The sequence below is a fragment of the Tyto alba genome, unplaced genomic scaffold (genome assembly GCF_018691265.1).
Source record: "Tyto alba isolate M040663 unplaced genomic scaffold, T.alba_DEE_v4.0 Super-Scaffold_22, whole genome shotgun sequence".
NCBI classification, from domain to species: domain Eukaryota; kingdom Metazoa; phylum Chordata; class Aves; order Strigiformes; family Tytonidae; genus Tyto; species Tyto alba.
The window spans coordinates 5,847,887-5,919,975 of record NW_024881296.1 but is presented as its reverse complement, the minus strand read 5'-3'; positions in this window follow the sequence as shown (position 1 = coordinate 5,919,975).

Genomic DNA, 72,089 nt, shown 5'->3' with positions numbered 1-72,089 from the left:
TGTTTAAAACTAGGCAAAGGTAAAATCAGATGGAAGCAAGATTTGAGGTGGGACATGGAGAGGAACTTTATCAGTAAATTATGCTGTGAACAGAGAGTATGAGAGTAATGCATAGTTAGGCAAGAGTTAGGAGTACCAAATGCACCTTATATTATTAAAAGATGCTTCTTTCCTGGGTATAAAATAGCTAAGAAATGCCATAAACTCATTATTGTTTGTTCTTCAGCAAGTGCTGACACTAAGCTATGGAAACACATCAGATGAGCAGGAGGCCCAAGCCTCCAAAGCCGTTGTACTTCCCCAAATACATTAGCAGGCCAGCTCAGAGCTCTGTAAACCCTGGCAGTGGCACAAGCTTGATATGGTTCAAGAATCTGGCAAACATCATAACAGAGGCAACAGCGTGTGAATTCTCTTTGGCAAGACACTGTCTTTGATCATGGTACACCATCCTCATGCCTCAGGCCTGCTGCTGTAGAGACCTGGGCAGAAAATATCATGTGATCTGTGTCTGGGATCTGGTGCACCTTTCAAGTGCACCATAAGCCAGTAGGTCCTGGGTTATGTCCCCAACATGAGGATGTTGGTGTTCTACCACCATGCTGGAGTATAGCTTGGGATTTAGTTGTAGCTGGAGCCATTCAGTACCACAGTGGGAAGAGTTTAGCAGATCCACGTGAGGTCAACAGGACTGGTACATGTTCAGGTCATCCCCAGTATGTATAATGTTTGTGTGATCATGAGAGAAAACGGCTGAAATGAATGTAAATATCGGTCCTATCACCAGCTGGGAAGCTACAGCCAGAAGGGAGAATGGAGCTCTTCATTCACTGTTTAAGAGAAAGGATCTCATCCACCTGAATTATATCCAGAACTGCAAGGTAAAGCACTTCAAACCATGTATTTTATCCTGGCTGCTTATTTACTAGCCAGCACAAAAGTTCACAGTGTGAACTATAAAAAATTTTGCCTGCATGGAGTAAGAAAAGATAGGCAGGAAGAGAGATGAAATATGCGCTGTGTTTGTTCCTTAATCACTCCAATGTGCAGGCAGTCAGAAAAGATGGCTATGGTAATATGCATGAGAGAATTGTTTCAGATGCCAACAAGAAAGTACCCCAAGTATTTTTTTGGGGGGGAAAAAATATCAAAAAGAAAAGAAAGAAATAAAATATTATTTCAGTGTTAATCTGTGGTTTTACTGTTAATCTGTGGATTTTATACTTTGACAGTGTATGTCCATCAGTTTCAAGCAAGAACATAAACAGAATTATGGATGTATACAAAAGCCAACTATTATTTTTTTCCTAAGTGCATAATGACTTTTTTCTAGCCACGTGCTTTGTGTTCATAGATGTGCTGTGGGCAATGGTTGTGCTTGTTAAGGAAGGCAGGGGCTGGAGGGACTGGGAAGAAAGGAATCTGAACACTCATGGCTGTAGCGAGGGCTATGCGCTGCTGGCAGATTCATGGAATGATCTAAGTCTGCCAGTCAAAGACCCACTTAACTCTTGAGCCAGCCTCAGATGACATCTTGAAGGCCCAAGAGTTTCCCTACTCCTATCACTCTTATGACATCTGGTCTCATAAGCTCCATGGCCAAGATGTTCAGGACACTAAGCTTTGAGGGCATCGTGGGGCATTCTCAGCTCCCGTTATAGTGCACATTGTCCCTGAGAAAACAGCTTTGCTGTTTTCTCTGCAAAGTTCTTCCCCAGGGATTGCTTACCAGGCTGCAAATACTAGGTGCAATGGGAAAGATGTTAACACTTCCTCACATAACAGCAGGGCACAGGAACAGAAAGAAGCATAGACAGGAGCCTAAGGACAACAAGAGGTAAATGAGATATTGCTAAGACACTGACAGCAACAGTTAAAAAAATGGGGTGAGAGTCTAGCACATCAGATCTCTTGAAGTAATGAGGAGCAATATGGCCTGTGGAGCAGAGAGGCTGTAGCACAGAGCGGGATGTGGAGATAAGGCCTGGAACACCTCAGTGTGAGGAAAAACAGTGGGCACTTCTCCATAGCTGATCATCCTCAGATGCCATAAATTTAATTTTAATCCCTTTTATGATTACAGGTGCCCTGGATTTGCTTTTAAAGCTACACTGGGTTTTGACATGTTGAAACATGCTAGAGTTTTCCTTCTGCAAAATTTTAAGGAGAGGTTAATATGGCTCAATGCCACAATTCATTGGTCTCCCAGTGTGATCCAACACAACATTGCTCAGTAATAAAACATAGCCCTTTCATGAGCACTGGCTGTTGCTGTATTGCTGCTGTGTTGGAATTAGATATTAGACTTTGTCAAAGCATAATTTAGCATGTAAAAATTGTTCTTAGGATCTCCTATTGCAGAGCTTGGAACTTCTCCTGGGAGTTCAGAAGGATGAGCATTTTGCATGACTGACCCTGGAGCTCCTAAACAAGTTCATCTGGAGAGCATCAGATATATCATAGCCTATAGAAAGTAATAGTGCTGCGTTACTTAAAAGTTACTGGCATCCATTGGGCAAAACTAACTCACTCCGACAATATTATTTTGTTTGGAAAACATATCAAAGCAATCAGAACATCAGGAGTTATACAAAACTCTTCAAACTCATTTCAAAATCTCCTAGAGCAACTCAGGATTTATTCAGCTAAGTACAAGTATGGAAGAACAACTTTTGAGGTAAAAAGTACAGGCTGTTTGCATTTGCTTTGCCAGTATGTGACAGTGGGGAGATCCTGTGCAGATAAACTGATTTGTGCTACAGAGAGTTTGCAAACAGGGTGTAAGTTTGATATTTTAATGTGATTAATGAAAACAAAAGAGCAATGTAATAGGCAGTGCCAAGGAACATTCTGATTTGGAGCTGATAGACGCTCTGGAGCTGATGAGTGATATCCAGGTAGATTGGCAGCTCTGGCTAAAAACACAAAAAACCTGAATGTTCTCCAAAGCTATGCTTGCACTGCCCCATGAGACCACTTCTGAGGGTACATCAGAGGTCCTGGTGAGGGCAGAAGGCCCCTGACTGCTCCTGCTCTGAGACATCATGGGAAACCTCTGCCATGCCTACGCTGGGCAACAAGTGCTGCTCCTCCATGCATGACATACAACCACCGCTTCTTGCTGCCCAGCAAGGCTTCTAGCCCTTGTCTGCCCTTTAGCTGGCCTACAGTCCCTTGCTGCCATTCCACCTCCAGCCTGTGCCTACCCACTGCTATCACCCACCAGCACAGCTACTACGGAGGGTCAGCAGTGGACTGGATGAAGACAACCATCCCCTAGTCAGGGTGGATATATATAGGATGACATCTGTAATGTCTTGTCTTCTCCTCAGGATAAAGGACACTTCTAGAGACTGGGTCCACCTCTAGAGATGTATGTTTGGAAAAGCCAGACTTATGAGGAATGGGCAATGAAGAAAAAGTGGTTTTCTATCTTTGCCTCTCTAGCAAGACAACCGGAGTAACGAAGGGTCTAAGGGTTCCTGAGACATGGGAGTTTAAGGGGAAACAGTCAATAACAGTGATGCTGAAAATTAGTCTAGTGAAGAACAGGACTGGCAAAGGCCAGCCCTGACCTACTGTTTGTCTTTTTATTAGTGTTATAGGCCTTTTCTTTATATTTTTAACTTCTCCATCCCTCCAGGTGAACGTCTTGAAGAGCTATTTCTGAGGCTGTCTAAGAAGCAATATGAGAGGCAATTCAAGGCAAATAGCAAATGCCTGTTTTTAATACTGCTTTTCTACCAGGACACTAACCATGCTGCTGTCCTGACCTGGGGTCAGCAACAACAGTCTGGTCCCAAACAAAGGCTTTTAGGCTTTTGTCTTCATGTGGGTCCCTTTGGGCTGCTGGTGGTGTGAGGCCACCGCCAAGAACCCTGTGAGAGCTATGTGGTGTAGGGTAGTTGAGGGACTGAGCTACGAGGAGGTTGCTGGTGGTGGTGGGAGATCACCAGGGACAATTTCCTAGTATTTTCAGTCCCTGTTGCTGTGTATTCAGACAAAATGCATGGTCCTGTGAGAGTTAACACGTGCTGCAGTCCTGAGACTGCAAATTCTGACAGCTGTAAAGCCCCACTGTAGGATGAAGATATGCTGTTGACATGGATGGATTAAAAAGAAGAATAACTGAGAGCTGTTTCAAGAGCTGAATAGTCTTCCTTATTTTTTCCTTTTTTTTTTTTTTTTTTTTCTTTAATAGGCCTTTCAGTAGCAAAGGCAACCCCCAGCAAAGTCTGGCATCTCATTGTCTCAGGCATCATTCAAATACATATTAAAAGGTTGCTTCGTTCCAAAGAATTTACAGTCTAAATAGGGCAGACAAAGTGATGCAGGAAAGAAGACTACATCTATACAAGCAAATAAAACAGGAGAGGGCCTATTCTCTGCCCCTCCAGGCCAGTCATGGTGTGGTTTGTGTCCACATGGCTAAACACTCCCCCACGGTGAATGAGGAAGGGGGAACTCCATCCAAGCTGCCCACTGGGGCAGTCCTTGGCACATGCTATCCTCTGAACCGTACATTGACATTGTCTGGGGGAAATCAAGCCAGCATGGGCTAAAGCCATGTGAGAGAGTGTGTTAACAATTAAACAGTGTATACAATTGTGGGCCAGTAGTTAAGTCCTTGCCCTGGTCTTGTTTTAATTACCATTTGCATGGACCAATTTTTGCCCAAGATTTTGTGGGAAACCCGTGACAAAGCCTGAAATCCAACCTATATCTGCTGAGTCTTCCTCTGGTGCCTCATACATCATTCCTTTCCTCTCTTTCATTAACTTTTCATGTTCTTTCTGTGCTTCATTAGTGTTAAGAAACAAGTCCTGCTGAGGATACTGGTCTGGCATGGTCAGTATAATGCAAAATGATACTCCACTAGGGGCAGGTTATAGGACCAACAGGTTGTTTAATTTGGCAGCTAGTTTTACCAATTTAGGAAAAGGGGAGATGTCTTTATGGAATCAGACAGCATGTCAAGAGGATGTGTTCATTGACCTCTGATTTCATTAATTCATACACGGTCTCTTTGGCCCTCAGCTTGGATATAACTGCTCATCTTGTATTTACAGATGATCTAGAGCTACAGTGTAAAAATTCAGTTTGAAATTATTTGTCCGTAAACTGAAAATTTGTCCCCAATCAGTGTATCTGAAATTGTGCTTGCTTTTAGTGTTGTTTCTCGAATAAGCACAAAGAGCATATGCTCCACCCCCCCCATCAAGCAGATGATGTAGTCCAGGTATCAATATCAAAGCATATAGGAAAAAGAATGACACGGAAAGGCTAAATCACTGAATGTCAAAGAATGAAGCAGAAGAAAGACCAGTTATAAAGTCAAGTCTTTTACCTCCAATTTTCTTTTGCAGATCCTAAAAGAGGAATTATCTGAAACACAAAATCCAAACATCTTTCATCTTAAAAAAAGTGGCATGGAACTTTTCTTGGTGCTGGGACAGGCTTGGGTGTGCAGCTCTTTTCCCACCCTGAGGACAGGTCACAGTAATTCAGAAGTTCAAGGCAACCTATTCCAGAAGACATCTTCAGCAGGTTTCCTACCATGCAGGGCACACCTGGAAATGTTGCCTTCAGAGAGAGCCATGTATTCTCCTTACAATCTATGAAACTTCAAGGCAAGCTCAGGGGAACTTGGGAAAGTGACTGTGGTGGTTTTGAGGTAATCCATAGAGGAAGCAATTTTTTCATTTCCTGCATATATGGACTGTGATTCTTCCTTGTATTTGGACAAGACATAAAAGGGATCAAAAAAGGATCATTGTCCCCTTTCCCAGTTACGTGGGTGTGCAAGGATCACTGAATGATGTCTCTTGGCTGTTCCCTGGAAGGTCAACAGTGATGTGCCCATTCACAGGTGATGGGGCATTAACAGCTATGTGACCTTTCAAGCCTTCTGATCCATGAAATCTGCATTCTACTCAAGAAACTGAAACACTGGTTACTGAAAAAACAAACCATTTATCACATTATATCTAATATCCTTTCTGCAATATTTGTATAAGTTCTAAACAGCAGTACAACAGGATTCAGGGGTGAGGAACAAAGCAAATCACAAGACCTGTCTAAGGACTTACGTGAAACCTATTGTTGAAGCAGAAACTAACATTTTTTCCCACACTCTGTCCAGCATCCACATCCCACAGAGAAAGAGTTGCCTTCTACTGACTTTCCATGTCAGCAGAGAAGGTATTTGTAGACATTTGTAGACTGCTAAAAAATATCCAGCAAGATCCAAGTGCAAGAATAGGACAACCTGGTGGTAGAGGAGTAAGAGAGGACCCAGGGAATTCATTTACTGAAGCAGAAAGGCTCCCCCTTGTGAAATGCAGTGATAAGATCTCTATGGTCCCCTCAGCAACTAGATATTAAATATTCTCACCTGTTTGTTGGATAAGTGTATAAGGCACAAATATGCAATTAGTGATTACGTCCAACTCTGGAAGTAAGCTGCATTTTCTAAACTTGTTAAGCATATTTGTTTCCAAAACCCACCCCATATTATCTTAATTTTCTTCTAGTTTATTAATTATAAAGTAGCTTGCTAATTTTTCTCTTTCTGAACTGCAGAACAGCAGCTCCCAGACCTCAGTCTCTAACTAACATTGCTGGCTGCTACTCCTGCTGCTGTCGTTTTATCTGCACAGACTTCTCCAAAACACTAATCATTTCATCAGCATTCAAAAAAGACATTAAAGATGTGTGTGTATAATTTTTCTTCCCTTTGTGTAAGATGCAACAGTGGGGGTTACTCAAGGGAAATTCTTAAAATAAGGTCATTATTCAACTTCCACAGGCTGCTCTTTTCTTTCATCTGCAAGTTAATTTTCTAATTTATTAATCGTTCATAGTAGAAAGTAGCAAGCAGACTGAAACCCAGTGGGATTGTTTCTTTAATAACTGGTAACATCACACTTGAAATTAATGAGGAGATCTAGATAAGTGACTTGGAAAAGACTTTTTTTCCTTTTGTTTATAGATGGAAAATAATTTCATCCAGGTGAGAGGTTCAATCAAGGCAAAGATGCTCAGAAGGTGCTCCATGAATGGGATCTCATGCTTATGTTTCATGAGTGTATATTCTGAAGATTATAGTTGTGTTTAACTAATTTGTACCCTGGACCTAAAAGGTGCACACACACACACACACACACACACACACACGACTCTTTGCATTATCATCAGCACTGCATTTATATGTATATCTGCATGGTATGTGCTACAACCATGCTGCCTTTAGAGCAATGTCAACTTTACTGCTGTAACAATAAGAACACAAAAGAGCACGGGTTGTACCTGTGGTGCCGAAAGACATGACCCTAGTACATGTTGGACATGACCTCATGCTGGAAAGACACCTGCGTGGTTAGATGCCGCAGGGTCTAGTTCATGGCATTGTAAGGGGACTTGGCCAGCCTGGGGCTTTGGGCTGCCACACGCAGTCTCCGTGTGTCTTTTTGCTGGCAGAGGAACCGTTTCCCAAAAGCTGAGGGTGCTCAGCCTCTGGCTGAGATCGACTCCATGCCAGGGAACTGATGGGGAAAAAAATCACCCTTTTCAGGCAAACTGAAAGTAAGAAAGACAGTCATGGACACAGTGGTAGATGCAGTGCATTCATTGACCTGAGAAGATCTCACAACATGAAACCAGCAGTTTGATGTCTGCCAGGGTTTATATTTAAGAGAAAGGCTGATCTGGTGCTTTACTAACCACTAACGGACCTTTGTACAGAGCTGTTTCTACAGGCAAAACATGGAAGGGGACTGGAAAAGGCTTGTAGCATGGCCCTGGGCAGGGTCTCAGTCCACTGACTGCAACCTCAAGCAAGCCTTCTGCTAGAGATTAACCTTACTGAATACTCTGAGATGCTTCTGCCCTTCAGCTCTTCACAGGAGTTAATAACAGCCCTGTGCCCCTTGCTGCATGTGTTTCAGGGTGACCTCTCCTCATAGTTTCCCCTTCCCATGGGAACATGGGAAGCTTGCCTACCGCTCTAGGCTGCCAATTCACCTGTGTCCAGCTGGGCATCTGCATCCTTCAGGAATACTATAGCAATATCATTTACAAATTGCTTGGGGGTCGCAGGCTGAAGGAATTTTAAAATATTCTCTCAAGCATTTAACTCCATTTGTTGTCCCAGTTGTTCTCTTGTAGATTCAAACAAGGAGCAGTAAGAGATGAGTCTATTTTTCCTCCTCACTCCTTTTTGTGTGGAACTAAATTAGATCTCTGTGCTTCAACTGGGCTATAAAAGGGGCTCCAATGCAGGCAAGGCAGGTGATTCAAAACAAAAGGCCTTGATTGAAGTGGTTACAATACACAGAACCACTAATGTTATTCTGGGCCATTCAGGGTGGTTTATAGTTTTGTACAACAACAAACAAAAATGAAACTCACTGCGCTTACTGACTCAAGAATTTTTTTCTTCAATTTATTTTCTCTCACTCATTTAAAGAATTTATTTTAAAGGTTTGGAACGTTTCTGTGACTTGTTTTTTCTTGTTTTTTCCTAGACCATTTTCCTGTCCCCAAAGCCCCTTTTATCAAAGATATCTTTGTAAATAACCTCTTTTTTCTTTCTGTGTGCTTGGTTGTCCTGCCAAATTAGCTGTGCTGCCATGGAGACGTGGCATCAGCAATGCTTGTTCTTTTTCTGTAGGATTTCACTAGACCCTTGTCTCAGGCCTTAACTGAATTAGAAAAAATAATGAGATATTGAATGTAAATGCTATACTCTTAACATTGTTGGTAATGGTGTTGTAATGTTGTAAAATTTCATGATGCAATGTGTCTTAGTTTTTTTCTGAATACATGTGTCTGTTGGGTTTTAGTTTATCATGCAATTCAAGCAGGATATCAATACACTTATTTAGCAAATAAGCTTGTTAGAGAGATAATAATCTATATATGTCTAAACAGTGAAGAACATAGATGAACTTTTTAGAAATGATGTCTCCTATTTATTTATTTTTCCCATCTGGACTCTCTATAAAACATGTTACAACATTTAGCAATATAATAATCAAGGCCATTTGTTTTTTTTTTTTTTTTTTAAATGGACAAAGCAGTATCTCTGTTCTACCTGTGGCTGGAAATGACACTCCTGTAAGACTTGCAGCACATGCCAGACGAGATACACCCTACTGCCCTGCCCATATTTCTTGTATCATGTGGACTGGCAGACCTACAGCAGACAGGTTGTTTCAGGAGAATAAGGAAAGGGTTATTTAGGAAAACTTTAGACTTTGCCATTTCCTATCAGAAAAAGACAACTCAAAACCATCAAGCTCCAGAAGGGAACTTCATGGGGATGAATCAGGTTTTCAAGCAGATTTACATTGCATGTCTGGAGCACAGTTTTCTCAAGGTAAGCCTTAATCTGGGAGACAGAGCAAGTGCAATGGAAGTGATTCCTGTCCAAACATTACAGTGAAGGTAGATGAGCTTCCTAGTGCAAAGTTACTCAAAGTTCCTTGATAAATGAAGTACTTTCTCTTCTGAATCCATACATCAGTAGCAGGACTAATAAGGAACCATGAACATCATCCTGAGACCTGACAAGTGGTTAAGCAGCAATGGAGTTAGATAATGAGAATTTCTTTTTTTTCCAAGCATTTTCACTCCCCTAAGGGAGTCTCAGGGGAATTTTTTAATGAATTAATATGAAAAAAAAAGCAGAGGTACATTTTGAAGTTTCAGTCTTCCAGAAATATTTTTTGCGTTATAGTGTCAGTTTCCTGTTTCTCTTCAAAAGGTGCTGGATCAATGGCTTTTTAGGAGAAATAAGCTATAGAAAACAAAAAAAAATCCCTAGGAAACTTCACCTCTCCTCCCCTCCCCGTCGCTGACACTGTACTTGCAAAATAGGGCAACGTTCACATTGAAGCCATTGAGTTTGCACAATCACTTCCCTTTATGAAGATGTCATTTTATGGTATTAACCTCTTCCACAGCAGCTGGAAATTCCCCCGATGCAGCTACCTGCACAACCCCTGCCCTGCAATCCTTCAACTGGAGACAAGATGACTGTTAGGCAGATCATCATTCCTGTTGCTAACGAGAACAAATAAAGAGTCTGGAAGGGTAAAAGTTAAGAAAGTCCCTCTAATTTACTTCCTCAAGTGTCCCTTACAACACACTCTACAAGGAAATATGACCTCTAGGGCAACAGTAATTTCTTGGTGACGTTTCCTGTCTGAGTGGCACAATTTACAGATGGGACTTCCATGAAGTGCTCTAGGGCATTACTTGAAATGGTGCCTGAAATGGTGCCTGAAATGGTACCCAAAATTCCTAAAGGAGCTTTGTCTTTGAATGTCTGACAGACTTAAAGGTACTGTTTAGACACTGGTGTAAAGCTAAGGTATGTTAGCTGAAGTTGGTGGTCTAGCACTAACATGATGTTATGAATTTTAAAGCAACAAACTATCAGAAAACTCTTAATACTGGAGAGAATTTTCAGCTCCAAGATCTAGTTTGCTGTTAATTCAACTTCTCCATGTCTTGATGGATTCAGGTTTCCCTGCTTCCTTCATGCAACTCTAACCATGGATGACACAAGCTTGACATTTGGGGTTGGGCTTTTTTCCACCCATGTAGACACAGACTGAGCTCTTTCAGCTTTGGAGGAAAGGGGTGTGTTGGCCTTTCTGTTGCTCAGTAGCAACATCTGCTGGCTATTGGGGACCAGCTGTACTGTGAAGGAAGTCCAGTTAAAGACATCTGGCTGGAGAATAGTTAGGGAAACAGCCTTTTCTACATAGAGATCTTGAGCAACATGTTGAGAGGAAATGAGGTGCTATAAGTAATTATGGATCCTGTGTTGGCTGACCTGGGGTAAACCACTTTGGAGCACAAAGAAGCTCAAGAGTGCTGCAGTGAATGGGGTTGCTCCTCTGGCTGAGGCCACAAGAAGAATAAAACATTCACTGTCATTTGCTTTTCACTGGTACATCCTTTGGTGGAGCCAAAGCTTGCATCCGTGACAAACTGCCAAGAGAAAAGAAGTAGTTTTGTTACTTTTAGAGGGAACAGTTCATGAGGCAGAGGAGAGGCACAACTCAGGACTGTCTCTCTCATATCCCAACTAGACCACAGCAGGTTATTCCAGGAGAAATGGGGGTTTTTTTGTGCTCACAACTCAGTACTGTCCCCACTATGGTTATGTCCTCCTGGCTTGAAACTCCATGGTTTTAGGAAACTCCTTTATTTTCAAGAGATTAGTGCCTGTGAAATGGCAAGAGAGGGAAGCTTACTGTGCAGCCCTCATCTCCTTGCAGAAAAACCTAGCCAAATAATCACACATTGGTATCTGAGACACTGTAAAATTAAACTGAGGATTCCTAGTGATAAACTATAGAACATCTGGAGGTGTTAAAGAAAAAATGAGCGTTAAATGCTTTATTGTGACTTTCTCCTACCCTGTGATGTTGGGTCAGGAAGCAGTGTTACATCACACTAAGTCAGAAGTTGTTGACTGTGTTACCGTTAATAGAACACAGTACCTATTCCTATACTATATGGACCAGTGGAAGAAGCAAGGGCTGCCTTTCTTAAGAAGCAGAAACAATTGTGAGTACCATCTTTCATACATGAAAATAAGAGACACCTTCATGAAAAACAAAGGCAGTGTTTTCAGAGACATTTTAAGAAATGCTATTCCTCTCAGCATGGCATGCATTTGTCTTTCAAAAGTATGTTTCTACAGCTTTTGAATTTAAAATATTATTTATGTAAGCACAAATTTATTATTTAAAATTGTGATTATCATAAATTTGAATATGTTAAAAGATATTTTTGAGTTTCAAATCAGTTCATAAAACACTTACTGTCCCCAGTTGAAGTTAACTTCAATATGAAACTAAACCTCAGCAATCTCAATATTTTGCAGTTTATCTTAATGTATTTATACCTTGTTTATACAAGGGAAATGTTCTTTCATTAGTGAAGTTGAGGTAAGAATAAACACAGTAAATACCACAGGCTTAAAGAAGCTGAGATAATGAGAATCTGAAGATAAAATATTGGATCATTTTCTGATATTTTTCCTCTGAAGTGTGCACAAACACTGCTAAATAGCTCAGTATCTGATATTTCTTCTGATCCAAAGAAGCCCCACCACATTCTGCAATTCTCAGCTCTCTAATAATATTTAAAATAGTCCAGAAAGTTGACATTCTTTCAACAAAAAACCCCACAACTGAATCAAGGTAAGACAATTCTATCTGTTGAAATTGAAAGGTCAAATAGGACTGGTTTCTGTGGAGCAAAATCCCTTTCCTGTTCTTTTGCTTTGGCATTACATGTTTTTAGGAGGCAGTTACATTATCATGACAGGCGTTGCCAGTAATGCTTGCTTGTAACTTATCTTCAGAAGAAAGTGTTATGTTATAAACAACTCTTTGTTCTAATTTAAGAATTTATTTTAAAAATAACTTTTACCATAATGTAGAAGACCCCTGCAGATAATTCAGTCATTATTTTTGATCTTCATTATACTTTATCCTTACAGAGATTAAAATTTCGAGTTGGAGAGTTTACTGTAGAAAAATAACTTTTATTAGTTCAAAAATATTTTAAGACTTTTTCACTACATGGATAAACACCTGAGACATGAGGGACTCAGAATTTACACAAATTCAAGACCGACAAAATGAAATGTCCCATACTATCATGATTTTTTCTAGTGGAGGAAGAAAAACAAAATATTGGTTAATGACCATAAAGATCAAAGGATAGCTTATTTTTTGCATTTTTTTTTTTTTTTTTGGTATTCTTTCAGCTACAAGCTGAGTGATTAACTGTAAGGAAATATTCACACTTCTGTTTGGAAACAAATTTCCACCAATTTTTTTCTTTTAACTCGGTGTACACCTTGAAGTCGACATCAGCTTCTCAGCTGAGGATACTGTTGAAAAAACAACCACTGCCAAAAATACAACCTGTTTGTTTCATACTTTCAAATATTTCTAAAGCAATTGATTCTGCTTAGAAAATAATCAAGGAGTCAGTGAATTATTTGCCTTTCAGCTGTATATAACAAACATCAAATAACCTTAATATGACACAACTTTAACAACAGAAGAAAAAAATACACTTTTAATCAATTCTATAATTGTTAGGACCTAAAAAAGGTTTAAGGGTTTTCTTCTTATAAGTCATATTGAAATTATTATTCAGGCCTTATGCTTAATTGTTCACCTCATGTAAATGACAAATTCTATATAAGCTTCAGCAAATTTTATGGCAAATATTGCTGATTTACTTGATCCATGCAAAATAAATTTGTTGGTCATCCTAGAGTGGATTCCTTCTTCTTAAAGGCTGGATTTTGTTTTCCTGATTCAGTGTTGAAAATATGTCCTTACAAAGATACATAACTACCCACTGAAAACATAGAAATAATATGTAAACTCAGGCTTTGATCATGATCATCATCTGTTCTGCCCCCATCCCTAGTTGCCCATAGACACCATTTCAAATATTGCTAGTGTTTAGCTTATGATGAACTTAAGAAATAAAAGCACCTTTACACACCAAAATGTTAAGTTTAAGACTAAGATTAGCACAGCTCTTTAAAACATACAACTCCTTTCAGATTACAGGTACAGCTGAAATAATTTCTGTACAAAATTTTGCAAAACTTTGGGATTCCTTAGTTTAAAAGAGGCAACTTAATGTAGTTGTTTGTGATGAGATGCGTTAGACTCCATCTCAAAAAAACAGGGGGCTGGGGAAAAAAAAAGAGTCTTTAGAAAAATTATCTCAGCGTCAGGTTGTGTAAGCACTCATAAAACTACACTTTATTTCCTAGTTTCCTGCCTGCTCTAGCCCAGGCTGCTCAGTGCACCAACAGAAGTTTCACTGAAAATCCAGTGCGGTTTCTACCTTTTTTGAGGGTCCTCTCCCCATCCTCATTATCTCTGTTGGATAAGTACATGTTAGAGCAGGCTTGCCCATACCATCACGGAGCCCATGTCTCTTCTGAACTCTGTCACATAGATGTGAAACCGTCCTTCTCTTGAAATCCTCCAGACTTCTCAGCACCTCCAATACAGGAATGAAGTTTGGCAAAGTTGCCCATGAACCAGACACCTTCTCTGTGCTCCATCAACCACTTTAAGGTATCTTGGTTAAAGCCTGTGTTTGGAAAATGAACAGCTCTACAGGAAGGCTGTTTGCTTCAGGACCCTGGTCTGAAGTCACCACTCACTGAGTTTTTGCAAGAAAATATATTGCTACTATTACAATGGTTGTTACATATCTGTCAATATCTCTTATCAGAAGTTTCCTTTCTTCCATCCTTACCTTACATTATGAAGAAATATAGAAGCAGAAGACCAGGTTAAAACCATGTTTTGTCAGTCAAAGTATCACATACAAACCTACATTGATGATTTTCATTTCAGATGTGTAATTTAGTGTAGTCTTAGGACATCACAAAAGAAAAACCATTTTTGCTCCCTGCTTAGTGGTAAGCTTTTTGTTACAAGACTGTGACTTTAGGCTAAAATCTACACTGAAGAATGAGGTTTAATCAGTGGTTTTATTGTTTAATATCACCCTGCTAAGGCTGGATTGATTGATTTACCCTTCTTGTTACTGGTATAACAAATCCAAGAAACAAAGGCTGGTGCCTTATAATTGCAGGCAGGTGGGATTCTACATGCCAGCCTTCTTCTGCCTCCCACAAGCTTAGAGCTCAGCTCAGCTTAGCTTACCCAGCTCCAGCACGGAGAGAGGAAGGGAAACACCTTGATTTCTCTTCTGTTACTCACCCTGCTGAAATGGGCACAACCCATTACTGAAACAGCCTTATTCCAACAATTTAAAGCAAAACAAAATACCCACAAGAATCAAAACTCTTCAAAATTAATGTCCAAGCACATTTTTCACAGTGCTGTCTGGGATAAGTTCCCAATGTAAATTTAACAGCAAAATCTTTTGTTGCCAAATTAAGCCCTTGCGCAAATATGGTTTTACTTTGGGAAAGTTCAAGCAAGGCTGAGAGGGAGGGTGGAGAGGGTTTGAAAGAATCCCAGCCAGGTTGCATACAAAAGGAAGGAGGAGCTGAGTATTTTGAACATAAGTTTTGTGGGGTGGAAGTCCAACACCGTATTTAGCTGAAGAATCAGCAAATTAGAGTTGGAGCAAGTTTGAGAGATAGTTAATGACTCCAGTATGAGTCCTCTGGAGCAGAAAGACTTGTATGGATCAAGAGAGATCCGTCATCTGGTAGGGATGTACGAAATACCAGTGTGAAATCTAGCATGTCACTGAAATTCTGAATCCTGCCTTCTGCCACTTTTCTGGTCTCTCTTGGGCATATTTCCTCCTGTTGCAGTCATGCTCAGGACTTGGTCTGGTACTAACTAACCCTTTAAGACTGGATGTCTGGAGTGGGTTAATGAAGACCACAAGGTGTTTATACGTAAATAACAGAAGTTCATGACAGGGTGGATCCTGTGGAACCTCCAGCAGTATTTTAGAATAAAACTTTCCTTCCTTCACAGGCACACTGTTGCTAGATAAATCACCCCTGTCTGCAACTCCACAAGTTCACCCATCTGCTCTTAAAATGCATTCACCTGTGTTCTGGGGTTTGGATTTCTGCTGCAAGCACTTCCTTTTTTTCATTCTTTTGCCCATTACAACATGTCACAGTGCAGCTAGGAAGTGAAGTGCTAAAGCCACATTTCTTCTAGTGTAAAGTATGTGGAGTTTACTTACTGGTCTCTGTGTGAATTAGAAACTTTTAGGTTTAAAGCATTTTTGGTAGTCACCTTGGGTTAATGAGCTTCTGTGTTTGGTCATGTCTGATGAAAGGCACCAGGCTGCAAATACACCTATCTCAGATATATCAAGTACTATTTTTGCCTTCCTTTGTTGTAGAGGAAGTCTGGGGAAAAAAACTCTAGGCCATGGTTTCATTCTCCCAGGTAAATGCCAGCAGCACAACTAACACTCAGAAGTGCTCATTTCAGAAGGGTGATGGGAAGAAAGCTGTTTGGGAAGGTGAGTGGGAAAAAAGAGATAGGCTGCAGGTTCACAACTGTTGTAATGCTATTTTATGGCTGCTTTTCATGTGTACTTTCTATATTAGTTTGCTGGCCATCTCTCATGCTTGATCCATGAATGATTTGATCTGGTTCCTCCTGCTGAGCTACGTTTTGTCTCCAGCACCTGCTATGTTCCCAGCAACGGTGGTGAGGCTTCGCTGTGAGTCTGCTTCCCCTACCCTCCCTGGCATGCCTTCCTCAGCTGCCAGCAGGGTCTCACGCTGCTGCCCATGGACATTCCTGCAGCTGCCCCCAACCACGCCAGCCCTCTGTGAGTGAAGACAATACGTGGAGGACAAGCTCTACCATCCCCACAAGCTCAGTCCAGGGGCGCCTGGGAAAGGAGGTCCTATCTCTGACCCCTGGGGCTCTTTGCTCACCTCGCTCCTTGGGGGATGATGGCTTCCACAGAGGTGACTGCAATTCACAGCTGTCACAGCAGCCTGTTCCTCTTGAAATTTTGTGAAAGATGCCCTTCATTTTCCAGCAATAACTGGTCCTGCTGGCCACTGTCTAGATGGTCATAAAATCCTATGCTTTCTGGAGCATGCGTGTTCTACTCAATTGCAAGGACTGAGTTTCTCTCTCAATCCAGCCTATAGCAGAGAAATGCAATAATGTATATTTAACCACATAATGAAACCTCCCCAAATGTCCTTCCCATACAAATATGAAAATGCTTTTCCTGACTTTGAATGTTTCCAGAAAGCCCATGACAAACTTTTTAGCAGTGTCACAGGATCCAGTGTTAGGACGTTTTGCCTGATTTTAATCACAAATACTTTATTTCAGTCAGTTTCGTAACATTGCTCTTTAATCCTTCCTGTGTCAGTATGGGTTATTCCTCTCCCTTTTGAATTTAAAAGCTGAAGATGGATGTCAGCAGTATCTCAGGTATGCTGCACAAGAATGGATTCCTATCTTCCCCTCTGCCTAACATGGGTCTTCTGCAGATGAAACATCATATAATTTAAGTTTTGTTTGTCATTCTCTTGTGCTGCCAAAACATACTGATTTTACTATCTGATATTGCTGTTAAGTGCTTACTAGGTCCTGCTGATGTTTCTGCTTTTTGTGTCTCTTCTTTTCAATACCTGCTCCTCTAAATGTTCTGTGTTTATTTAATGCAGTTTGGATTCCTTTTTGTTGTGCACTTCACACATTTCAAAATTTTCCAGCTTACCTTTGGGTTTTTTATTTCTGACTTCACTGGTGCTTGTGTCACTGTAAATTGAATATAACCTGTAGACATAATGTACTGTTTATCTCATACAGTCCTGATGGCACCCTGCTGGACCCACATCCAGCTCAGGACATCATCGTTTCTGGCTACTTGGTGTTTGCATCATCCAGACAATTCCTAGACGTTGGTGTTTTTATCTAGGTTGGAATTAATTTGAATTTCACTTTTGCATGCTAATTTTATGAGGCAAATGGATTAAGAAAATGCATCTACTGTAGCACATTCCTTCCATTGCAATTAGATTTTAAAAACTATCAGCTCTGCCAAGTATAATTGGATTTCTGGAAACCTGCTCAGAAAGGAGTGTGATCTGAGATGAGCCTTGAATGAAGTGCCAGTAACTCTTATATGCTAATACCTGTTCTTTCTAGTCACTCAATTTCCCTAACTCTCTTTTCCTAAATATGAAGAAAGAGGAATTAAACCGTGAAATGAGAAGTACTGTGCTTACTTGTTTCTCAAAGGTGCTAAGGATTGATTAACACTCCAGAAACATGCAACACTTACTTTACTTTCCCAGCTTTTGTCATAGTCAAGGCCCTTAAACTAGTGAATGCACTCATGCTTAAATTCCAGTCTTAATGATGTTGAAGGTTTCAGATGCTGGTCCTTTCTGTATTCCCATCACAAAATCCATAGTGCATTAATGAGACTTAAAATAAACTTTGAAGATCATCACCAGCCTTACCACTTTACTTTTCCCTTAAAAGCAATCCTAATTCTCATTTCAACTTCTATTTGTAGTTCAAGATCCCTTTGACTCTGTACATATTTACCCAAGGTTCAGTGTAGGTTTATCAGGTTCCCTTAAACTTTGGAAACATTTCATCTTAGCTCACCAATCTGTGTATCTATAATTTTTCTTGATGTTCCCACAACTGTTTTTTCTCCACAGTTGCACAGATAATTGCCTGCCACAAAACCACTGGGGTGACAGCACAGCAGTACACAAGAATCCAGGAGGTTTCTGGAGTGCATTGGTGACAACTTTGTGACACAGGTGATTGAGAGGCTGACAAAGGGAGCTTGGCCTTGTACCTACAAACAAGGAAGAACTGGATGTGGGATATGAAGGCTTGGGTCAGCCTTGACTGCAGGGACCCTGGGATGGTGGAGCTCAGGATTCCGAGAAGAAGGAGAAGGACAGAATGCAGGATCATCACCCTGAGCTTTAGGAGAACAGATTTTGGCATCTTCAGGGATTTTCTTGGAAGAATCCCATGGAAGACATTTCTGGAGAGAAGAGAGGTCCAGGAGATCTGGTCGATTTTCAAAGATCATCTCTTCCAGGCTCAGGAATGGTCCACATCAACATGCAAGAAATCAAGCAAACGTGGCAGGAGGCCTGCATGGGTGACAAAAAGCTCCTCAGAAAAATCAGACACAAAAAGGAATTGTACAAAATGTAGAAGCAGGATCAGGTGACCCAACAGGAATACAGAGACACTGGGTGCATAGGAATGGGGTTAGAAAAGCCAAAGACCATCTAGAGTTGGATCTGGTGAGAGACATGAAGCATTAATAGGATACGTTTCTGCAGATACACTGGCTGCAAAAGGAAAAGGCCAATGTCATTGTGAGGCCAATCCTGACTGTCTTTGAACTGTCCTGGTGACTGGGGGAGGTTCCTAATAATGGGAAGAAGGCAAATGTCACTTAAAGAAGGGTAAGGAGGAGAACCCAGCAACTAATGCATGGTAAACCTTACCTCAATCTCTAAGAAGGCGATGAAGTGAATATTCCTGGAAGCCATTTTTGAATATTAAGGGAAAGAAGGTTATTTGGAGCAGTTGACATGAATTTGCAACAGGAAAATCCTGTTTGACCAAACTAATAGCCTTCTACAATGAAATGACTGCCTTGGTGGATGAGGTGAGAGAAGTACAAGTTGTTTATCTTGACTTTAGTAAGGCTTTCAACACTATCTGTTATAAAATCCTCATGGAAAAACTGATGAAATATGGACCAGATAAATGTGAGGACAGTGAGGTGGATTGAAAACTGACTAAATTGTTGGGCTTAGAAAGTTGTGATCAAAAGCATGAAGTACTGATGAAGGCCAGTCATGAATGATGTAAATCCTGAGAGTGGTACAGGGACCACTGAGGCTGTTCAGCCTGGAGAAGAAAAGGCTCAAATATGATCAACATGTATAGGTACCTGATGGAGAGGAGTAAAGAAGGAGCCAGACTTCTTGGTGGTGCCCAGTGATGGCACAGGAGGCAATGGACACAAGCTGACCTACAGGAAATTCAATTTAAATGTAAGAATTTTTTTTTTTTTTTACCGTTAGTGTGGTCAAACCCTGGTACAGGTTGCCCAGAGAGCTTGTGCAGTCTCCATCATTGGAGATACTAAAAATATGACTGGGTGCAGTCCTGGGCAACCTGCTCTAGCTGTCCTTCTTCTGAACAGGGGTTTGGATTAGGGCTTCTCCAGGAGTCCCTTCCCACTTTCAGCTATTCTTTTTGATTCTGTGAAATAGATCTGTAGGTTTCATCCACATGAGCTATTGTAAAGTGACAAGGGAAGTCTCTTTACTTAGAAACCACCTCTGTGTCTTTTATAGCCATTCGTCTCCTACTCCAAATTTGTCTTGGTATCACAGTTTGCCCTGTGCTAAATGTGTGTGTTCACAGAGCATTGATCACCAGCAAAGCCTTGTCTCCAGTGAGTCATTCATCCTTGATGGCCTTAAAAGAAAGAGATTTCTTTGCATTTTTAGGGCAAAATCCAAAGGACTTCACTGCTGACCTACTTCTAATTTGCTCTTGTCTTTCAGATTTGCAGAAAACCCAACCTAATTTATGCAAATATTTTGGTTGATTTGTGTTCCTTATGTCAGTTTATGTTTCTACTACCTCAAGAGACCCCCTGTAGAGTGTGCTGCTGGTGATGCTCTCTGTCTCCTCTAATGTTTGACATGGCTTTAGAAGGTTAGCAAGGAAACACAGGATCCCCTACCGTCAATATGCTGTATCCTATACTCAGGTGAATAAACTGATGTAGTGGAATAAATGACCCAGTTAATGCCAGTGATGAGGCTGATGCTTCAACTGCACCATACTGTGACAGACAAGATGGAGAACTGATGAAGGCTGACACTGAAACTCCTGGCTTGGAGACAGTGCAGCTGGCATTTGTGAGAGGTTTGTGGTTAAGGAGGACACTGGCATCTGGATACAACAGCTTCTTAGTGGGAGCCTCATTGAGGAGGTTGAATGCCACAAGTCTGCAGCTGTGAGCTTGTGCATAGAAAGATGAGACCTGCCTTGTCCTCACACATGTCTTTTGGGGCCAGGAAGCTTAATAAATCCTTTGTGACTTTCCCTTTACATTCTGCTTAGGAAGTGAGGTTAGAGACTGGAACTGTGAAGTAACAGGACAGCCAGACCCTGTCACATGCAGCTAGAAAGTTGATGGCCACCAGGGCATGCATATACCAAGTAGAAGGAAGGTCGGTTCTGCTTTTTTGATTTTCTCAAAACCACTCAAGAAGTTACCTTACGATCTGAGACACCTAGGAGGCACTTTCAGCTCTGCCATAAATTGTTTGAATGAGCCTGGTGCCAGAACTCTGTGGAAAGTTCAGAGTTAACCTGAATGCTGTGAAAATCACGCACACCCCCTCTCCTCTGTGAAAATCACGCACACCCCCTCTCCTTCCATTGTATACTATGACATGCATTCTCCCTCCTGTGTTTCCTGCTGGAGCTCAGGGTTTCACAAGCATTGGAATCCAAGAGAGGACAGGGGAAAACCAGCTCCTGTTGTGTCACCAGCTGCTGCCCATTTCCTTCACTGGCTTTCAGCTGTGTGCTGATCCTTGTTTGGCATATGGGACACTTTCCAATCCCTGGTATTGTTTGACTCATGGGCTTAAATTTTGGAAATAACTTTTGAAATGTGCTGATATGTTTTATGATACATATCAGTATTACACATCTAAAATATGCCTGCGAGGGATCTTACTCTGCTTTCCTTTGACAGGGTGGTGAGACAGAGAACATCCACAGACTCGTTGTAGCACAGTCAGATGTGCTGTAAGGAGCCAAGAGCAGGGCAGGATGCCCCTCCAAGTGTCAAAGAGGAAGTTGAATACCTGCATTATTGAGGGATGATACATCGCTGCAGTAGTCTGAATGAGTAATTGTGACTTTGACAGGTAAAAACAAATAAACCTCCTGAAGAACTATACATGGTTTGCAGGAACCATCACTTCCTCTTGAGTAAGACTCAGCCCCCAAATTCTGTTGCAACTTGTCAGGATTAGGTAAACCACATAGGTGGGCTTGGCACTGGTTTAATTTAATTCACTCTTCTATCTATGGTATCTCTAAGGGTTAGCACTAAGGCCATGTAGCAGGGAGGCAGCCACAGGAATGAGGGCTGTGCCCATCCCAGATTCAGGCAGAGAGTGGAGGAGAGGGTGCAAAGACAAATTATCATGGTTGAAACAAAAGCGTGAGGAGTAGCTGCAGCCACGCGTCTACTGGTGCCCTTTTCTCTCATCTCTCTGTGGCCAGTGGCATAGCCTTTCTTTTGTCTTGACTGCTACTTCTCAGAAGTTATTCCTATCACCAGTGCCCTTTGAGGAAGAAGGGTTGTTCAGTGGCTACTAGTACACTAGTGACTGCAGCCCCAGTTCCACATTTCACCTCACCACATTCCAGCCCATTCATGTTGCCTATGTGTCCAGCCCTGAAGCTGTGACAACAAATAGAGGCTAGCCAATATTCCTTCTTATGGCCATTGTTCAACATACAGACATGGGTCCTACATGGCTGATGACATCCAAACCTTGGTCTGAACACAGAGAAATTAAGGCCCTCTGGGCACTGCTGCTTAAGAACTGTACTACCCAAGCACTTTGCAAATACTGATGACCTTCTCTGCACAACACAGCTGCAGAAAATATCAGAACAACCTTTCTGAAGTATCCACTGTTTTTTGATGTCCAATTCAAAACAGCCAGGATTCAGCTGGCAAAGTGTGCAGAGCTGTATTGTCTGCAATACAACCAGGCACCTACTTTCTAGCCTGGACACTGCAAGAGCCACAGTGCAACTCACCTCTTCCTAAAGGAAGTATCTAAAGTATGTTAGATGAGTCACTGTAGAAAGGTATGTTTCCCTCCTTTGACTGTAAAAGGAGTGTCTACTCTTGGAGGAAAATGAGATGTCTGGAGTGAGGTGACATGAAGCCCATATGTGAGGTCAGAGCACAGCATGGTGCTTTGCAAGGGCAGACTAAAGCTCTCATCGAGCCATACTCTCCCTGAACTCCTGCCAAGGAAGTGCTCAGGTCTCCGCAGAGAACAAGGAGAAGACACTGATCCCTGTGAATATTTGGGTGTCAAGGCTGTCAGTAAGGCAGTAATCATCTTTCTTGTTGTGATAGTTCATGCTACCTTACTAGAGGACCCTAACTCATGTACTCCTCATTCTCCACCTTCACAACACAAGATGCTGCAAATCCACAGATGATAAAATCAGAAATGCTTCTGCTTTGGCTGTGGACCTAAGCCTTACAGATATATGGTGGAAAAGTTTAAGTGTAACAAAATCATAAACAATTAAAACTTGAATATAACTTACAGAGGGCAGTATCAGATCCTGTTGCAGTGCTGGATTAGGTTAGCTCAGGCATCCATCTAGTGCGTGTTCTCTAATTACTTAAGTGTACCCTCCCCAGCCTGTCCCAGTTGCTTTTTGACCCCTCATAGTGGGTCTGTTCGTTGTCTAGTTTTGAGAGGATGCAGCGGTGCACTCTCAACCCCTGACAGGGCGCAGCTTTGCTGCTGAAGATGTGGCTCTCAGACCTCTCAGCTGAGGCCGGTGTGAGCCCTGTCTAATCCACATCACTCTGGTTATGACTGGAGACTTGGAAACCAGCATTTTGAATGCACTGGGTGGAGAAATGTTCCCGCAAACAGCCTAGCTGAGAGGTCTGAGGCTGGCAGTAGCCCTCAACAGGAGAAGGGCAGCAAGTGTCCAGGGAGGAGTTTGCAACTGGGTCAGTTGGATTGGGAAAAAGTCATGTACCTGTGGGCTCTAGAGAAGCAACAGAGAGGAGTGGAGGGAAAGCCATGACCACCTTTTCACCTCTTGTTTCTCTTTCCTCAGAAACAGCTGAAACAGAGCTGACTGTTGACTAGTAGGGGAGACTGGACAAGAGGGCGTTTGATGCCAGCTGGGATGTGGGGGCCCACAGAGGAGGTATGAGCTCCTCCATCTGCCCTCTGCCCTGAGGGGAATTTGTAACATGACAAGGACATGCCTGCTGCTGGCTTACTGTAGACGAAGTCCAGAGTGCTCCTTTTTGAAGCAGCATGTTGCATCTGTACAATACTCTAGCTAGAGCAGTTGTATCTACAGTTAATCTCTGTGCACCCTTTTCCTTTTAGCCAACGCTCCTGCACAAGCCCCTGAAAACAGCATGTGGGATTCACCTTCGTTTGTGCCCAGGGCACACCCCGCTGAGGGGCTTTGGAGAATGTCTGTCTCCAGCAATGGCCTCAGGGACGCACCAGGGAGCTTGGCTTGCAGCAGGGAAAGGGAGCGGGAGCGGGAAGGAGCTACCATCTGCTAACACTCTGAGGATAAACAGACTGTTTTTCCATTACCGCACTGTTTGTGTTGCAGAAGTACCAGAGGACACATTTCCAGTCTACGGCCCTGTCTGTTTACTTACTGTGAAGGGGCTTGAAGGGGGAGCAAAGGCAGCATGACCTGGTGATCTAACGTGTTAACCACTGTCATTAACTTCTACCTTGTCAGCACCCAGAAGGAGGTGCAAACTCTGGAGGGGCACTAAAAGGGCCCTGGAGCTGTGCAGGGGAACATCCTGGCTCTGGCAGTATTTCCCAACAGGCCAGCTTCTCCCATAGACTCTTTTCTTAGCACTTAACTCACAGATGAATGTGAATACCAACATTTATAGCCCATCTTGTTTTGTTGCATGACTGTTTTCCTCATAAAATTAGACTACAGAGACTCTCTGCCTCATTATTCTCTTCCTCCTGTTTTTTTCTTCCTCATCCTTTTGACATCATCGCCCTGCCATCTATCCTTCCTGCCCATTCCTTCCCTTGCTTCTTCTCAATTAAAAGCAGAAGAGACCTTTGCCAAGAACTGCACGAACCCCCCTGTCCCCCCTCCCGTGCCTGCACAGGGAGCTCCGCCGGCTGCAGGGGCTCGGTTGTCAGGCACAGCCCCGGACCACACGCGTGCCGAGCGAGTGGCACCGCATCCTTGCTCCTCTCCCTGCCGCCATGGGAGCGGCCGTGGGGACCTAGGGGAGGATGTCCCAGGCAGGACACTCTCTCCATTGGTCCAGTTTTTCATCGCTGACAGCTGACTTTAGTGAAGAAAAAAAAAAAAAAGAAAAAAAAAAGAAAAAATTATGCTCCTTAGTATAAATACAAAATCCTAGAACACAATAGAGTTTCCCAAGTCCATTAGGAAACTTTTATTACTGTTATTTAATTTGCCTTATTAACTTATTAATATTACTTTTATTACATACCTCTGATGTGGGATGGGGAAAAAAAGGGTTTGCAATGTAAGTAACTAGTGGGTATGAGTACATAAATGCCACAAAGGTCCAATAGTAAGTTTCTCTCAAATCGCAACTTTCCCTTTTATCACAGATGCTTGTAAACCAGGGCAGGAATTGCTTAGATTTTATTTATTATTGAGTTTGTATACCTCAGGTGGGCGACACGGATCTGAAGGATTTAAAGGACATCACAGAATCAAAATGTGCACTGATAAATTACATTTATTTTCCTAATGTGGAAAATCAAATGTCAAAATGTGCATTAATATCAGTTGCCAGTGGTTAAATTGCTAAAGGTTTGAGGTCAATTTGCTTTGGTTTCATCTGGTCTTTAAATGAGGCATTATTCTGACTTTGAACAGCTCCTCAATCTTCCAAAAAACCTGACCGCAGTCTGGAAGACTCGAAGGAGGGAGAGTCTCTGGAAACATTTTTTCTGGTTCTTCCTTCCATTGTAGTGGAAACAGTGTAAGGACAACCTTTCCCTCTGAATCCTTGGGCAGTTCTTAGCACTGAAAAGGGGAGCGAGGAGTACAGAAACAAAGCAGTGCAAGGTGAAGTTTTGTAAGATGCAGATAGGCAGGGAGAAGAAAAAATAAAAAGAAAGAAAAACCTTCTGGCTGTTGGCAGCCACTCAGACTGTTTCTGTCAAGAGCATGTAGATTTTTCTTTTTTTTTTTTTTTTTCCCTCCCTCTCCCCCAAATCAATTAGGCTAAATTTTGGAAAAGAACACTCCCACTATTCTTTCTTACTTAAAGAGTCTCCACTGAAGTCATGCTCAGGTGCAACTGGAGGTACAAAGGAAATTATTCTGTGTCTGGCCTTAGCCAGAGAGGTTTCATGGGACTTTTAAGGATCAGGGGATGCCACAACTGCTCTTGTGCTTTTGGAGTCACCAAGCCTTGGCATCTAACCATGAGTGGTGTCTGTATCATGTTCCACATGACTGAGTCCACAGGAGAAGGAAAAGCATTTCTCTGTACCATTTTCTCTCTGCAGGCACTGAAGTGTCCCCACAGAGGCTTTCTGTTAGTGGAGGAGGTGAAGGAAGGTTGGTCCAAGGGGCTCCTTCAGAAGAGGGAAACCTCTGTTCCCTCCTGCACACTCAGTAGCGGATTGATCGTTCAACACTGGCCAGGGGACTCAGGATAAAACAGCCGCAGTGGTGTGATCCCTTCCTGTTCACAGTCCCAGGGGAAGAGTACCACTCTTCATGACTGTCAGCACATGCTTTGAGGGAGATCACTGACTCTTAACACACCTACAAGATAAAGGTGTTGCATTGGAAAAGAAGGAGGCCCGTGATCTAGCACAGTGGGAGGTGGTATTTTTACATGGAAGAGTACAATACCACAGAGCATGAGCATCTTGGGTTGCAACAGCAGGATGGGCTGGGTTGTTGCCTTCCAGGCTAAGCATCCCTCCTTCTCACCCACATGGCTTTCCTGCTTTTGGTGTTGGAGCAAAATCACTCAGAACTAGCTTGAGGATCATGACACTCAATTTGGTGGTGAAGACATACCAGATTTCCGTTCAGCTATTGGCAAAAATGTATATATTGTTAATGGACCTAATGAAACCTCGCACTTGTTTTTTGTCTATGTCAGAATTCTGCTTTTAATTGGTACTTGTTGGTTCTCTGTCACTTGATTATTAATAAAAAGCTGGATTTATTTACTTGGCAGGCTAAACCAGTCTTATTAAAACAAGGCTTGGATATAAACAATCGTTACAGTCCATCTGAATACCAATTTATCATTAAAAACATATTCATTTTAGATTAATGTGAGACCCAAACATGCAACATCTTAGTCACACAGATAAATGAACTCATACATGTAGTCTCAATTAATTCAATGGAACTACTCATGTGAGTAAGGATTGCTCAAATGAGTAGGAGCTGAAGGATCTGGCCCTTAGGGAAATATATTTATGACTTTGTTGTTAATTCTCATGACTTATGTTTTCAATAAGCAAATGGTATTAATTCAGCTCACAATAGCTTCTTAATTAACCTCCGTACATCAGAGGCATACTCAGGAATCTTAATTTAAAGCATTACTATCTAAGCATGTCATCATCCCATTCCTCAGGGTAACAATTGACTATGTACACATGGCAAATGCTAATGGTGCATTGACACAGTTCAAAGAGCTTCACATGATGAGAGTGGGAAAGACTTGGAGATGGTCTGCATGAAGATATTGTATCAAACTGGTTACTTTTCTTAAAAATGTTCTGTGTCCATACAGTACTCAAGTGACTTGGCATCACAAGTTGCAGTAAGTACTTCTCCCTGTGACAGGGATACGTCCAGTTTTAGAGTTTGTCCAATTCAGGATTTGTGTGGTCCCTTTTCTCTTACTCTCCCACCCTTGTTCTCAGTGCCCAGAGACCCTTATCTTCAGCTGTCTTGGGCGTTGCCATCCCACCCTTTAGACACAAGGAGAGTGTCCTCAGTGTATCCCCAGATCATGACACCCCCCAGCCTGTGTTAACCTGATAGATGACCAAGACCACAAGCAGGCCAGGGAGTCCAATCAGGGAAAATTTATAAGAGCAACAAAAAACTGTATGATACATACAGGTACCCTGGAAAAACAATCAATCAGTCTAGTCTGTCATTTCCTCCTAAAACTGGCTATAAGTAAATGGCTAAATAATCTGAAAAAAAAAATGCAGTTCAGTAAAAACAAAGGCAAGTATTGTTATTGGGAAGGAATCATCTGCACAAATAAAGGATAAGACAGGTCTATAGCAAAAGACAGAACACTGTATACAGCATAAACCAAGCAAAAATGATTCTGTAATATCATACTTCTATAGAAAACAAATTTCTTAACGGGAATAAATATGAGTATCACATCTGAGATACATTAAGACGTGCTTACAAGCTATCCAGGTCCTGACTGATACAGAGTCAAGTCTTGTGGACTTGGACTTCAAGAAAGATGTGAACCCCCTAAAAACAGTCTAGAAAAAAACGTAGAATCTTGTGGGAAGAGGTTGACTACCAGGAAGGATCAGGCAAAATAAGAGGAGACTCAGTAACACTTGAGAAGTCACAGATATATAAGAAGTTGCAACAGAGGGAATAATTTGTGCTTTATAGCACAGAGGGCAAGAAGTAATGAGGGTAAATTGCAGAAAAGAGATTTGTATTCAAAATTAGGAAAAAAAAAAAAACTGTAAATACAGAGAATCACATCAAGCTATTGTAAAGGTAGAGAAATAGGCCCATTTGAAAATATTGATTCATGACACTCAGAGCGACTACACATATTTATGTACATGCAAGCAACTCACAATGCAATTTAATATCCATGGTTTTAGGAGAATAACAAGAGGAGGGCTTTTTTTTCCACCAGGAGATGAAGTGAAAAACTTTCTAGTGTAATTCCTTGTGAGTAACAGGGTCAAGTCCATCAAACAAAATTGGTACCAAGGAGAAACAAAATGAAAAGCAGCCAAACTGCTTGAAATAATAACCTCACCACCTAGGAATATCCAAAGATTCTCTCTTCCTTTATGAAAGTTCTTACAAAAGTTAATTTCAGATAGGATCCAGAAGTAAATGCTGTATTTGGCATTTTTATTTTAAAATGCAATTTGCAAATTGTAGTGTGTTGATAATTATATTAATCATCCCTCAAAGAACAAAGTCACCCCCACATGTTTGGAATAATGGACCAAACTGCCCCAAGTTGTCAGTCACCCACTCCCACGCAAAGCCTGCAGTTGCTGTGGCATAATTTTTCTTTTGTCCCTTTCTGGCTGGCTGTCCCACAGTACACAAGGTGCCATATTGAGAAAACATACAGAATGCTCATCCTGCTCATGTGTGAGCTGTAACTGAGATGGGACTCAGCGAAAGGTGGCCACACACAATGCCATGAGATCAGAGCTTTCCGGGGAGTCAGGCGGGGCAGAATACTATTATGAGATCCCAGAGGTACTCTTTGGTATTATGTTTGCTTGCTCCATTAAATGTGTGATTTGGGAGGCAGATGGGGAGACAAATGCTTGCCTACCTTGGTGATACTTACACAAGGATGTACACAAGGATGCTCAGGAGCCGAAACTATGCCATGTGACTTATGTTATTTATCAACCGTATGAATTGCAAATATATTCAAATTGCAATTGACAGCTTGTAAACAATCTGCAAACCAAGAATTAGCCTCTCCAGGGCATCGCATCTCTTTCTGAGTAACATATAAATATGAATATTTTACAATCTGGATGAAACAATACATGAGCAGTCGAAATAGCAACACGCATGAAAACCATCAAATAATGATGTATTTATTTTGCTAATTATATGTTTGTCTTTCTTACCAAACATTTTTTTTTCCCCTGTCTTTTCTGGTTGTCTTCTCTGAAAAGAAAAAGAAAAACAAAAAATAAAACACAAAAAAACTGTTGGCCTTAAATGCCTCTTCAGTTCAGAGAAGAGAGCTCTGGCTACATGCAACTGACAATGTCAAAAAAGACAAACCTCCTACAAAGATAGATTAGAAAGTGAGCCTTAATGACAAATCGAAACAATACTTTAAAAAAAAAAAAAAAAAAATCCCAGGCTCCCATCATACCAAACAATAACTGAACATTATTGTATTTGTTTGCATATAAGCTGTGCCCACTGAGCTAATAGAAATGTTCAGAAAATGCCAGTAAAATCTGGTAGGGGGCAGACCCTGATCCTTGAGAGTGTTTTCGCTCCCATCATCACATCATTAATCGATCCCCTCCTTGAACTAACACACACACACGCACACACACACACACTCACCAGCCTCTTGTGCGAATGAGAGGAGTGTAAGGAGAGTTGGACTGCTCTCTTTCTCTCCGAGCTGCATTTGCTCAGGGAAGAGGAGGGCTGGAGCTGCTGGCTGGGCTGTTAGGGCTCGTGGTGCCCAAGTGAGAATATTGTCAGGTTAGAGGGGGGCTGCAGCTCAAATTCTGCTGCTACTGAGCCTGACATCTCAGGTTGTGTCCCTGCAGCCCACCGGCTGCTCTGCTATGCTTCACCTCTGCATCACAGTCAATGCTGGCCATTCTGGCTTGGTAGAGCAAAGCAAAAAGGGGAAAGAACATTTCTGACTACATAAGGCTACAGCATAAAGAGGATACTGGAAGATGGACCTTCAAAGGAGGTGGTTAGTGGAAGTGGCATTTTTCATGCAATAGAAATGAAGTTCCATGAAGCAGAATAGTTGCATCAGCTTCTGAGATGCTATTTCTGGTGTGTCCTCATTTGACACTCCTGTCAGAGGGCTGTGAGGACATGTTGGCAGCCTGTGCATGCTGGTGAGGTCCATGCCCAGCACGGGTATTAGCTTTGGATGTTTGCATGCAGAATAGGCCAGAGAGAAATAACCCTCTGCAATGATCCACAGTGGCAACATCTGGCGGCAGCCGCTTCTGATAAGAGTCCTGAGTCACAACACAAAACAAACATGGTGTGTGGACGCACCTGCTGTGCATATCACTGTGCCTCCTGGGTCAGACCTGGGACCAGGCTCAGAGCAGGCCCTGGTGCCCTTGAGACAGAAAAGGGCCCAGCTGAGTCTTCTGTAAAGCACAGGCTCTGTACAGAGACAGGAAATCCCCCTGCAGTTTTTCACCAACACAGGGATTTAACCCAGATTTCTCCAGAGAGAATAATATTCCTGTTTTCCCATCCAGCATACTGAGGATTTGTCGGCCTAGGAGATGCTACATGTGTTACAGCTGTAAGTGCCTTGCAACGATGAAAGCTGCGTTTTCATGACAAAAAACTTGCATATATTTTTCCTTGACTTCCTTCCTTCCTTCCTTCCTTCCTTCCTTCCTTCCTTCCTTCCTTCCTTCCTTCCTTCCTTCCTTCCTTCCTTCCTTCCTTCCTTCCTTCCTTCCTTCCTTCCTTCCTTCCTTCCTTCCTTCCTTCCTTCCTTCCTTCCTTCCTTCCTTCCTTCCTTCCTTCCTTCCTTCCTTCCTTCCTTCCTTCCTTCCTTCCTTCCTTCCTGCCTGCCTGCCTGCCTGCCTGCCTGCCTGCCTGCCTGCCTGCCTGCCTTCCTGCCTTCCTGCCTTCCTTCCTGCCTTCCTGCCTTCCTGCCTTCCTTCCCCCCATCATTACAATGATGTACCATTTAGGGACTTCTGGAGAGATTGCTGGCCATTAGCACTATCTATAACCATTATTGTCCTTTCTTACCCCCACACCAGTCATTTGCCCCCAAGGCAGGGCATGTCTTGATTAACATGACTGCCCCCCAGGTGTGCCCATTACTCCTCACTCATCTGAGACATGATCAGGAGTAGCAGTAGATGGCCTGACCCACTGAGATGGATGGTCTGTTCAGGCATCCCCCAGTCCTCTCACTTCCTCTGACTGGTCTCCGTTTCCCAGTGGATCCTGGGCTGATTGCAGCCACAGACACTCACACAGTTCGGTGCTGCTCTGCTCCATTCTGGGAAACCTGAAAGCGCCCTTCACTCCTAGCCTGGAGCCAGCAGTAGACAGTACAGATGCTGGGCTTTGCTCCCTATCCGTTGTATGCACATTGTACCTCTGGGTACATCCCCAGGTTACAGTTAGTGTCTACATGGCTGGAGGCCAGGGAGAGGCCAGTCTTCCCTTCTCATATCCGATGAGAGCACGGAGTTTGGCAGCAGGGACCTTGGGCAGGGACCTTAGGAAAGGCGAGGCGCGGCATGCCCTCCTACACCCTCACTGCTGAGCACTGCACCTGGAAATGAAAATAGAGTCCGTCTCAGGAAGCCTTTCCCCTACTGTTTCACATGGCTCAGCAGCATGTGAAGGACACTGCTTGTCACTGCAAGAGCTGATGGTGGGGGTGGGAGTTACAGGTCAGGCAAAGGAAGGAAGGTGATAGTTATCTGACCTGATCTCAATCTGGAAATAGAATCATCTCATTTATTCCTCTTTGCAATCTGCCCAAATAGGATTGCCTAATGTAAAACACTGGCAGGACTGTATAGCTTCCTTGATTTCAGATGTTTAATGAGAAAATGAGCTGAAATATCTGAAAAATACACTATCTTCATATGTGTATCTGAATTGATATAGATATCAGTGACCTCTACGAAACATTGTTGTGCCATATGGCAGAAAGCTGCTGGCAGCTGTTCACTGTCTTCCTATAGACTTGGACCTAATCTGCCATTTAGTTCAGTGCCATAATTTCACTCTGCTGTCAAGATGTTGCAGACCAGATCTTTTCTACTCTGCAGTATGTCAATGCAGTCTGAGGAAATGGCCTTACATGACGAGTTATATGATGCTATGGATAACCCTATGGACTTTGGAGCATCCAAAAAGGGCTTTGAAGCATGGGCTTCATGCACAGAAGAATGTCATGGGCTCCATTAGGACTACGGACCTACAAGGTGTCCTATAAACAGGGCCTGGGACTTCAAGGTTGAAGCTCTGCTACTATACCATGACAGCGCATTGAACAGGTTATTCATTCCTCATTTGGTCCCACAGATGTTCTTTTCACCTGTTGTATGTTTCAAGCACTTTGACTGCAAGTTGGAAGCACCGGCATGATGTATGGTAGCCAAACAGCCACAGCCTCCACATACTTCTGTGCAAGAAATAGCAATGGCAGTAGGATGCTCTACAACCCTTTTGCAGAGGCTGTGCAAGGAGGAAAGGGCTGCTGTGGCTCTGCCCTGTCTTTCCCTTTGGCTTCAGAGCACCCTGAAGTTGCAGTACATGTGCTCCCCTGGCCATAGGTATTGTGACAACCCACATGCCATCTGCAAGGGGTGGCAGGAGAGAAGCCTGAGTGTCAAGTACAGATTTAATGGGAGATGCCTTTACTATCCCCTTTTTCCATTCAGACTGGCATGTGCTTTGGTGGATGAGACAAAATCATAAGCCTTCTCTATTTAAGTGAAGGCAGCATCCAGTCCTGAAACTGCAGAATGTAATTTCTACAGAGGGAAATTGGATTCAGGGATCTGAATTTCAGTCCATTAGGGTAACAATCAGGAGCCCCCACATCTGGATCTGAAACTTGGTCCGTTAGGGTAACAGGCAGGAGCCCTCACATCTGGAACAGCCTAGATACTTTTATTTTCTTTATACAATACAAGAATGTTCTTTTTTGAGAGCTGGTAACTCAAATGCCAGCCCTCAGAGAGGTTCGGATACGAAGACCCAACCCCAGGCCATCCTGCTGAGCCCCAGCCAGAGAGTGGGCACCATCGGCCAGAATAAAACCCATCCCCACTGCCTGCCCCAGGGCGCCTTTCACTGCAGAGACCGCCCTGTTCACAAAGCTTATTCTTACATGTTGGGGTTTGGACTTGGTAACAAAGAGCCTGTGTGTGCATCTTATTATTCTTTCTTATTTATTTTCTGGGGTGGGTTTTTGGAGCTCAGGCCGATGCTAAAGGTCTGGGCTGACCTCTCCTCCCCATCAGGGGCTGTCTTCTTGTGTGATCCCTGCCTGCCGAGGCACAAGGCAGGGCTCCTCACCAGATGAGAAACAGCTCCGTGGGACTATTGTTAGGCTCCAGGACCCCTCCATAGATTTGGGGAAGGGACAACGTTCACAACGAAGGACTATACGAGGCAATAAATTTTTTTTTTGTGTGGAAGATGCCAAATTAAATCTGGGGCATTTGGAAAACCACAAGAATATTCCAAGGCTATGGACATTATTGCTGCTATACAACAAGAAAAACAGAAGATTCAACAGACCATAAAATGAAGGGGAAAATCATGTTTTCTTGCCTCAGGAGGGTTTGAAAATTCAGTGTTGCTGTTGCTACCACCACCATTAAGGATTTTTCATTGATGTCAGTTTGGGGGCAAAGCTTAGGTGAACGACGGCTCAAGGGCATTTAACCCTCCAAGTGCTTCACAAACATTAATTAATAGGGCTGGGCAAATAATTTGCAGCAGATTATCCAATGAATTCAGTTCCTGTCTCTGCTTGCAGAGAGCTAGTTTGTGCCCTGGTTTTGCTCTGCTGAACAGAAAAATAAGTTTCCTTAGCATTGCTCAGCCTACATGGTATTTGGGGTTTGGTGAGGAGGGCAGACCCCGCCACCCAGGTATTTTCCCTGTACAGGTGAACAAGATGAGGGCAAAGATGTTGTTTTGCTCACCTCTCTTCTAGGGTCAAGTTGGGAGCTGCAGTAAAACAACAACCTTTCATGGCGTATGGTGCTGCCAGCCTTGGCGAGGACCAAGCTGTGCTCCAAGGGGTGCCCCTTGCCCTGCTCCCTGCCCTGGGGATGCATTTGTTACTGGCTCCTGCCTGTGCCTTCAGGCATCAAACCATCTCTACGCTGCCCTGAGTGAAATGAGCTCACCTGGTGACAGGACTATGGTGATGCAAGTGGGTCTGCCGAGACATCTTGCAAGCAATCATGTCTCTGAGTGAAAAATAATGAGGCATACTAAAGCAAACATAGTGAACATAAATAGTCAATAAATAAGCACATAAGAATGTGCTTGGAAATTATATAATATTGTTAAAATTTTTTAACCTGAAATCATATGAAAATAAGGTCACAATTATTTTCTGCAGATATTTCTATGCACACATGCATTTGTGAATGTGTTTATGTGTGTGTACAAATGTATGTGTGCCTCTTGTTAGTTTGTGAAGCTACTGCTCTACTGGAACAAAATTTAGCAGAGACATGAAGGTAACAAAGGCAGCTGTGACAATAAATTTCATCTATGTTTCAGAACAGTGTACAGCCCAAGGGAGACCCAGTATGTGACTCCCATAGGTGGTTTGATGGAGAGAAAAGCCGTAACATGAACTCAGCTCTCAGCAGACTTCAGAGAAGCCATGAGAAGGAGTGGGAATGGGAGAGAGGTCTTATATTGGCCCCAAGCACTGAGAAAGCTTTGTTTGCCATTGATATATTCCTAGTCACCAGTTTTAAACAACCACGAGAAACCGATCTATAGGAAAATTTTTCATGGAAGGAGCAGTCAAGCACGGATGCTGCATGCTCTTCAGTCACAGAGGGTTTCAAAACTCAGCTAGATGAGGCCCTGAGGGCTTGGTCTAGACTTTAAGTAAGGCCTGCTTGGCCCAAGGGGTTGGAGTAGAGACCTCCAAAGGTTTCTTCCCAGCTAAATCACTCTGTGATTCTATGAAACCAGCTCTCATTCATAACTGTGTCCATATCTAACTACTGGCTGATGGTGAAAAGTACAGGGCATGGACACAGTGGAAGGCTAATATTACTTCTAAGTGAGGAAAATCACATAGATGAACTTGTTAGCAACTGACAAAATCATCCAGAGCATCAGAACTAGTTGTAGTGGGCAATTTTAATTAATTAGAAGTTTCTTGGGAAAGGATGTGGAGCAGCCTACAAGCTTTTGGAAGTCATCAGTGGTCATTTCTTATTCAGAAAGTGAAGGTAAATGGAATAGGGACCTATTCTAGATGTGATCAGTGAAGATTAATAAGAAGTACATTAACTGTAAAAGTGAGACCAGGTCAAATATTTCATAGAGGGAAAATCTACTGGCAAATAGTGTCAACAAAGCTGGTTCTTTAGGGTCTTTTTTATATGGATTAACAAAGAAAAATCATCTTCCAGGTAGTGAACACAACTGTAAGCTTGAACTGGTGAAGGAATCGATGAGATAATGCTTTGGTAAATTAATGCTTTCTACTTCTCCAAGACTGATGCACTTATCTTAAAATCTTCGAAGTATTGGCTGCAATAAACTAAGGGCCACTTCTGGTTGTCTGAGCACCTGAACAAGACAGGTGAGATATCAAATAACTGGAGAAAGGTTTTCCTGATAATGAAAGTGGGAGAAAAAAGAGTATTTGGGAATTATAGACCAGTCATCTTCAACTTCTGAAAGAGTACTGGAACACATATTTAAACAAACTTCTGAAAACTTGGGAGATAAAAAGATTCATAAAAGTCTACATGGACTTATCAAGAAAAAACCTTCTAGAACTTAACTATTTTTTTTCCTCAGCTAATGATAAGAAAATTCAAAAAAGGGAGACAGACCAGTAAGAAGCCATATCATCCCACCTGGCACAAGCATACAAAGTAACTTGCATACCATCACAAAGATGGCCAGCACACCCACAGATCCAGAGTCACTATCGCTTCAATGCTGACCTAATGCTCTATAACCCCCCAGAATCCCGCTGACAGACAGGCTGAGGATGCCATATCCTCTTCTGTTCCTGATTTTGGCCCTAGAATGCAGGAGAGTAAAAGCAAGTCACACTCTGTAGTGTTTGCCCTTCTCCTCCTCTTCCAGATGAAGCCAGTGTGTGCCACAGCAAAGGCAATTTCTCCATAGTGTCGTGGCACTGTTCCTAATCCAAGCTGGAAGAATCCTGCTGGGAGAAATTCAAGTCCCTAAATAATGCTTTTTATAATCTCAAAAATTCTATGTACTTGTCCATCGCATTATTACTTACCCATAAATATCCTAATCCTTTAATTAAAAGGTCTAATATGTATAAAAAAATATAACTTGTCCACTTTTTTTAGTATCATCTAGAATGTGGGGTCACATAACCTGTGTGTTCAAACCAGGGAAACCGTAGGGCATAGCAAACTGAGAAACTTAAAAAAGATAGTTGTAGTCATTTCAATATGAGAAATAATCTGCAGACTAAGGGGGCACTTTGTTCTGTGTGTCAGCCAGCACCTCCTATTCCCCCTGAGCTCAGTGATAGGATGAAAATGCCAGGAAAAGGCAAAACTAGCCATGGAAAATCAGACCTTTGAAAGAAAAAGCTGAATTGAATGGTATGTGGGTTTAAACATCAAAGGTAACAACAACAACATTTGTAACATTTACCACACAAAATAACCTTCACAGTGAAAACTCACTATGAGTGTGGATTAATTAGATGCACATTACTGTTGAAAATAATGACTTGATGGTATTTACAGAGGACTGTATCAACATATGTAGTTAGTAGCTAACATCTATCTTGGTTAAAAGAAAAAAAGAACCCACGAAAAATGATGCTGGCTTGTAAACTTCCAACATAATGTGCAAAGACCTCTAGGGAATTGAGTATGACTGCCAAGGGGTCAGAGAAAATTGTAATGCAGAAGTGAGAAAGAACAATAAACCTGGCTTTATTACAGACCACGGGACAAAGCCTCTGTCCTCAAGGACTGTAAATAAGCTGGAGGTAGAGTGGTTTCGGGGGACAGGGGAAGGGGATTGTGTGGGTGTAAGGAACAGGGGGCAGGGGATGGGGGGGTAAGGACGGGGGGGCAGGCTGCTGTCCATTGTGACCGGCCCTGCAGCCTGAGACAGGCACTCCCACCCCTGGTGCCCGGCCTGGTGGTCTCCCTGATTCTTGTCCTGCTTTCAATTCAAAAGCTAGCAGAGGCAGAGAAGTGGATGGGCAGTACCACGCTTCACTCCTGCTAGGAAAAGACAAAGCTCTTATGCTTTTCAAAGCCACTCTGTAAACCTGTAGTCAAAACAGCAAGTCACACCAGGCAAATATATGCAGTCTCCTCATTTAAAAATGAATTAATACCAAGCCAAACACACCCCCAGTTATAATGTTTATCTGCTTCCCAGTACCCTATCACAGCCAGAAAAGACATTTCCTCCTTGTTACCACCTTCTCTATCCCTGTTCCATCCCACAGTTGCACAGAAATGAACGTGTGCCCCGCGGCACCCACCAGTGTGCTCAGCACAGCTGGAACGCTGAGGCATCTGAAAGTTTTGCTCCCAAATCAGGTTCTGATGGGGATCAATTCTTCTGAAAATGTGTGTTAGCCAAGAGGACAGGGAGAGAGGAAAAAAAGAATGTAATTCCCAGGGTTTCTCTGTATGGTAATGAACCTCTGCCTTGGGCTGCACGGCGGCTAGAATGGGCCACACAGGGATGGGGCTGGTGTGCTGAGGAGGTGTTAGGGATGATGCCCCTCCGGAGTGGGGTCTGGCCCCAGAGCAGCTCTGATTTACGAGATTGGAGCAGCAAAGAACAGGAAAGCATTAGCAGTGTTTCATACAGAGTCTTTGGTTTTTTAAAGCCAGTGATAGAGGATATGTAATAGGTTTGAATTTACTGCGTCCTTTGATACCACTGTCTCATGAGACAGAACAACACTTAAAAAGTGGTTTGGGTAGTCTTTGCACAGAGACAGTCACGAGTGACTACATATTGCCAAGTGGGATTAAGGAAAGCATGCATGAATGGTACAATCCCAGTATACTCATCTGTAGGGAGGTATCTCTCAAGAGACTACGATTGAAGAGATTTGTCTGAGGGCAAGTTTTGTGGTTTGATCTAGAATATGCAAAAATCAATGACAGACTTTACATTGGCTTGAGATAACTTCAGATCTTTATTCAAATCATCTATTAATGACCCACTAAATTAATTAATGACATGTTAACAAATGTACAGATGTCTAACTGGAAGAGATACAAAAACCTGATGGGAACAGAGAAATGAAAAGGATTCAGAAACCTGAAAACTGGGCAGGTTATAGATGGGAGACAAACATAAAGTAAATAAATTCAAAAAGCGTAATTCAAATTTTTAGCCACACTGACACATGGAATATAAAGTTCTTGGGTTCTGGGATGAAAATGAACTGCAAATGAAATAGCTCACCAGGTGCTTTCACTAGTCAGGTCTCTTTACGGCAATTTTCAGTTCAGACCTCACACTTAGGAGTGAGTAGGTGGGATTTTCTCTCATCAGAGCCAGGGACTGGCATGCAACATTCTGCCCAGATGTGGGGACACCTCTGTGTGTGCACGGACAGAGTGCAGCGAGCCCACGCAGACACACCAGTGATCAGGGGGAGAGCAGTGCTCCAGCATCCTCTGCCCAGCTGTTGCCTGCAGAACCTGTTAACTCAGAAAGATCCCATCTGACCACACGCAGGTTTGGGTTATATCTATAGGCCTCAACTAGGAACTTCCATATTTGATTTCATAAACATATTCCTATACTTTACTTATTCATATTCCTATACTTGGGACTGAAATATTTAATGCACTTCTTGAAAACAGTCCTCTTCCTTATCTTGTTCCTCATCACAGGCAGGTAATTTTTGTTGGCATTTCCCTTTGCCTAATGAAATGAGGTTACATTATACTTTGTCATCTGTATTGAGTTTCAGAAGCTTCTCCAATGAAGATCAGAAGCCTGAGGCCATATGAAGTGTCTATGCTTTCACTGGTGACACAGCTCTGATGGGTCCCAGTGAGGATCCAGTCCCAGAAGCCTTCTGTATTTGGTGGTGCTTGCTTTGGAGGTATTCTACCGCTTGTAGTGGATGAAAGTGAGTCATCTTCTGCAAGCATCTCATAAACCATCAAGTAATACTTGGAACTGCCTTTCTTCTAACACGGAACAAGGAACTTAATAGAAATAGGATAATCATAAAGCTCTCTCTATTTTACCTCTGAGTTCTTAAGTTGGACTTCCCTAATACCTCCTTGACTAGCTCCATGTTATAAATCCGGAAAAAAATGATGAAAATATTGGAAGGCGTGGAAATAAAATTGAACAGTGGAAAACTTAGGTACAAATCCAGAAAGAATGATCATTGTATTTTTACTGTATCAGGCAGTTTTCCCAAGTGATACTTCTATTAACCTCCAGGTGGTTAGACCTAGATTGGCCATAGAAATATAGCTATACATCAGTCAGAGGAACAGACTGGTTGATAAGCTTTTATTTTTCTAACATCCCTGATATTAGGTTGGTGGCAAGAAGTCCATAAAGTCTTAACTGTTACATTAAAGTCTTTGGTTTCACATGTAACCATACAGACCCAGGAATATAGCTCATTACAGGTATTGGTACACCCAAGACATTTGAAAAATAGAGACAAAGAAAATAAAGTTTTGTGCGGAACTGCTGGAGGGCCACATTGAGTGTCAGTGAGGGCAAATTGACTCCCTCACTACTTAGAAGGACAGAAACAAACAGGAATGTCTTACTGTAGCAAACATCACTAAGAACACTGAATGAAGATGGGTAGGACTTTCTCTTTTTGCTGCCTTCAGGAAGTAGTGAGGACGCTTGCATACGTAGAGTCAAGCATGTGGATTTCCTCACTGATAACACGGGCATCCTGCTGCGTAAGTGCTGCCGGATCAGGGCTCTGGGCAGCTGCTCCCATGGGCAACTCTCATGATTAATGAGTTAGTTCCAGAGAGGCATCTACTGTCAGCAGCTCACACAGATTACAATAATAAATAATAATGATAATGATGATGATGATGATGATGATGATGATAATAATAATAACAACAACAACAACAACAACAACAACAACAACAATAATAATAATAATAATAATAATAATAATAATAATAATAATAATAATAATAATAATAATAATATAATATAATCATCACCTTATTCCATGGCTTCTGTCTGAAGTCAGTGACTATGGGCTTCGTAACAGAGCTGCCACAAGCTGATGAATGCAGATGTCAGCTCTGTGAACTGTGGTGGTTAGCAGTGGTGCAGACCATAACCTCCCTGCTTGAAATGCACTGATGGGCTGAGGACATCGTGCTCAGCCAGGGTTGCTGCAGAGAGGGAGGAAAAGTATTGCTGAGGCAGCTTGCGGAGCTGGACGTGTAACCAGGTCACTTCCCTTCTGGCAACTTATAAAAGTGACAGAGGAAGTCTGCAGTGTACACTGATGTGAGGTGGAGGGAGAAACAGGGGTGGGAGAGGACAGCTGAAATGTGCACACACACACACACAAAAAAGGGGAAAAAAGGAAGAACCCTAATAATGAAGTGCGTAAGACCTCTTATATTAAAGAATGACGAAGTAATTTCAAATTTAGGTCAGAAAGCAAGCACCTGTCAGCAGTGCTGAGGTGTGTATTATTTTCTGCAGCTTTGCAGCTGCTGTATCCTCTTGCCTGACCTTGCCTCTGAATACTGATGGTCGCAAACTCATGGGATATGATGGCAACAAATTCACACTGATGTCTGCAAAAATCAGGGTAGGGCCTCTAGGTTGGGAAGAAATTATCTAAAGATTGGACTTCTTCTCAGGAGTTGGGGAAGGTGAAAGGTGTTGGTAAGTGTGGCACGTGTGCATGTGAAAGGGGTAAACCTGGCTAGAGGTGGCATCTGGCTGCATCTGCTGTTTTAACTCAGTGGAGGGCGTGTAACTCTTGCCATACTGGAGCACAGCCATGTCTACTGTGGCCAGCATCCTGCTGCTGACCGGAGTTGGTGCCGGATGCTTCAGAGGAAGGTGACGCCCTCCCCTCTCACCTCAGATGATGAACGTGGCCCATGATTGCACAATCCTCCACAGGGCTCAGGGAGGCCAGACAGTGACTTCAGCCCATGATGAGTTTCCAGCCTGGAACACGGAGATTAATGGCTGTTGCAGTATCTGTCGCAGTCAGCATAAGTGCAAAATACCTTTTCTCTGCATGAATATTTAACCTTTTCCTGAATCTCATCACACTTTTTATCTCAAGAGGATAAACAGAAGCCAGGCTATCTTTGCCCCCTGCCTCCGCCAAGTCAGGGACTCAGCGAGGATGTAGGATGTCAGAGTTACCACAGCACATCACAACATAGCAGATGTGATGGCCCACTGCGTGAAGCCCAGACACGCGTGGATTGATTCCCCGTCCCGGTGCAGTGCTGCGCGGCATCCCTGCTGCACTCGGGGCACCCACCCGCTGCGTGGGCAGGAGGGACGGGCGGCCGGGGCGGCAGCCTGGCACTTCGTGCTGGCCAGCCCCACAGGCTGCAGGCAGCTCCAGGCGCTGTGCTCGACTTTTAGCACTTTGTAGTGGGGGCAAGCAGGGAGAAGGAAGAGAAGGAGAAAGATGGGTATGATTTAAGGAATGAGAGGCAGTGCCTTATAGGTTCTGTCCTACAGCAGGATGTAGCTTTCTCCTGTTTCTGGTCTGGTATGGTGTGCTGTTGTCTTAAAAATATATGGATAATACTGAAAGGGGCAACATAGTTTCCAGTGCAATGGTTATCTTCTAGCCTCTTTTAGGAGAGTAAGAAAACAATATGCAGCATCTTTCCTGCTTACCTGTTTTCAAATGACAGTTATTTGCTTTTCATCTGAACAGTAACAATGTGAAATAGAAGTACTTGGCAACCAGGGCTGCACCCATAACAGTTTATCATTTACTCACAGCAGGTTACACATTGTAAAATGATGGAACTGAGCCCTGTGTTAATGTTTAACCAGATGTTAACTCCACCCTGGCAGCACTTGGATAACACCCCTTGAACAGGCCTGCAGGTTCATTGCATTTCTGAACAGCTCTGGTATTTCCACCATAGAGCACTAATATCCAGGAGGAGAAGGGGATACGTTTCCCTGTGTATTCAGTACTTAAAAAAATGTAATAATAACACTACTTCCGAAGAGCACTTTCAACACTAAATATTAATGCTAATAGTATACCTGACAGGAAGAATCCTGCTAGTCTTCAAAGAAGTTTCACATTAATATAGTATGCAATAGGAACTTCTGTTCCAGAAATACTGTCCTGTTCACTAACAGCACCAAAAAAAACATGACAAGGACTTCTGCTTTGCTCCAGTTTACCTTTAGCGTTCAGATATAAAGTGGCTGCTACCCTTCTGGATTGCAGCCAGGAGTGGAAAGAAAAAAGCTTGTGTGAGACGCTGTTCTCCAGGTATTTTTTGAGTCCCAACCCAAAACAGGATGTGCTGATGATCTCGTAAGACATCTTGGACTCCTGCGTTTTCTGGTGCAATCTCACAGATTTAGGAGATGTTTGAATAATTCAGTAAAGTCCTGTTAGGCACACCACACTTGGGTGCTCATCCTCTGAGAATATGAATCTCTATTTACTGACTACTTGTTACACTGATACACTCCCTCTTAACATATCTATTGTGACAAGGCCTGTATCCACTGAAGGAAGCACTTGTCTTTCATGGGAGCTCTTCCAGGCTGGATCCCACCCTGATCACAATCACTCCATGAGTAAGCATTTGCCAGGTCAGTTCCCTCTTGCCTTTTAATTTTTGGTGTGCTGAAAATTTATTCTTCAGCCTTGTTGTTTCCTTCTCTCTCTCTGTTTAGGTATCTATATGATTCCCCTAATCCTGAATGCCTCATGTCAGTAAACAGAACATCAGAGTTATCTTTCTATTATTTTTTTCTGGTATCAGGAGGATACCAGATGTGAGGGTGGGTTTTAGCTAAAACTAATGTGCTTTTCATCTGGGGAGTAGAGTAGGATTTTCTTTACATATCACTAAGTTAAATGGAAGCTGGGAAAGTTAATATGATAACTGAAGTACTGGATCAAGGCTATCTGGGACCAGCTGGCATCCAGTTTTCCATTTGTAAAATGCATGTAACACACTCTGCTGCTGCTTCTCAGGAATGTTATGGAAAAAAAAAAAAAAAGACTTATTAAAACTTAGTGTGCACAGAGTTGAAAGAAGATATCTATTATTTTCAGACTCCAGCAGGACAAAAAGTCACAAGATACAAATTTGGTGTAGATAAGAGAATCCACAAAGATGTAATTTTGAAAACTTCGGCTTAGCCTGAGCTGAACTTATTTAGAGTGTGAAACTCCTCAACCCTTTTCCCTCTATCTGGATTTGAAGGAAAAGTCCACAGCACTTAACCTCTGCTAAACTATACACAGAAAGCTACAATGAACATTGGGATCTGCTTAGGCAGGGTGTGAAGGTGCTGTGAACAGCCACACAAGAACCCCACAGAGTGCAGAGGGACACCCTGGCAGGGACCACCTCAGTTTTCCCATTCCCTGTGCTTTCCCAGGAGTGGGGGATTCCAGGCACAGAAAGCAGAAGCAACCCGACCAAGTGTAAAATGTCACAACAGGGTGTGTGAGGGCATGAGCAAGCTTCCCGCTTCCACAGTACTGCAAGATGTATATCTAGACAGATATTTCCTACCACGAGGAGTACCTGGCTCATGCTCTGATGGGGAGGCAGGGCTGAGGTGGGACGGGGAGGGATGAGTAGGGACTCATGGGTCACTGCTGAGGGGAGCAAGGAGGAGGAGGAGGAGAGTTGCAACCACATGGGAGAGGAAGCAGCAGTGGCAGCGGCGGTGGTGTAGTTTGCTGAGGGCAAATTTTAACAGGTGTTTTAGAAACCAGTTGTGCTTTTAACAGCTGCCCTGCTCACTGTACCAAACACAGCCCTGAAACTAGCCCACTTTAATTCCTGAGGCATGCAAAAAACTCTGCATCTTCAGCTGAATGGGATGTGGTGAGTGGTTTTATACCAAATATGTCCAGGAGGTAAATGCTCCACGGAGATGCAGATCTCCTCCCTCACCCCTGTGCAGGGGTCTGGGGGCAGACGGCAGCCCAGCAGAGCAACAGCTCTCTCTCCCAGTGTGATACCTCTTTATTGGTGCCAGCTGAGTCCCGAAAGCTCTGCTTTGGAGAGATGAAACACACACTCGTATATTGAGATGGGACAGCTCTAGGGCACAGACACACTTGGCTCTGTTTATTTCATTATCTTTCATTTATTCTTTGGTGCTCACCCTACCAGAAATATAATAATAATCAGACAGATAGATTAAACAAACCAGAATCTCTGCCTAAAGATTCAATAAAAATTGAGTTTAACTGTCTAGTGAGATCAAACAAACAAAAAAATCTCTTAATTAATTTTCCTTTCCATCTTCCCTTCTATTTAATTTAATTAGAAATATTCTGGGTCCAGAAGCAGACCTATCAAAATCCTTTGGGAAAGACATCCATTTCCAGCTCAACCAGAAAGAAGTTTGCACATAGTCATGTGTGGGGACTCCTGCTTTTTTGGCTTGCAGCCTGTTTTCTCAGTTACAAAGAGATGCCAGTATCTCAGTACTGCAAGTGTCTATATCAGCAGAATTTCTGAAGCTCCAGAAGATTGTCTATTGATGTAGGTTTGTTTTTGTTTAAAAATTATAGTACAAACACCCAAAACCCAATAAAATGAAATAATGAAAACAGAAGTGACCAAAAAAACTCCTCCAAGAGGGAGACAGGAGCCCCCCAGAGCGCTGGCACGTCCCGGCATGCCGAGCTGCTGTTGGCCTCTGCACCCATTCCCGTCAAATAAGTCCATTTAGCCAGTCTCCATCCCTGCAGGAGCATATCTTAAAGCCAATTTATTTTGATCACAACCACTGCAAAAACAGACCAACCTGCCAACAAGTAACAGCACTGTTCAATAAAATTCACTTGCTTCTGTGGCTTCCTCAACACAAAATCAGAAATCATCAGTCAGAGGAGTGCTAGAGCAATGGCATCTTTTCTCAGCATCATGTGCCTATGCCATCCATGTCATCTGAGACACCTGGACATCCTAGACTTTCCTTTCCAGCAGCACTGACATCCTTCAGGAAAGTGGCAGTCGGGGGATGATGTGACAAAACAGGATTGGGCTCAATGCAAGGCCTTCTTGTGCCCATCCTCCACTGCTCAAATCTTGTTGTTATAGCTGTTATAATTAATCCAAATAAAGACCTTAACTGCTCAAAGCTGTATTCACATTTTCTATCACTGAAGCTCTACAGGCCAGTGAAAGCCATTTCTAGGAAAGTGATACCCTGAGATATCTCTAGGCAATAAATTATCCTTTCCCCACTCCCCCTCCCCACTCAATTCATTTAAAAGTGAAGGGTGCTGAGTTTTATTAGGCCCCCTCTTGTCATCACAGCCTGTGATTTGCAGTCCCAGGGCCAGACTTCTCTTCCCTTTTTTCTCCCAAGCGCTGCGAGATCGCGTTACATTAGATGGTGAGGTCTGCCAGGTCACAGCCCCGGTCGCTGTCACCCACTTCCTGTTTCCTGCAAAATCCATACGTGGGAACATTCTCCCTTCATCTTTGTGAAAAAAAAAAAAGAACAAAACAAAAAACCAAACCCAAAATGATGGCCTGAGGATTTGTCTGTGCAAAGGCTGGCAAACAAAGACACTTGCTGCATTTGTGGGTGCATGTACTGATGTACACCATTCTACCTATGAGCCAGATGGAAAGAAAACCTGAAAGAGAAAGGAAGGAAAGTGGTTAAATCTGGGTGTCTGGAAAACACATTTCCCACTCTTGTACCACTTGTCACTACCTTTCAAGCAAACCGTCACCCTGACAGTAATGTACCAGCATTCAGCAGCAACCCACTCACTGCCTGGGCACATGGCGAGTTGGTCCAGCTGCCACTCCAGGATTTGCCGGTTATTAAGCTCAAAGCAAAGTAAAACAAACACTGACACAAGCATCAGTCATAACAAGGGAGCAGAATACATGCTTTCCAAAAACATTCATGATGTGAGACCTAAGGGGACTCAGGAGGATGTTCAGAGAGTTATGTCCACGTCTTTGCAAGTATAGGTATGAGTTAATGTTGTATTTCATTTGTCAAACAGCACATACATGCAAACCTTCAAGCTGTGCATCCCAGCATGGCTGGGCAGACAAAGCACCAGGAGCCACCCTGGCCTGAACATCTGTCCAAGGCAGAGTCCTGTGTGGTGTCAGTGGAGGGATGAACCAGGGTCTCCATCTCCTTCCCTGAGTAAACAACTATGGCTAGGGGAATGCTGGTGAGTGACAAAAAAGACCTTAGAACTGGACAGGAGAATCTGAAATTTAGATGCTTTTGCTCCCAAGTGACTTACGCAGCAAGTTATAAATTAAGATCACTGCAGGGGGATCATCAAGGGTATCACTGCAGTCTCAGTACTGGAAAACAAAAACGGTTCCCCTCAGGGGAGTGGGAGAACCAAATAATTTTCTTTCTTCTGTGTCTCTTGCATTAAACTCTTGTGAGCTGCCTGTCTTCTGTGCCATCATAACCCACAGCCAGAGCTGAAATAGAGGGCTGACTTTATCAGACTCTGCAGGTTAGCTCATTCTCCTTTATGGAATCAGTAACAGGAAGGAATTTTCTTTCTTATCTAAAAAGAGAACCTAAAATTGATTTTCCTCAGGCTTCTGGTTTAGCTAAATGATATTTGCCATTAAGAAACAGCAATTGTTTGCTGTAACAGAGTGGGGCCCCTTTCCCTGGGCGGGGAATGGAGATGGCTGTGCTAGCATCTGGCATGAAGGGACAGGGAGCACAACAATCTTATGAGTTATTAGTGGCTCAAAGTGGGTATGCAGCGGAGGTTTAACCTCGTGTTTATGCATCATCTGAGGTAAAAAAAAAATGGTGTGGACCTTCAATATAGCAAAGGTGTAGTTTCAAATGTTTGTAATTTACAGTGTAAGTCATACCATATTCTGTGTTTTTCTTAAAGGCTCATCTTTCCTAAAGGTCCCTCTCCTGAAGCAATATTAACAAGTAGGGATACCAGACTTCTTTTTGAAGATAAGTTTCCAAGCCTTAAAAATAAAAATAGATTTGAATACATGAATCTTGAAGGCTCTTTAAGTATATTAGGTGTAGAAGAGTGTACTGTGCTTGAGGACAGCCATGAGAAATCAGCCATGAGGTATTCAAACCGGACAAGGAATGAGACAAAGTAAAAGCAAGGAAGTTGGCTGGAGGGGAGTTGTGTGAAGCTTCAAAGAGAAAGGCAAAAGAGACTTGACCTTACCCTGGGGTGCCAGTGAGAGTCTTAGAGATTCACATGGGGAGTGATGTGTCTGGAAAGGGAAATATGGTACTGGTAGAGATAGTCTGTGTGAAGTCTTTCCAGAGCAGACAGGAGAAAATGTTAAAGAACAAAGCAAGAGTTAATCAATACCTGGGCAAGAGACGTCGCATAGGCACGGGAAGAAAAACAAAGTGTTGGAAAGGAAGAAATACTCAACAGTTTCCAGTAACAAACCAGGGTGATGAAAAGGGAGGAGAGAGGGGAATAAAATCTGACAGTGGAGATGCAAAAGGAGGTGACAGGGAAATTAACATCAGTGAGAAAGGCAAGTGGAACATTGCAAAGGAGAGCATTCAGTGCTGTTGTTCTGGATCTGCACAGCCAGATGGGAGGGTGAAGGAAGAGGCAGAAATGTTGAGTACAATACAAATGGAGAAATCAAGACAGAGATGTAAGTTGGTTAACACAGGGTTGCTTCTGCAGTCCAAGCTGTAATTGAAGTCACTTTATAGAAAGCAGAGAAATAGAAAGAGGATCAAAAGACAAGTTGACAATAAACTCAAAAAGCAGAAGCAAAGATGGTGCCTGCCAAAACACAGCAAGAGGAAGAGGAGAGCCCAGAGAATCTAAAGATCTCAGGAGGTGAAACCATTGTGTCCTGAAATGCAATACCAAGATGAATGGTCAAATAGTGTTTTTTTGCCCAGCCAAATCTGCTGCACAGTAGCAAAACAGTCTCCTCTCACTACATATGTGCTCCAAAACCCAAGGGGTTTGGTTTTAATGGCAGACAATTGGGGTGCTGCTCCAACATTAATTGCAGGCAAAAAAATCAAAATTGATGGAAGTATCCTGGACGGGGACTCGGGTAAGAAGAAGGACTGCTTGGCATAGCACAAGTTCACAGGGGGACGAAACAGTAGACCTTCTCATGTGGGGTGTGAAAAGGGAGATAAGAGGGTGTCTGACCTCCTCCTGGAAGAATAGGTCCTCTGTCAGCAGGACAGTCAGCTTTGTGAGGAGTCTCAAATATCAGAACACAGCATGGCAGGTAATAAAACAATGTAGGAAAAAAATAAAAGGTGGCCCAAGCAGTCACTGAAGCAGCACAGTAACACTTCAGCTTGTGTGACACTGTTAAGGAATAGCAAAGCTTTATACAACTTGTTAGCTTATAGCTTTTAAATCTGTCTACCCATGGTGAATCACCTGCATGTGTCTGACCACATATCATACAATGTCTTGACAGGCGACTTAGCCTGGACCATCTCTGATTAAGAGCTACCAGGTACAACACATTCCTAATTAGGGCAGGGGGAAGAGGGTGCAGCAACGCTCTGTCTCAACAAGCTCACCCTTGCCACCTCTGCTCTGCCAGCAAGAGGGTTTCCAGCCTACTTTATTGCTTGGTCTTCTTTCAGTCTTCCCATTTTACCTACTCTAGTGTCTCAGCTCCTTCTCCTCCTGCCTGAACCTGAGCCCCCGTGGGACCGCTGAGGAGCAGCAGCAGAGGCTGGACGAGGGTGAAAAGAAGCTTGGTCGGACAGGTCAGAGCAGAGCAGCAGTCTCATGAACCATATTGCAGGTGGGTTACTCTTCATCTGTGACTCCCTGCCCAAACTAGCTAATGCAGGGGATGGGAGAGATCTCTCTGTAGGCTGCAAAGCAAGTGTGTGGGGAGTTAAGTGGCATGGAGCTGCCTCCTGGTGTGGCTGTACTGCAGTGCTTGAGGGGCTTAAAGTTTGCTGGGAAGTGTCTTTGCCAGGTACAGCCACCATGTAGGTGACGGGCAGGCACCCTGAGGAGAGGTGGTGTCTGTTGCAGGAGGTGTTGCACCCTGGGGCACCGCAGTTTTCACACTGGCATGGGTGGTGGCTTCGTCTTGCTCTTTCCCATGGCACTGAGAAGCCAGCTTGCAGTAAGACTTACAGCTCTCAGCAAGTTTTGCCTGGGCATCTGAGAGAAGGATTTATTCCAGGATTTTTTTCCCTTTTCTACAGCAGTTTTTCTACTCCAAGTGTATGAAGCATTTGAAGTGAGTCTGATTTCCCTGGCAGTCCCAAGGGGAATGAGGGGAAGCCTCAAGGAGAGGCAGAAAATTGAAGATTTAATGACTTATATATGCTCTGCTCAGCCCCCTGCTCTCTGTTAAGATTAAAAGCTTGACCTGCTTCCTATGTATCTCACGGCTGGATTTTTGTTTTATTTGAACCGAGCAATGCTGGTCCTGTAAGACCTGCCACTTCGTTTCTTCTGCTGGGAAATGAGCCGTAGGGAGCCAGGGTTTGTGAGTCAGACCTCTCCATGGGTCAGAGGGCAAACAAATGGGGCCAAAATACGTTTAAAAGTAGACTTCAGAGTAGCACATGAAACATTAAAATCTAATAGAAAACTGTGTACAGCTGTGAATGTCTCCTCTTCTGCACAAGAGAACATTCCCAAATTACCAGAAAGTAGGGCATTTGGGAAAAGAGTTCAGGCTGTTAAATTAGCAGCAGACATATTTCTAAACAAATTGCTTCAGAATCTCTGCCAGGCTGGGGTGCCACAGACATCCTAGGACACCTATTTTCTTTCTTATAATGAATTTCTTGAGTATTAACTCTCCTTTCATTCTTTCCATTGCCCCATAAATGGAAAAGACAATGTCTGGAAGAATTAGATTAAAATTTCTGGGTGAGCATTCAGGTTTAGGTTGCCTAGGCTAGAATGCATATAAAACACCAGCACAACTGAAGCTGGTGAAATTTCTGTCCTGAAAACACACAAGTCTCTGACAGAACACTCCCAAACCTACTGTGTGTCTTTTGGACTGGTTGTGGACACCCACCTGTCTCATGCCAGGGCCCCTTATTGTGGCATTAACTTTCATAATGGGAAGAGAGTCTTTCCACCCACATTCTGTCAAGTAAGTGATGTCTAACCTTCTCCACATATAATTACCTCTACAGTGAAAGACACACTTATAAAATTATAGCAGAGCAAACTTTATAAAATTTTGTAAATACATGAGTATTTAAAAGCCTTTTATAAAGGCTTCTAAGAACTCTTTCTTGAATTTTTTTGCCCCTTCTAAAATTAAATTTTAATTTCTCGCAGCAAATTAGGCCAAATTTTGCCACAATGATGGAGTTTTGCTTGGTATAGCCTTTCACTCCAGACCAAACTGGGTTCTTAAACTTCTGAAAAATGTAATGAACTTGTCTGAAATTTATAGTTTATATTGTTACCTGATACTGGCAAAATTTTCCTCATTGTGAAAGCTAGCCCAAGGTTTAATTTTTAAGCTGACAAGGTAGCAATAGACAGCAAAGTTCATGATATTACATAGAAAATGAGCCCCACGCTTGTGATTCAAAACATGCTGGGCCATTCATCTCTGAGGTACCAAAGTGCTTCTGCTTCTTTGGTACTTAAAGAACATACAAATAGCACCACAGAGATCACAAATAGGTTTAAAGTTACACATGGTTTAGCCTATTGCTGGATCTAGGTTCAGCTAAGCATGCCGGTATATGAAATCCAACCATGGAAGATCTCTGTGAACACTTCAGCATCCTCTGTCTGTCTGCTATGTTCGCATTTAAATGTTCAGGTATATAGATATATATGAAAGAATTAGAAATTTTTCCAATTTCCATTTAGCATTAATCTAGTGACAACTTCTGTTTCATCTAGAGAAGCCTTTGGATAAACTTTTAATCTTTTCCACTCCAAAACCACTGTCCTGGTACTGGAGATAGAACAGCCCTAGGCTCTCACAAATTCTCTCAGTTACCTGACCCAACCAGTCACAAAAATGTCTTTACCATTTAACTGTTGTATTAAGAAGTGCCTATCAGGGGACAGATCTGCCCCAGCTCTTTGCTCTCTGTATTTGAGCATAAATGACTGGAGTTGGGGTATAAATGGGGATGTGATGCTGGGTGACTGGCAGGGCTGTTAGAGTTTGTAGCTGTGATAAGGAGGGGAGGGCAGAACTGTTTACACACATGTACATGTTTAGGCAAAAGTTAAAGTAGAACCATAAAAATTATTCAGCTCCATACAGGCTGTTAAGGAGAGAGATCATTCAGGCATGTCAAGCGGCAGTCAGAAAGGTCTTGTGGCACTAATGTCTAAAGCTGTGAAAACGGGACATTTTTCCCATCAGTGCTGCAGTAATCCACCATGCAAGGCAGGGTTAAATTTTCTCTTTCATCACATGCCAGTCACTCCAATGGTTGCTAATGTATGAAATAAAATCTAAGTGTCTCCTCAGCTCATGTGATACTCTGGGCCTCTATTTTCTCTTTGGGTTCCTATCCCCTTGAACCTGTCATCACATTAAATATGTATTATTTAAGTTGGCCTGTGTGAGAAACAGTGACTGTGTCATGTACTAATGGTGGTCCTTATAGGAGGATTACCTCTCAGAGTTGTATCTTAGCCACTGGCATATTGCCTGAGAGTGTAACCATAATGAGCAGATTTGCACTGGACACTGTAAAATTTTAATACTAATTTTCTATTTTTACTTAGTCTCCCTAATCCCCTCTGCCCTTCCCCCTTGTACTTGTAGGATGCTCTAAGGCTCCAGTGAAGCCCACTGACCTCTGTATTACAACTCCAGTGCACATACACGCAAAGTGGGACCACTCTCCTCACTACAAAAAAAGCTGAGAAAGAACATCTTGTTTTTAACCTCCAGGACACAGGCCTTAAAAGGGCCCTGATATGCCTCAGTGGCATTTTTGCATTAACATGGAGGTAGAATCCAGATGTGAATTTCCCTGTTCTCAGCAGGGGTGATTTTTGCCGTAAGAGCCTAGGGAAAACACAGATAAATATTTGCTTAAGAGGAACCCCAAGCAGACAGAGGGAGCGGTAGATTGGTCAGACTCCAGATGATCTGAAGTGTCCCTGCAGTGGTGGGAGCACAGACCCCAGGGAGCTCTACCCTATGGTTTTGGAATGAGACATGTCCTATTTTGTTTCATTATAGTAATTCTTCCTACAGCTGTGCTCCATGGATGTAGTTGAACCAGAGGAAAATCCAGATTCACCTTCTTTTTTCCTCACAAGACTTGGATAATCTCACCCCATTTGTCTGATGCCCTGATACTTTTGCCAAAGCACTGGAGGGAAAACTTGTATATCCTAGAACAAGACAGAATTCCTTAGGCTTTGTCTAAGATTTGAGTAGATGCTCGAAATGATGCAGTTTACAGAAATAATCGTTAGCTTCAAGAGGACCAACTGATGAATACAAATTAAAATATATCAGCCAAAAAATGTCAGACTGATGACCCATTGGGAACTAATTTTACTGCTAGTCCTGTGAAAGAACAGTACATTCCCACTGTGAACTCACATCGCCTTGCTGTGAAATTTCTTCAAAGCAAATGTGTTCTCAAGTTTGTTCCACTGATTTCTCAAATTTCTTTCAATGTTCTAGCTTCAACTCCCAGTTCTTTCAAACCTTTATTTCATCAGCTCTCACACTGCTGTGAAACTATGTGATATTGGAAGGGTTTGCTCTAAATAAGGAGTGCAAGAAGCTGGTGTGGCAGAGTCCACATCCTGGCTTTGTCAGCTCAAACATGGACACAGCTGGCTGTCAGTGTGCAGTGGCCCCAGGGCCTGCTGGCCTTCTGGTGAGGATATAGGCATGAGGATGTGGAGAGACAGAAGTGTGGGTAGGTCCAGGACAGAGCAACACATCCAGGTGGTAAGAAGGAGCTTAGGCATCGTCATCATCATCCTGCCATGCTACGTGGAGCCAGGACACTTACCACCATGTGCTCTCTTGGGTGTTGAGGATCAACTCATAGCCATCCAATCCCAAGCAGCTCTTTACCTTCTGAGTGCCACTACCTGCTGCAATGTCTCTGGTGGGTGAGAGATTCTTCTGCACAAGAATAACACAGCCCAGTTCAGGTTAGATTTTGAAGTCTCCTTGGAAGTCAACAGAAATGGAGCAAGTAACCTCAGCTGAAAGTTTGGCCTTCTGTCCCTAATTAACTATAACCAATGAGTTCATAAAAAGTGCCCTTATGTTGTCTTTCTCTAGGATAACTTCTTTCACAAGTCAACATTCAACCCAAGGCAACAAAAGACTGGAAACAATAGTCAGGTATGAAGAAGACATATATTTCCTTAGGAGAGAGGACTGCAGGGAGAGAAATGGGGACCGGTGGAGAGAGAAATAAGTTTTGCAGAAAAAAACTTGGATAGATGTAAGTCTACACCATGAAGAGGTGTTTTAGATCTCAAAATGCAGGAGACAAAGTAAATAAAAAGTCAGAACTTTGCAAAATTGTACAGTTACATCTAATAAGGTCTGTTATTTAATCCAGTTTCAAGGACTTGCCATCACTTGAAATCTTCTATTGAAACGCATCTGATTTTTGTGGCTTTCTCTGAAATTTGAGAAGAAGCCACTTGAAAGACAACCTAAAAATTCTGCAATAAATTTTTTTTTTTTTTTCATTTTTGCCTGTGTAACTGGAGAAACCAGGATTGATAGATTAAGATTAGTGTTCATAGAACTCAATGGACAGCATCCACAGTAAATCTAAATCAGTAAATAAATATGGGTCATTTCTAAGGGTTCCATTGACATGACAGATTAATCCAAAATATAGAAGCAGATTGAAGAAGCTGAAGACAGAGTATTTCAGCAAGCAAAGGGCAGGTCCATTCTGATCTTACTGATTAAAAATTAGTAAAAAGGAAGAAAGAATTATGGAAAGACACTGAGAGGAAGGAAGTTAAGAAGCCAAGAGTAAAGAGCTATGATGTCGCACCACCATATTATTTATAGAGGGGAAGACATGAAACACAAAGAAGGACTGCAGTAGGCCATTTACAGACAAAATTAAACAAAGGTACTCTCTTTCCCAGAGAACTTCCAGTTCAATGCCAACTACTGAAAATAATGAAAACTGAAACGATTAATGGGACAAGAAAGATGGACGTTTCCTGTTCCTTTAGTGTACAGCCTTACAAAATCAAAGAAAGGCTAAACTGTGCCCTCCAAAGCATATCCAGAGTGTTTGATGGTTTTATCTGGATAAAACAGGCACAGAAACAAAAGGGGAAAAGCAATCTTAAACATAACCTCATCACCACACCTCTTAATCAGTAACCACCTACCAAAACTTTTTGACTACTTTTCTGGTCTTCTTCCTTCTGAATTTCAAATGGGATAGAGCAAGATCACTGGAGGAGTCTGGGGGTCTGAATCCTTGACTGGTCATTGCCTACGCCTACTTCCAACTTTCTCTGACCTCAAGGAACTGATATGTGCTCTTTGATTCTGGTTAGTATAGATGGAGAGAGAAATAACATTTATTTACTCCAGATAGGTGTCAGGACCTGTAAAAAGTCTAGTGAGATGTGGGTGCTTCTGAACAGACAGTGTGGATACACTGAAATACAGTAGAAAATACCAACAATTAGGGCAACATTGTCCAATGTTGGTGTTGATGCTTAGCATTTCAAGACATTAGTTAATAAGAAATTTATTTAGACATTGAAGTCAATGGTGAATCAAAGTGCTCATCACATTAGTGTAAGAGACCATTTACTAGCGTGTCTCACCAGAGATAAGGACTTAAGTCTCAGTGTTACAAAAAGCTGGCCTTGCTTATGAGACAAAGTGTGTTATACCTCCTTTTTTAGCACAGGAAGATTCTGTGGTTAGCTCTGACTGAAATGCAAGCAATTATCTACTCTGTAACTTGGTGTCCTTACAAAAAACTAATTTTACAAGACAGCTGAAGAAATCAGCTATTTTTGCTTGGCAGAATAGTGGCCGAGAGGGAATGTGACTGCTGAATGTCAATACATTGAAGAGCAGTAAACCTGAGGGAGGTGAAAAGAGATATTTAAGCTAAAAAGTAACCTTGGCACATGAACAAACAAATACTAACTGGCCATGAATAAAATTAGGAAAAGTAGAAGCAGGTTGTCAATGATCCTTCCTGAGGGAAGGAAGGACCTTTCCGAAAGAAGAAATGCAAGCACAGTACCAAAGTACTTTAAAAAAGGAGTTTAACTGGTTCCTGAAAGGGAATAAGAGGATTCAGCTTTTTGCTGTGGCTAAGCAGAGAGGCCTGGGATCACTTCTATGTCAGGTTGATATTCAGGTGAATAACCTCTTTCTCCTCCCTCCTTGCATCCTGTTTTATGTCAACAAAGGGTGCGAGGCCAGTAGTAGTAGTCAAAGCAAGAAGGATGATGGCACAGCATGTCTCAGTCAGGTCTCTTTCCTGGAAATTCAGGGAACCAAGAATTTAGACATGCTAGAGTGAACCCTCACTTAGGGCTTTCTTGTGATGCCACAGGACTGGAGTAACACACTCAGAAAGTCACCTTTTATGTTTCCATCAGATAATAGTCTCAAATTTTCAATATTTATAAGATATTTAAAGAAAAATACCCCATATTTCATATATGTAAAAAGGCAAGACCTCCCAAACACACTTTGTTGTCATGAAGCCAGACACACTGAGAGACAGTCATTCCAACAGCTAAATAACTAATCTTTAGTTAATTAAACTACTGTTGATTATTAAACTGAACACCTGACTGTAATCCTTACAAGGGTCTGTAGGACTACAGGGTTGCTCTGATCCTTTTACTGACACAGTGATACAACTTTTCCTCTCTGAAGCGTACTTCTTTTTATAGATGCCACATAGTTTCTGAAGTGTTTGTTCTGTTTCCCGACTTGATTTTTACCCTGTCTCTGTAAAAACTCCTTAATCACTTATATTGTTTTGTTACATATAAAGAACAGAGGAACAACTACTGTGTCAAGTGAAATTGCACCAGGTAAAAATGAAATATCTTCTAAAAAGTAGAGTTTGACTATTGATATTTAATGTGACACATTCTTTATTCAGCTGCAGGTAATGTCACTCTATTCTTTCCAAAATGATGAATCTGCCTGCTTGTACTGATGAAATACTTAGATCTAAAGTGTGATGATAAAACTGAAATTACAAAGCTATTTTCTAGCTTTTGACAAAACTGCCAGACAGACTAGTAAGCCTCAAATACCTCATACACCACAATCACTTTAGTATCAAATTTCTATCTGGAAAGTTAATTTATTTTCTCATCAAGAGGTCCCACAAACCACATTCCCTACCACTTGAAGTTTCTACCATGACAATGTTCTCTGCAACTTTTATGTGATATTGTCACTTTGTTTGCCTTGTTTCTGTCCCTTGGCTGACTGACAAGCCAGTTTTTTATCAAACAATGCAAGGCCCAAGTCCTCATTCCTTGGACGCACAACTCTCCCACCAGCTTCAGACAAAGTCTTGTGGAGACAGACAGTCACCCATCACATTGCGTGGGTATTGGTGCCCAGTCACTTGCCTCAGGAAACAAGCAGCAAAGAGGTCAGTCTCATCATCGTCATGAGCAGGATCTTTTCACTGTCCTTGTGAGCAGGTGTTTATTAACCTCATTTCCTGGGTGTAGAGTGTGCAGACAGCCTTTGTGCCCTGGGAAGTGATCCATGCACAACTCTCTCACTTCTCAGGACCATTATCATCAACTCTTCCTCTTTGCTGATCCTTTGGAAAGGGGATAATTTTTTCCCAGGCTGTTCATTACTGTGAACAAGAAGAGGAGGGGCAGGAACAGCAGCCACAGTTTGACAAATGACCCTTAGTAACAGATTAAACAAATGGTAAAAATTAGCTGTGTGACAAACTCCCTTAACTACCTCTCCTTTCACTTCTGGACAAGCATTTCCATTCCCACCTGCATCCATATAATAGGCTGAAAGAGATCTTCTCAGGGTCCTTAATTAACAGGAACACATTAATGGAGAGGAAGGATGACCAAAGCACACACAATTAGTCACTGAATATAATTGTAATTCAGGACAGATTCAGTGACTAATTGATTCTCAAGTCCAGTATTGCCCAAGCACCAATAGGAATGTCCAGCAAGGGAGCGCTCTGCTTCCAGTAATCACTTACACACCAGAAACTGTGTCACAATAACTTATATCAACAAAAACAACCAGTGTGTTTTCAGCTGAGACAATTGTTAACTTACCCCACTCAATGGACCCTCACACTCCCTGGAAAAGAGTTGGTGCACACCTTCTAGATCCCATTTGGAGCTGAGGATGCAGCTAGTGTTTTAACATGATCGATCAGTTTAGGAGCACCAAACTGGCCAAATTCCTCTTAACTGTATCAGACAGTTTTAAAAGACCCCCTCTTGTAAGAATATATTCACATCTGGGAGCTTGAACACAAAAATAGTGGCTTTGCATCTGGAAATCTCTAAGGTGTAGGTTAGTAGAGGCTGAGAAAATAGTCCTCTGGCCTTCTCCAATACAGTCACTCTTACAATCTGACATTGGAGGCTGCAGAGACTTTCTTGCTTTCCTGCTTATCTTGTCCCATCATGTCCCTTCATACAACCAGTCAGCTGGTAGTGAAACCTAGCACTGGGGCATACCTCGTATCCTTTGCATGATCATGCTGACTTATCTTTTTCTAAACTTCATCTGAAAAGGGCCATTTTCTCTCCTGCTGTTGCTTTATGCTGTCTTCTAGTGCATTTAATTATAGTATTTGCATGGAAGTAGTCAATCAGGTCAAGCTATCTTCTGTTGTCTTTTCATTTTTGATTAAGGTGAGCAAGTTCTGCCCTGTTGTTAAGCAGGTGCATCTTTTAACCTCACTAGATAGTAATCTGTTTCTTTCAGTAAGTTCTTTGTTTGAAGGTAAATCATTTGAATGAAAACTCTGCTCACAGTTCTGCAAGGGAGATCTTGATTCTGATGTGTCACCTCTTCGGTGTGCAGGGTTCTTCTCCTGGGGCAATCAGAAATCTTGCCATAGAGTGTGATCCAACACACGGCCCAGTGAGGAGTGCTTGATCTATGGAAGACCTTAGGCTACACCCACATCTCATTTCTGAACAAACATGACAGAGGCCACTTAACCATACTTCAGTGTGTTTCTCATTGACATAAATCCCAACCACTTCTCACACATCACTAAGCATATCAAACATGGAAGAGTTGAAGCTCAGAGTTGCTCTCCTTACTATACCTCTGTGCCTGTTATTTTTTATTGCCAACAAAAGGATACTGCAGCAGTAGATTCAAGTAACTGATTTTCTAAATGAAATGTCTGTCTTTATTTCCTAATTTTCCATCAGAGTAAAGAACATTAGTTCAAATCACTCTCAGTACTTCACAGGAACACTTCCATTTTGAATCATCTGCATGAGGTACAGACTTGGAGAATGAAGGTGGGAAAGTTTATCTTGCAATCATCCAAGCACACAGAAGAGAATTCAGAGTTGAAAACAACAACAGGGAACCTCAATAGCGTCCATTTTTTTGTGCATGGTGTTTGCTGAACTGCTGAATTTTCAGCCATATCATTACTGTTATGAACCTTGCAGTGTGTAATAAACACTGATACCCAGTCAGTGTGTTGTGAAGGACTCCATGCAATGTCTGGATTTTTTATTCCTAAAACTTTGAATTTCATCAGGTTACACATTTCAGCCTTCGTCTATAAAACTATCTCTGAAATGCCTGGATGTTGAACATTGAATCTTTGCCTGGAAAGTCAATCTTTTCCAGTTCTATTTTCATCTACAAGTGGCATGTCAGAAAAATTAGCCATTCTTACTTGTGTTGGGGCAGAAATCTGCAGAAGGTCAGATTGACCCATGAGATCAGATGATATCAATAGTTTTGGCATGTGAATATCTTCAACCGCAGCCTATAAAGAAGCAGGGCATTTGTGCAAGTGAATATACACACATGTTCATGCACACACACATGCACAGACACAAAGTCAGGAACAGGGAGTACTGGTGGAATTAAAAAAAAAAAAAATATTTTGCATTTTGCCTTAAAAATCCCTAAGTGTGGATACCCAAGAGAAGTTTTATCCTGTGTACCTCTAATGTTGCTTTTCCCACCATGCAGTCCTAATCGTAGCCAGACAGGCCTGGGGAGTTTGAGGTGTAAAGGAAGGACCAGGACAGTGTATGACCTCCCATCACAGGCCACCCCTGACACCAGCAGACCTCTGGAAATTAGACCATTTGGAACAATGGGGAACATTTTGGAGTGAAGAGTGAAAATCTGCGAACTCACTTCAAGTCAAATCCCTGTAAGATGGATTTGTTCAACTGTCAGTGTAGTCCAGCTTGCCTATATATTTTTTTATCCAAAGTCATAAAGTAGGTTAGTTTTTCAATAGACCACCTACCTACCCCCTTACACTCCTAGATAAGGGCTTGATCTCTAATTTAAGAACCAGCAAATAGTTTGTTTCAATGAGAACCTGTTCAAGGAACACTGTTGCTTACATAGGGCTCTATTTTTGTACAGACAGATGATTAAATCATCGGTTTTGTTTGCAGTTAGCAATGCAAATAAAAGTGTGTGGCTGAGTCACCACTAACCCAGCAATGTTTCAGGAAAACTGGAGTCAAGCCTGTCGTGAGTGCTTACCTCCATATGATGTTACTATACACCCCTATTGCTCCAGAATGTTCAGCCCTGTCAGAGGCTGTTTGGCTTATCATGGTGACCATGGTCAGAGCATCTCAGCCTATACAGCCTGCAGCCATCCAGAGGAGACTTCCCTTCTCAGGCATGGCCTTTTGCCCACTTACATCAAGTGTATAATGCTAGTTTGGCATAATGGGCCAACTGCTCAGCTGTGTAAATTGCTTTATCTTCCTTTGAGTTATTGGCTGTACCAATTAACTCCAGGGATGGGGCATCTACCAACTCTCTGGGCAACACGTTCCAGAGTTTCACCACCGCCATTGTAAAAAATGTTTTCCTTATATCTAGTCTAAATCTACCCTCTTTTAGTTTAAAACCATTACCCCTTTTCCTATTGCACCAGGCCCTGATAAAAGGTTTGGCTCCATCTTTCTTATAGGGATGTTCAACAGGAGTACAGAAGTGACTCTGAAGTGCGGTGTTCAGGCTCTGGGTTCAGTGATCCCCTAAGTTGGAGAGCATTCATGCCCATACTTGGTTGATGTAATTGTTGTGTGCAAAGCAAGTACTTTTGGTGTAAAGTCAGGAGCTGTCACACAGATTGTAGGTAGCCAAGTAAGCTTGTTATACTTGTGGTCTGAGATTTCTGCTGTTCTTCTGAAGTCAGGTCCATGCCCAGTAAAGCACTCCAGAGAAAGGAATTGCTTCAAAAAGGGCCAGTTTTCTAAAGAAATAAGAAATCAAGAATCAAGTCATCATCTGTTGCAAAGCCTGGTAACATCACTTCAGAGTTTTATCAGGAGAAACAAATAGAATCAGAGAACCATAGAATAATTTTGGTTGGAAAAGACCCTGAAGATCTTTGAGTCCAACACACACTGCCTTCTTTTTTTCCCCTGAAGGATTAAGCTGTCACAAACACATTTATTTCACTGAATTAGCATAAATTGCAATCTTCTCTAACTGTGCAAGCCAGAAATCTCACAAGAATGTTTCAAGTAAGAGTCCCAAAACGTTGCTCTTAAGTCTGAAATTTTGTGAGAATAACTTTTTTTCCTGGCATTTTGGTGCTCTTCCTTCAAGTCAAAAACAGAAGCACAAAGGCTCAAAATGAGAGGGAGAAAGGCAGCAAAATGGGAGTCAAATGAGAACTTTTTAAAAGGCTCAGTTTGGTATGAGTTTGGTGATGAAATGGGCAGAACTAGCTTGTTCTTCATGGAACCCTGTCCTAACCATGTATGTGTCCGTGCTGGTACATGTCCTATTAGCGAGGGTGGCATAAAGGGTCCAGTCCTCCCTGTTTGCAGAGGTCCTGAAGAGGCAGCCTGCTTCTGCACATAAAGAGCAGCTCTTAACAGCTCTTTTGAGATCTGAGCTTCAGAGTTAACTCATAGCTCACCTCTGAATTTGACCCTGTGAACTAGCACGGCAGCATCCTTCAGACCCTTCTAGTATCTCTTTGATGAAAATGTTTTGAAACAAGATATCAGAACAAAAGTATGGTGAAAACTAAGTGGTTTGCAGAGAGTTTTGTCTACTCCTGCAAAGCAAGAAACTCTAAGCAAATATTTATAGTCTACTCATTAGGAGTTTAGATACAAACCTACTAGACCTATTTACAGTCTGCTCATTAACAGTTTAGATAGATACTCACTAGTATCAGTGCTCAAAAATTAGTCACTCTTTCCCATTATGCAGTGGATTAAAGAAAAGAGTTTTCTTCTTTGCTGTTTGCTGTGGGGAAGTTGTATTTGACCATGGAGGGTAACCTGGTCAGAGATGCAGAGGTCCCACCAAGGAGGTCCCACCTCATTAGCATCCTAGGCATTGTTATGTGAATAGCCTGAAGCCTTCAAAGTAAGTGTCCAGCTGTGGCAGGACATCCACAAATCCCAGAAAGATGCCTTGGTTCCCTTTTTGTGATGGTTGAATTGAGAGTGGTTTGACAGCAGAAGAAACCAGTCGGAGACCTTCCACATGGACACCAGCTCCACCCGAGGCTCTGCTTTCTTTGTCACCAGCACATGCACCAAATGCTGGCAGCTGCCCATTCTCCAAACTGCTCAATATCTACAAAGAAATTAAGCAAGCAAACCAGAACCCACGGGCAAACTCTACCTGTCTCTGTCCAAGAAACCAGTACCATATATCACAGATTGTACCTCACTCTTGTACATTCGCTCATCACTTCACATTAACCACTGCAGATTTTGGATGTGTTTACCATGTGCCTGTTTGGAACAAGCCTTTAGGAAATACAGCTTTGTAATAGAAAATGTTCTGAAATATGGCTATGAAAATAGTTGCCTTCTTTGCTTTCCTTGCAGTGTTATTTGTATTCATCTTTAACAGGGCAAAAAGCTTCTAAAGGAATCACTCCATTACAGGAAAAGGATAAAGAACAGTGAGCTTGCAGGTGAATGTTGCTCTCTCAAATACCGTTTCCCTTCTTCCCCAGCTCTCTTTCCTTCAACATCACCTGCAGGCTGTTTTCTTAGAATAGCTGGAAACTATTCTAAGGACATTGTTGTCTGAAGCAGGATAATTTTGGGCAGTCATGAGTTAAGAATTAGTTAATATTAGTTAAAGTAAACAGTGCTATTAGTTTTACCTTTCCAAAATGTGCTAATAAAACAATAATGTAAGTCACCAATTCCTGGCTTTTCTCCAGTATTCTGAAGTTTTGTTATGATTTACTGGATACAACAATGTCAGGCAAATCTATTATCTTTCAGATGGTTGTTTATCTCAAGCCTGGTCTCCAGACCTGGCTTTTTTTTCAAGGCACGCAGCTTTATCTTGAATTCACAGAGACTGACCTGTCTGACTCCTGCTAGAATATGCTATGGTTACTTTCCAAACTATACACAAATATATACATAAAAGGAAAAAAAGAAGCATATGGTGATGCCAGAATTTTAGTTACATTTTGTGTTGGGGCAACTTTTGATTTTATTTTACCTTTAATGTCTCTGATGGAATGAAATTGATGGTGTACAATAACATGCCTATGTCCAAACATTGGCAGATATATTGAGTAATGACATTTTAATCTCTGACTCCACTGACAAACTCCAGAATGGATCTCCTTTTCCTCTTGTTACTCATTACAAGTTCCACTTTTGCTTTTTGTTTTGTTGGTGGTTGTTTTGTTGTTTTGTTTTGGTTTGTTTTTTTTTTTTTTTAATTATTTTTAATCTGGGATTTGAACCTATTGCATTCAATGAAATGAGATCTCAGTAAGATTAGCTTCAGATCCCAATATAGCAAAAGTGGGGTAACTGCAGTGTGCAATTTCTTTACATGAGGTGGGTAATTTCAGTGTTTGGATCCAGGCCTGGCTTAGATTTGTGTTCAGATGTCTAACTGCAGAGGATGCATATCTAGGTCTGAAAATGTTTTTGGGAAGCTATCTTGCTCCCAATATTTCTATCAGGTCTGACTACTCAGCTAACATGCTTTCTCCTTCCCACTGCAGTGGCCCAATAAACACTTTCTGTCCACCACATGTTATTTCATCAAGCAGTTTATCACAGGGTTGGATGTTCAGTAAAAAAACATCACCCCACAAGCTATAGTATGGGAGCACACCATTTTGGAAGAGCATTGTGTAGAGAAAGTATGTTTTGCATTCTGTGGTATAATTGCTTAGATATAAGCATAAACAAAACACTGACATTAAATAGGAGAGCATTAAAATACTGGGTTTGTGTTATCCTTGAATGCCCAGCACATGGAGAGGATTTTTCGTTACTCGTTAGGTATTGATTTATTCTACCAAAGGGCTGCCACTTCTTCCTGGAGCTCAGAGGAACAGTTTCTTCACCCAGAATCAGAACCACAACATCAAATGGACATCAGAGGGAAATAACCCACCTGATTTCCTCCTGCTTCTTTGCAACACCTCAGCAAACTTCTCAGTGTAAAGTCATGGCCCTATCTCTTCACCTTCTTTGTTGGACCCCAGTAGCACACATACACACAAAAAAAATGAGCTATTGCAAAATTGCAATTATTTTTATTTCATGACAACACACCATGAACTGAGGACGTCATTGGCCATGAAAACCCTATTGTCTCACTCTTGACAGTGTAAATGTGGAGTGGGAATCTGAAAGGACATCTACTTTGTGTTTATATTTACACCACCAGAGCTGAGAGAGGAAATGGCTCAGCAAAGATCTTGTGCTGTCTCTGTTAGACTCACAAGCAGAACCACGCTGAGTATGAATCTTGAATGTGTATGATAATTTCTTCTTCTTAGGCTCACATCTGATTTCTCCTCAGACAGCTAAAGTAAACACGATGTTGATGAGTTTTTAACTTGCTCCTCTTAGAGAGGTGTCAAACCATGCTCAGTAGTTTGGAGGGATCATAGGGTTCCCACAGCAGTGGGAGGCATAGCTCAAGAGCTGATCGTAGGTACATCTGTTGCTAGTGCTGTTCTTCTCAAGAATATCTGTCCTTCCCCAGCTGTTTCAGTGGGGCTTCCTCTGAATGCTGACCTGGCCAGTGAATGAGGAAATAGTCAGCCTGCAGCTACATTACCCAGTCATTTGTCCCACCATCCATATTAAGCAGGAAATGTAATGGAGAATGGCAATGCCATTGCCTATTTTGCTCACCAGGCTGCTCTGTCTTGAAAGATGCAAGTCATTAAATACTCTAGGCTGAGGCTGAAGGCAGGATGTGTGTCCTGTGTTTGAGTGAGTGGTGGGGTTTTTTGGTGGCAGGGGAGGGGGATATCGGGGCGGCCCCCTGTGAGAAGCTTCTCAAAGCTCCCCCAGCTCCAAGTCAGCTCCATCTCTGCACCAAAACTGAGCCAATCAGCTGCGTCTCTGCAATAACATATTTAAGAAGGAATGTGGTGACGTGCAGTGGGACTTGTGAGGAGGAGTTGCAGCAGCTGCGTGAACACCAAGGTCAGTGGAGGAGGAGGAAAAAAGGAGGGGGGAGGTGTGCCAGAGCATAGACTCCCCTGTATCCCATGGTGAGACAGCAGGGTGGCCCCCCCCTGCCACCCATGAAGATCTACAGTGGAGCAGACACTGATTTATGGCCTGTGTTTTGCATGGATGACCAAGGTGACTGTGCCTGAAGAAGGCCGGGGTCTTGTGGGAAAAGGTAGCCCCCACTGTTGTAGTTCAGCGCTGGGGTGTCCCACGCCGGAGCAGCTCGGGAAGGGCTGCAGCCGTGGGAGGGACTCCAGTTGGAGAAAGTTGGTGTCCCACTCCAGAGTGGTGTAAGGAAATGCTGTGGCCCCTGGGAGGGACTCACATCAGAGAAAGTTTGTGGAGGACTGTCTCCTGTGAGAGGGGGACCACACTGGAGCAGGGGGAACAAGTTCCAGAAGCTCCCCCCACTGAAGATGGAAGAAGCAGCAGCACTGACTGCACCCCCCATTCCCTGCCCCTGCGCCACTGTGGGGAGGAGGCAGAGATATCAGGAGCAGAGCTGAGCCCAGGAAGAAGGGAGGGGTGGGGGGAAGGTGTTCTCAAGATGTGGTAACACTTCTCATTGTCCTACTCTGTTAAGTGCTGTTAGTGTGTGTAATAAATGTATGTTCTTTTTTCTTTCCCTAATGAGTCTGCCTTTTGCTCATGACTATAATGGGTGATCTACTCCTCCCGGTCCTATCTCGAATCCCAAGCCTGGCTCATCTGTCCCTTCTCACTGCTGGAAGAGAAGGGGGAGAAAGTGGCTGTGTGGTGTTTGGCTGCCGACCAAGATCAAACCACAACAATGAGAAACCTTTATGTCTCCTCAACTACTTTGTCTGAGGCAAAGTTAAAACCATTGTTTCTTTGATAGAGTGAAGAAGCTATGTCTAGGCTATATATACTCATGTCTGTATTTATTCCCAATAAGTGACGAGTTTAACCACGAAGCTTGCTGCTAGTGTCCTGGGTACTGAGAGGGATCAGGCACTTGCTGTAACATCTCCTGGCTTTTATATTGCAACATCTATGTTTTCTTTTGGAAAAAGGGTACTGGATATCTCACATAAGAGCATATTTTATTTCTTTTAAGCCATCATCTTTTTAATAGCAGCAGCTGCAGTGGTTTTATTTGTGATCGAAGTGGAATCCCAGTAGCCCCACCCTTTTGGTCTGTTTCTAAAACCAAGGGAACAAGAATCTTTACAGAGGACAGTGGCTGATCGCATTTTCCTCAGTGTTTTGCTCTTAGCAAAAACTAGCAACAAGGCTACCCCTCATGTATGTATGAACTGGTGTGGTGAGCTGTAGCTGCTCTCCTCCAGCAGCAGAGCCAAGAGGAAAGGTTGGTGACCAAGCCTGCCCTAGGAAACCAGCTTGGTCAGGTGTAGGCACTTTCCAACTGGTTGTAGCAAGGCATGTATTGAACTTTTGGGTTGGGTTGTTTGGGAAGCAGCTTGTGCCATAGCTGCTGAGGAACAACAACCCTGCTTCATGGCTCTTGTATAGGACTAATGATTTGATCCTGGTTCTGGAGCTCCTGAAAGGAGCTGGACAGGGCTTTGGCAGAGGACCTTTTCCCTTAGGTGCTGGGGGAAGCATGAATACATTCCAGTAAAACCAGCAGTAGATTCAAGACAAAGTATTATAATGGTGGGAAGGAATCATAAAGAGACTGTTAACATTTCTGTTGAAGTAGTCTTCCTTCAGTTCCTAAGCCTTGATGCTAGGGCTAGTAGCCAGCTTGTCACGCTTGTGTTGGGTGGTTTCTGGAGAATGACACCACGTATTGCCTCTAGAAATGGAAAGGAGCCAGAAATGGTGTTTTTACACAGCTTGCTCTAAAATACTGCTAGTGGATTCTAAATGTAAAGCAGGAAAATGCAAATGCTTGCCAGGCAATTAGGCTGGAGTTAAAAGTTCCCCTCTGTTGCCATTAGAAAGATAATTTTCTCTAGCTTTCAATGATGTCTGTGATACCAACCTAGCAGTTTCCTGGCTTGCCTGTTAGATGCAAATAGCTGCCCTTGAACTCTTGTCTGACTACCTGGTGTGGGATATCATGCTGCCATGTGCCTTTGTGAGACATTTGCCCCAGATTTGCAATCATGTCTAGCATTGAATGATGTGCTCCTGGTCACAAGGTTTGGGGGACATTCATACTTCTGCTCCTTGAAGGACATGAAAATCTGACCAGTTTACCCACAGAAAAATACCTCTGGCTGAACTGCATCTGGTGTGTCTTATTCTGTTTTTTATTTTCTTAAAACTATGATTCTCTAAACCAGTCAACATCATCTGGGAACGGCTGCAAACACCAACATTTTTTAATTATATGCACACATAATGGTGAACAAAGATTTGTCAGTGATCCTCCCGTTGGCACATCTCTGCTCAAAAGAAACGTCTGTCTTTTAACCATACCCCTCTAAGCCTTTCTTTTATGAGGCATCCTGTTATGCAAGACCTTGGCCGCGATCCAAACCATATTGGGCCCCTTTTAAGCATCCCTTTTACAACCTATCCTTCACAGTAACACACCAGTCCCTTGTTTCCCAACAACAACTTTCTGTACAGAAAGCTTTCAGCCCCAAAGAAGCCTTTAGACCCAGCAGTTGTGTGATTTTCACCATAAATAACAGCTCTTATTAATCAGCAGCATTATTCTATAAAGGTATTATTCTGAAAACTAGCAGCTTTTCAGAACTTGCTGAGAATGTTACAAGAACAGTAACACCTAGAAAATCCCTTGGATTTAATTAGTGTTGCATTTCTTTTAGGTTGTAATGTTCAGCACTGTTAAGATACTCTCTCAGTCATCACTTCAGTTGACCTAGGCAGTGTATAAGTTAGCTACCTACTGATCTCCAGAGAAATTCTCCTGAACTAATTGCTGAGCCCGTTATGGGCTTATTTCACAAAGACTTAAGCACTGAGAATGTGGAGATCTCGATATCCTCTTACACACCCTCCTTGTGCTGCCATCCAGTTAACAAGCCACTGCCCAGGAAAGTAATTCATCTATCTGTAGGTCTCCATGGAGAGGTGAAGAGAATTAACTTCTGAATGAAATTTGAAATCAGATCATTACTTAGGATATGGAAGAAATCAGAAAAAAAGAACGGACCATCTAAGACTGAAATCTCTTGCTGTAGATGGAAATGTAAAATCTAGCAGCCTAGTTAAGAAATATTTCTGTCTTGTAGACAGAATACCACCTGTTCATTACAGAGCAGTCCACTACTAAATAACGTGAATGAGTTTGAAACTGTTAATATTTTGATTTTTCAAGTCTTTGATTTAATTTTGCAAGCATAATGTAGTAATAGCTACATATGGATGTTTTCCTAGGGAAATTACAGTTGCTGTCTTGTAAATTATGACTCAAACACAGGCCTGGAGGAGAGGGTATTTTGGCAGGAGGGTAAAATATCACTGGAGGTTTTCATTATTGTTAAGTATAAAGATCGAATGAGCAGATTTTATGCCTGGGCTGGTAAATTTTCAGGCCAATTTGAAAGCTGAATTACAGTACCTAGTACAGAAATTGCTTATTGAACCATACTAGCCACAGTCCCTAGTGGGAATTTCAAGGATTCTGTGTTTGAAAGACTGGGAAATAAACCATAATGGATTATTAGCAGCAAATGTGTTACAGTGACAAGCAGAATGGCGATCTGCTACCACATTCTTGATCCTGTGACACAAAAAAAAAATCCTTTGGTCTGTCTTTTATTGGAGTTATGCTGGTGTAATTTAAAGATGATGGGTTGGATGGGAAAGGAGAATCAGAATACAAACCTGACATTCCTGTTGCATACATGGGTACTTATAGAAGTAGGTTATTAATCACATTGATACATGTATGCCTTTGCTATATCTTCAGTGTTCTCCAGGCCAGAATGTCTCTTAGGTTTGTTTTTCCTTACCGACCTCAGAGCTTGGTCTCTCCACACACTGGACCAAGGGCAGCTGGTGAGGAGAAACCTCCACTGTCTTTAAAATGCACACGTTGCTGCTAAGTCCAGCCAGGGTCACTGGTTCTGCTTTTGGGATAGCCTCAGAAGACTGACACCCACAACTCTGTGCAACATCAAAAATTAGGCATTGCTTGTACCTGCATCGCACAACTTCAGGATCTCTGGCAGTTCCCTCCAGACTCTCTTGCGGTTCTCTCCAGACTCTCTCTCCAGCCTTGCCAACAATGTGAAGTTTCATTAATTTGTGAGGCTAGCCTGGTCTGGCTAATGTATTAGGGAACGGTTTTCAAGTTAGATTATTAAATATATTTTTGGAAGGGAGTGGGAATAGAAACAGGGGAAGGGCATTTTTCCTATTAGTTCTTCACCTGAGGCTATCATTGTACAAACATGATCGGAAAAAAACAAGAATAAGTGAATACATGACTTCAGCAGGGCTTTAATTACTTTGCTGTCAGGTATTAATTTAAGCCACAACTAAAACAATGGTCTGTTGGGTGCCATTGGTGCAGCCGAAAACCTGGTGCACATGACTTTTCCACTGGAATGCTTTCAAGGTCTTTTTCCTCTTCCTATCCTAGCTGCGAAACCTTTATGCAAACGGTCTTAGTCACAATTAGATTACATCAAAGAATGTTTGTCTTGGTTTCAAGCCTGCTTGGGCTAAAACCAAGATAAATTGCAAATTGGCTAAAACCACCAACAAACACCCACTTTTTCTGGTCATTACAGATGAGGAATGTACAGTGCCTTTAGGTCTTATAATTCCACCACCCTATCCTGTCCTTAGTCAGCAATTTGTTAGGTAATTGGAAAACAAAGTTCAATAGACTCTCTCAGAGTGGGTGGGGATTTTTTCTTTCCCCTTTTGGCTTTTGTGCGTCACAGAGTACTTACAAAGGAATCAACTCACCACTGGACCTGTGTAAAAGCAGCCACATATGAAGCACAAAGAGAGGAGGCAACCCTCAGTTCATAATCCTTGAAGACAAGTAAAACTTAATATGACAAATGACAAATGAAGGCAATCTTTTCTGTCTCCTTCTCTCTCTCCATAGTCACAACTGAGGAAAATAAAGAGGTACCAAGCCAGTTTGACCTCCTCCCTTGCTACTGTAAAGCTGCTGCCCTCAAAATTTTCTATAGGCTAGCAAATGCAGACAGGGATGGTTTCAACAGCCACAGAAATAGAGATGCCTCTGGAGGGACACACCACGACATGGCACAGTAAAGCTCCAGGTGGAAGCCCCTGAGGGCTGGTGAGAGCGGAGTTAAACACCCTGCAACTGGCCAAGAAGGATTGTGAAGAATAGCTTTATGTTAACATGGCTGGTTTTTGCAGGCCTTGCTGTGAGATAGGCAGTGAATTTGGGAGCCAGGACTGACTTTGCTCTCTGTAGACTGGAAATGAAACGCCACTGTTGATGTTTTTGTTTCTGGAGGCTGAAGGGGGCTGTGCAAGCTCACTGTGTTAGGGCTGTGCTCTTCAGCTCTCTCAGCACCATGCTGGTTTTGCTGTGTAAGTTTTAAATCTGTGTAGCTCAGTAGACACTTGTGGAGTTATTCTGGACTGATACCATTACTTTTTAATAGAGGTGGCCAGAAAAAATAAATCTGATCCATGAAAAGAAGTTTAAAGTACAAAAATACTCCTGGCTAGATGTTCACTATAAGGAATATTTACTCCTTGACTTTTACATTGGCCAGTCAGCCCAAAATAGACTGTTTTCCCAGAAAACAGTTCCATGAAGGTATATTTTTTGAGACATTTTTTGCAGACTCTTTTCTTGAGTATTCCTGCCAGAGTTCAAGGTGGCTGCCATGGCTGCTTACGCTGTGCTGAAATCTTTGTCATTTAATCACAAGATAGCATAAAGGCTGGGCAGAAAATTTTAACAGCTGGAAGTTCAGGATGTCAGACAGTAGTTTCAGCTGTGCGCTGCCGCATGTAGCTGATTAATATAGTCCTCTGGAATGCAGAACAACCGTAATTATCACTTAGTCCAAACTGAATGAGAAAAGCGTGGCTGATGGTCAGCTTTCCAGGTATCTGCAACTGTCTGCTTCCTCACCTTCCTTTTCCAAACATTCTTCACCTCAGGTCCTTCATGCCAGATGTTCCCCTGGGTTTTGGTTTCTCACCCACTGCCATTCTTTCAATAGCAGCAAGATTATTCTAAAGAATAATGCAATCCTCTGCAGTCAGAGCAGAGGCATGAAAACTGGTCCCTAAACTAGGATGGAAATTGCAGTTTTAAACATGAAATAAAGAGATCCCTCTTTTAGCAGATAAATGTGTTACTACATTTTCATCTTACATGAATGGTAACTGGTAAGCTAAAGGTCACTTTGGACATTTCATGGTGGATTTTTTCTAAGAGGTTCTGGTTTACATGGTGAAGTGATGCTGAGTTCAGCAGGGTGGAAAATGGCTCACACTGATCCCAGAAGTAACTCTTCCAGTAACTGTGCTGATATTGGTATACAACATGGCTTTGACTGGAACAGTAACAAGAATTGCAAATTGATGTTTTCATCTTCATAGTTGCTGAAGCTGTCACCAGAGACCAACCAAAAATGTGATATGTCAAAACCCACCCCCTCAACGCTTTTTGAACAAATCCATGAATTATAATTCTGTCAAATTGACTAGACATACGAATAGTTTACAGTGAGCATTGAATTAATCTGTACTGTCCCATTTAGACCCGCCGTTCAATATCAGCACAATATGCCCTGGTGTCGGACACCTCCAGCTATGCAAGGGGCATGGTGGCTGAAGAAACCTTACAGAGAAGGACAGCTAGTGCTCAAATCTCAACCAGAAAAGAGTCATTAGATAGTCTTGGTGCTGCACCCAGATTGGGGCACTGTCTCTCAGGTGTGAAAACACAGATGTAGTCTAGGGTATAATGGATACATCTACTTGATGTGATATAAAAGTTAGGTACAAACTGATAGGTAACCAATCCCTGTACATTATTTTCTGATGGAAAAGGTTTTCAAATTAATTCTGTGCCTTCCACAGACTTTGAAGGCCCTCATGGCTTATTAACCACATAGACATTTTCTCCAAAAGCTTGAAGTCCTAGAAAAAACAAAATATCGCTCTAACAAATACAACTGACATTAAGGAAAACAATTGTTTCTATTATGAAGTATTCCGTTTCTAGGGATGTTGGCAAATGCTCCTTCCTTGACTCTTTGATAATAAAGTAAAAATTAAGATTTTTA